This window comes from Phalangium opilio, unplaced genomic scaffold (assembly GCF_054372755.1).
Source record: "Phalangium opilio isolate 3A_F unplaced genomic scaffold, DU_Popi_V2 ptg000077l_1, whole genome shotgun sequence".
NCBI classification, from domain to species: Eukaryota; Metazoa; Arthropoda; class Arachnida; order Opiliones; family Phalangiidae; genus Phalangium; species Phalangium opilio.
The window spans coordinates 10,219,035-10,291,123 of NW_028324185.1; the positions used below are offsets into that span (position 1 = coordinate 10,219,035).

The 72,089-nt window shown below is 42.3% G+C and overlaps 1 protein-coding gene and 9 non-coding genes across 10 annotated transcripts; 1 reads left to right on the forward strand and 9 right to left on the reverse strand.

Moving 5' to 3' along the window:
• Window positions 1-648: 648 nt before the first annotated feature.
• Window positions 649-720, reverse strand: TRNAE-UUC (transfer RNA glutamic acid (anticodon UUC)). Its single transcript has one exon. It is a non-coding gene; the product is annotated as a tRNA-Glu (tRNA).
• A 5,692-nt stretch (window positions 721-6,412) lies between these two features.
• Window positions 6,413-6,484, reverse strand: TRNAE-UUC (transfer RNA glutamic acid (anticodon UUC)). The gene has a single exon. It is a non-coding gene; the product is annotated as a tRNA-Glu (tRNA).
• Window positions 6,485-15,413: 8,929 nt separating this feature from the next.
• TRNAE-UUC (transfer RNA glutamic acid (anticodon UUC)) lies at window positions 15,414-15,485 on the reverse strand. Its single transcript has one exon. It is a non-coding gene; the product is annotated as a tRNA-Glu (tRNA).
• A 3,399-nt stretch (window positions 15,486-18,884) lies between these two features.
• Window positions 18,885-18,956, reverse strand: TRNAE-UUC (transfer RNA glutamic acid (anticodon UUC)). The gene has a single exon. It is a non-coding gene; the product is annotated as a tRNA-Glu (tRNA).
• A 3,247-nt stretch (window positions 18,957-22,203) lies between these two features.
• Window positions 22,204-22,275, reverse strand: TRNAE-UUC (transfer RNA glutamic acid (anticodon UUC)). Its single transcript has one exon. It is a non-coding gene; the product is annotated as a tRNA-Glu (tRNA).
• Window positions 22,276-22,354: 79 nt separating this feature from the next.
• TRNAE-UUC (transfer RNA glutamic acid (anticodon UUC)) lies at window positions 22,355-22,426 on the reverse strand. The gene has a single exon. It is a non-coding gene; the product is annotated as a tRNA-Glu (tRNA).
• A 1,725-nt stretch (window positions 22,427-24,151) lies between these two features.
• On the reverse strand, window positions 24,152-24,223 carry TRNAE-UUC (transfer RNA glutamic acid (anticodon UUC)). Its single transcript has one exon. It is a non-coding gene; the product is annotated as a tRNA-Glu (tRNA).
• Window positions 24,224-24,753: 530 nt separating this feature from the next.
• On the reverse strand, window positions 24,754-24,825 carry TRNAE-UUC (transfer RNA glutamic acid (anticodon UUC)). Its single transcript has one exon. It is a non-coding gene; the product is annotated as a tRNA-Glu (tRNA).
• Window positions 24,826-52,021: 27,196 nt separating this feature from the next.
• On the forward strand, window positions 52,022-52,093 carry TRNAC-ACA (transfer RNA cysteine (anticodon ACA)). Its single transcript has one exon. It is a non-coding gene; the product is annotated as a tRNA-Cys (tRNA).
• A 1,378-nt stretch (window positions 52,094-53,471) lies between these two features.
• LOC149657662 (uncharacterized) lies at window positions 53,472-58,460 on the reverse strand. The gene is made up of 5 exons (XM_089844738.1): window positions 57,144-58,460; window positions 55,014-57,101; window positions 54,108-54,945; window positions 53,918-53,992; window positions 53,472-53,845 (listed from the first exon to the last, which is right to left on the reverse strand). Exons 1-5 carry the CDS (start codon window positions 58,458-58,460, stop codon window positions 53,472-53,474), a joined length of 4,692 nt encoding a protein of 1,563 aa, XP_089700864.1.
• Window positions 58,461-72,089: the final 13,629 nt, after the last annotated feature.

Below are 72,089 nucleotides of genomic sequence, written 5' to 3' on the forward strand. Positions count from 1 at the left end.
TGTGTCTTTAAGTTTATTCTTCAAAAGCGGTACAAAAGAACTTGCTCCGATACCGGGAATCGAACCCGTGCCTTCTGGGTAAAAGCCAGATATCCTAGCCAATAGACCATATCAGACTTGCTTAACCAAGTCTTCATTCTATTCAAAAACCTATATCCTTAAGTCTATTCTTCAAAAGCGGTACAAAAGAACTCGCTCCTATAGCGGGAATCGAACCCGTGCCTTCTGGGTGAAAGCCAGATATCCTAGCCACTAGACCATATCGGACTTGCTTAACAAAGTCTTAATTCTATTCATAAACCTATATCCTTAAGTCTATTCTTGAAATGCGGTACAATAGCACTCGCTCCGAGACCGGGAATCAAACCCATGCCTTCTGGGTAAAAGCCAGGTATCCTAGCCACTAGACCATATCGGATTAACTTAACAAAGTCTTAATTCTATTCATAAACCTATATCTTTAAGTCTATTCTTGAAATGCGGTACAAAAGCACTCGGTCCGATACCGGGAATCGAACCCGGGCCTTCTGGGTGAAAGCCAGATATCCTTCCCAAAAGACAATATCGGACTTGCTTAAGAAAGTCTTAATTCTATTCATAAACCTATATCCTTAAGTCTATTCTCTAAATGCGGTACAAAAGCACTCGCTCCGATACCGGGAATCGAACCCGGGCCTTCTGGGTGAAAGCCAGTCATCCTAGCCACTAGACCATATCGGACGTGCTTAACAAAGTCTTAATTCTATTCATAAACCTATATCCTTGTTTAGTACTTATAAACGTTAATAATTAGGCGAATGTGCGATAATTATAGTTTATTAGACAACAATTAAAATATATACTAAAATAATGCTAGCGCGAGTTTACTAGATAATACCCGTACGTATTAGAGTCCAGTAGTCCGTAAGTAGTCCGTAGTCCGATGTTGTAGAGTCGCGTGCCCGGTATTCGAATGTCTTATCTAATCAATGGGTGATGTTTATATACCTTTCTAAGGGGATGTGTTTACGTTTACATTCATTGGTGGCGCCACCTAGTTCATTTATTCTTAAATTCTAGTAGGACGCGACAATACCCCTTTTTTTTTATTTTGGAAGGATAGTCTATTCGGATAATGGGATGGTTCGTTAATTGTATTTTATGCGGGTTGGTACCGGGCTGGACTTCTTCGTGTGCGCGGAGCTTTTGTTCTGGCGATAGAAGTGTTATCGGCGTCAATTGGTTTGTGGATGGCATCGGATTTGGATGAAGTCCTTGGTGGAGTTCCGGTCTTCTGAAGGTGTGTTGAGGATTGTGATTGTCTGGTGACCGGAGACGAGCTTGGTATTGCTGGGAGTCGATTATCCTCTTGGGCAAAGGCAAATAGTCCTGGTTGCCAGACAGGCAACTCCTTAGTTGGATGGTCGATGGCTCGGGAAACTGATTTTCTTGGGATCCGTGGTTCCGTTCGTGGACGAAGCTGATTCCTATGGCGTCGGACTTCGCCATTTGCTGTATCAATGATGAACATCATATTCCCAAGGATGTTAGTGATCGTTCCAGGAATCCAGTTTTCACCAGACCCGAAATAGCGAACGTAAACCGCGTCATTAACGAAGTATTTAGTGCTATTTAGCGGCGGTTTGCGCGTGGCGTTTCGCGGATGGCACAAGTCTACGTGCGTCACGATGGGTCGGCCCAGCATAAGTTCAGCTGGCGAGTGTCCATTTGATGTTGGCGTGCGTCTGTGGTTTAAGAGTATCAGCGCGATTCTTTTCTCAAGAGGTCCGGACGCGTGAACGTTATGACCGTTATTTATAATTTGCGCGGCTTCCGAAGCATGCGAGATTTTCTTTAGATGGTCTTTTACCGTTCTGACGCCGCGTTCCGCAGTACCGTTGGAGGCTGGATGATTAGGTGCTGACCGTAAGTGCGTAATACCGTTTTCCTTAATAAACGACGCGAACTCCGAACTGGTAAAGCACGTAGCGTTGTCTGTAACGAGCGTAAGCATTACCCCGAAACGCGCGATTAATTCCCGAAGAAAAGTGATAACTGCATGCGAAGTTTGGGACGTAGTTATTGCGATCTCGAACCATTTACTATATGTATCCACCACAATTAGTAAATATCGGCCGTCTATGGGACCTGCGAAGTCAGCGTGTACGCGTTCCCATGGCTTAGTAGGAGTTGGCCATGGATGATACTGGGTCGCTGGCATAGGTGCGTGTTGTTGACAGGCTTTGCATGATTTTGAGAGGGTCTCGATATCAGCATCGATCCGTGGCCACCAGAATCGTGAACGTGCGACTGCTTTCATGGCGACGATGCCTTGATGGGAGCCGTGTAGATCTAGTAGGAAGTCTTGGCGCTGGGCTTCGGGAATAATAATCCTATTTCCCATAAGGATGATTTCTCCAATATTGGAAAGATCGTTACGTCGTTTGTAGAAGACTTCAAGATCTGGAGGTCTGTTTGATTTTGGTCAACCGTCTCTCATGTACTTCCGAAGTGTCTGGAGCGTAGGATCTGCCAATGTAGCTTCAGCCAGTAACTTCGATGTGATAGGTCCTTTATCGGTCGTTTCTTTCAGTGCGAACACATATTCAGCTGGAGCTGGAGTGTTTGTAACGTTCCCAATTGGCAAAGGAGACCGGCTTAAGGCATCCGCGTTTGCATTAGCTGAGCCCTTGCGAAATTTTATTTCGTAGGAATACGCTGCCATGATAAGGGACCAACGTTGAATCCTGGCGGCTGCCATGATGGATACTGGTTTGTGAGCGGCCAGTAGCGTGATCAATGGCTGGTGATCCGTATAGATGGTGAATCTCTTTCCGTATAGGTAATCTTTGAACTTCTTGACTGCATAGATCACCGCTAGGCCTTCTTTGTCCAATTGAGAATAGTTCTTTTCGGCAGGAGTTAGGCTGCGCGAGGCAAATGCAATTGGTTTTTCGATTCCGTCCAAGATATGGGAGATAACGGCACCGACCCCCACCGGTGAAGCGTCGCATGCGAGAGTGATCTCCTTCGACAAGTCGTAGTGAACCAAGATGTTGGATGACTTGATTGACTGTTTCGCTTCGAGGAACGCTGCTTCTTCCTTTTTACCCCAGGACCATTTTGATTCTTTCTTCAGCAAGGCGTAGAGTGGAGCGAGACGTGTGGCGTTGTTTGGCAAGAAGCGGGAATAATAGTTCAGTAAACCGAGGAACGATCGTAAGGTTTCGACGTTATGTGGTGCTGGAGCGTTCATTATGGCCGTCATCTTTTGTTCCTGTGGATGTATCCCTTCTTTGTCGAGTTTGTGTCCAAGAAACTCAACTTCCGTCTGCAGGAATTTACATTTTTCCTCTTCAATTTTAGGCCAAAGTCTCGTAGTTTCTGGAGAACTCTGTCAAGAATTTTTAGGTGATCATGTTGGGTGCGGCCGCCGATTAACGTATCGTCTTGGAAAGGCGTGACCTGAGGAATGTCATTGAGGACAGTCTCCATAATTCGCTGGAAAATAGCAGAAGCTGAGGCTACTCCAAAAGGAAGGCGGTTGAAGCGAAATAAACCAAGTGTGGTGTTGATGACCATGTATTTCCGGGAGTCCTTGTCCAATTCTATCTGGTTATAAGCTTCTTTTAGGTCCAGCTTGGAGAAGAACTTGCACCCCGCCAGCGTGGCAAAGATATCCTCAGCCTTGGGAAGCGGATATGTATCGATGTTTAACACAGGGTTGAGGGTTGACTTAAAATCTGCACAGGTTCTTATTCCGCCGTCCGGTTTCTGCACGGCAACGATCGGTGATGCGTAAGCAGAGTAGTCTACTTTCTCTATAATTCCCTCAGCTTCCATGCGTCTTAGCTCCCTCTCGACTGCATCTTTACGGGCGTAAGGAATAGTCCTGGCCTTACAGAACTTGGGAGTTGCTTCCGGTTTCACATGTAAGTGAGCTTTGATGTTCTTGAGTTTTCCCAGTCCGGGTGTGAAGAGTTCGGCGTGCTTCTCTAGAATCTTCTTTAAGTCGGGTTCGCTTTCCACGGCATTAATCCTTTCCTTACGGTGTGATACCGACGGCAAAATATTCAGTTTTGAGAAAAGCCACTTTCGGCCGCAGAGATTTGGTCCATTGGAGTTGACAACCACCAGTGGTAGTGTATCTTCGTTACCGTCGTAGGTCACGTGGACTTCGGCTTACCCCATGACTTCGACCTCGTTTCCGGTGTATGATTCTAGTTATCGTGAAAATGGTTTTAGGTGTACGGCAGGGACGAGCTTCTGGAACTCCTGCCGTGTCATCATGGTATGTCCAGATCCATTATCCAGCTGGAACAACACGGCTGTTCCATTAACATCAAGGGTTACAACGTCAGGTGGTGGGACTTCTTCGTTGTGGTCCTGTACTGCGTTTACAGCCCTTGGATGTTCCGCGCTATGACGTTTCGATTTGGACTCTCGAATGTGCGCCACACGGCTTGGATTTGGTGTAATATCTCGGATTTGGCAGACATCCACATCGTATTCCGGAAAATGGTGGACATGAATTAACTCGCTCTCGTTCGCTGTCTGTACATAATTAGCTTGATGTGGTTTTCTATGGATTTCCCTCGTCCTGGACTTTTCCGGTGGATCCAAGCATGCTCTTGCCAAGTGGCCTATCCGATCACACTTGGAGCACTTGGCGGTCTTATATGGACAATCGCGGGAGTAATGGTCAGGATTCAAACATCGGATGCACTTACTGAAGTCTGGTACTGTTCTTGAGTTCTGGTGCTTGTTTGCGTAGTTTGACTTAGCTGACGCGGGTTGATTCCCTTTTTGTGATTTTTGGATATCATGTCCATTCTTTGGTCGATGCCTTCCTTTAGATTAGACGAGATTCACCTGAGACATTTTAGTGGTATCTTCCGATCTCATTTCCCCGATGCTACGCTTTGAGTTTTCCATAGCTACCAAAAGAGTGGTGGCGCGTGAGAGGGTAATCGTCTTTTTCTCTTCTTCTTCCGCAATAAGGCGCTGTTGCATTGCATCATTGTTGATGCCGAAAATGATCTGGTCCACGATCATTTCCTCCCTTTTGTCAAAGTTGCAATGTTGCGTCAGGTTTTGAAGTTCCGCGATATAGGTCTCCACTGATTCGCCGGTCTGACGGTGTCGCCGATGGAAACGTAGCCTTGCTATACAGCGCAATGGTTTAGGGTTGAAATGGTTGTGAAGAACGGCAACCAGCTCGGTGAATGTCTTGTCTTGAATCGTTGCTGGGCGTATCCGGTCTCGCAAAAGCTTGTATGTATCTGGGCTTAGGACCGTCTGGAGAATAGCTTTCCTGGTATCCAAATTGACTATTTCGTTTGCGACGAAGTAGGCTGTCAGGCGTTCCGCGTACTGTTCCCACGACTCGTTATTAATTTCGAATGTATTTAATCGTCCGAACGCGGCCATTGTGTCGATTTCCCCGGTTTTCACGTGAATAAACGTTCGCGGACTTTATCGCTACTGTACTTAAAAAAAACTTTCGGTTTCCTATGACGTACTGATCTAAGGGGTTTTCTTTATTTTTTTACGCGGGATCGGTTTCCGGCATTTAGAATTCAAACTAAATTTTTTTTTGTTAACTTACGATCTCGCGATCCGTCGCCATTTTGTTGTGTACTTATAAACGTTAATAATTAGGCGAATGTGCGATAATTATAGTTTATTAGACAACAATTAAAATATATACTAAAATAACGCTAGCGCGAGTTTACTAGATAATACCCGTACGTATTAGAGTCCAGTAGTCCGTAAGTAGTCCGTAGTCCGATGTTGTAGAGTCGCGTGCCCGGTATTCGAATGTCTTATCTAATCAATGGGTGATGTTTATATACCTTTCTAAGGGGGTGTGTTTACGTTTACATTCTTTGGTGGCGCCACCTAGTTCATTTATTCTTAAATTCTAGTAGGACGCGACAATCCTTAAGACTATTCTTGAAATGCGGTACAAAAGCACTGTCTCCGATACTGGGAATGGAACCCGGGTCTTCTGGGTGAAGGCCAGATATCCTAGCCACTAGACTATATCGGACTGGGTGGAACAACCCTAAATATTATTCCTATAAATGTGTCTTTAAGTTTATTCTTCAAAAGCGGTACAAAAGAACTCGCTCCTATAGCGGGAATCGAACCCGTGCCTTCTGGGTGAAAGCCAGATATCCTAGCCACTAGACCATATCGGACTTGCTTAACAAAGTCTTAATTCTATTCATAAACCTATATCCTTAAGTCTATTCTTCAAAAGCGGTACAAAAGCACTCGTTCCTATAGCGGGAATCGAACCCGTGCCTTCTGGGTGAAAGCCAGATATCCTAGCCTTTAGACCATATCGGACTAACTTAACAAAGTCTTAATTCTATTCATAAACCTATATCCTTAAGTCTATTCTTGAAATGCGGTACAAAAGCACTCGCTCCGATACCGGGAATCGAACCCGGGCCTTCTGGGCGAAAGCCAGATATCCTAGCCACTAGACCATATCGGACTTGCTTAACAAAGTCTTAATTCTATTCATAAACCTATATCCTTAAGTCTATTCTTCAAAAGCGGTACAAAAGCACTCGCTCCTATAGCGGGAATCGAACCCGTGCCTTCTGGATGAAAGCCAGATATCCTAGCCACTAGACAATATCGGACATTGTAGCGGACTTTGGGGTCATAAGGCCCCGCAGCGGTTGGCTATGCCGTTGGAGTTCGCGTACAAACTTATTTAAAAATAATTTTAGCCGTGGGGGTAAAATCCAAGATACTTTATTACATCTTAACAGTCCAGAGGGTTAAACAGAAGTGACTCGAGATTCCTTCTCATACGAGGGGTTTTTGACCAAGGGGTTAATCCGCGAGGGCGAGGAGAGGAATCTCGATCTTTTGAAGATATCAATACAAAAGGTGTTTTTTTTGAGTTTATTTTTAGAAGCGAGAAAAACATCTCGTTCTTTACAATTTCGAGTACTGTGACGAAAGGGTTAACAACAGGTATTGAAAAGGTCAGGGGTGTGAGTGCAGGTGTGTCCAGTATTAAGAGATACAAATTTATAGGATGCAATGAACTGTAGAAGTTCGTAAAGTGAAGTCTAACAAAAGTAACTTGTTACAATTCCCCCCGACAAAGGATGAGAATGGGTTCGAATACTTAAGAAAAAACAAAAACAATTATGTTGTGTCACAAAAATACAAAGATAACAGTGAGTTTGCAAAATACTAAATGAAATGTTTACACAAATTATAAGAGTCAAAAAAAATGTTGTTTTTTTTTACACAATATTACTTATTAATTGACTAATTCAATTTACAAAATTTAAATCAAAAGTTTAAACAAATTAAAAAAAAGCATTGAAAGTATACAATTTTAATCAGTAAGTTGTAATATATTTTTTTTCATTTAGAATATTTAATTGCTTTTGTATTAGCTCGCTGAGGGCGGGGATTGGGTCGCAATGGTTGTGAGACTTTAGGTTTTTTCCTTGGTTGGGGAACAGTGACCTTTGGCAAAACTAAAGTAGCGTCTCTTTCAACGTACGGTTTCATATTAGTAACATTAATTATACCCTGATCTTTCAATGTCTTAGGGTCAACCAAAGCGTGATTTAAATCGCTAGTTTTAGCCGAAATTTCGTATGGACCATCCCAGCGCTCGGCGAGTTTCTTCGTAAAATTTTTTATTTTCGAAGATTGGTGATGTGTTCGCGTCATAATTAAATCACCAATTTGATAATGAACATCGCGTCGATTTTTGTCATAATTTTGTTTTTGATGTTCATGCGCTTTTTCTTTAGAAATTTTGACATTTTTATTTATTTCCGTCATTTTATCAGTCAAATGTTGAACATAATCGGAAATATCGTTAAGGGGGTCGGCAGAGGGGTTGCGTTCCAAAAAACGATGAATGGGTAGCTTGAGCTCTCGACCGGTCAACATAAAATGGGGCGAGTATCCCGTGGACGCGCGCGGAGCTGAACGAATAGCTAAAGCTAGTTTGGGGAGGTGTTCATCCCAACGTTTATGTTCTGTCTCAACATATATAGCGACCATCTGTTTTATTGTTTTGTTGGAACCTTCAGTGGGATTCGCCTGTGCATGATATGGGGTTGTGTGTTGTACTTTAGCCCCCCAATCGTTACAAATCGACCGAAAGGATTCGCTAGAGAATTGGGAACCATTATCCGCGATTATGATTCGTGGAACTCCATATCTAGGGAAAATTTCCTCTGTGAGTTTCTTGGTGATAGCGGAAGTGGTGGCTTTACGTAAAGCGAAAATCTCAACGAATTTAGAAAAATTGTCAATTATGACAAGCATGTATTCATTTTGTTTCGAGCTTCGCGGAAAAGGTCCCATTAAATCAAGTGCAATGGTTTCCCATGGTTCTGTTGCACCTAGGGTGCCTAAGAGACCAGCTGGGCTTTGATTGTCAGACTTGTAAGCCTGACATTTCTGGCAAGACTTAACGTAATTTTGAACGTCTTGATTTAATGTGTTCCAATAAGCTACTGATTTTGCGCGCCATAGCGTTTTGTCTATACCTAGGTGTCCTGCAGTGGGATCGTCATGGATCACGCGCAGCAGGTGGGGTATCAATGTGCTAGGAATGATGGGAAGCCAAGCTATTGGTTTCGCGCATTTTTGCTCGTGGCGGCAAGGCCTTGTTTCCTGTAAGCGGTAAACCACGTTTTCTGCAATGACGTAACGGTCTGCCTTATGTTTAATGCGTCTAGCGAGCTTTTTATCTGTTGGCAAGCGACTAGATAGCAAATAGGTTTTAAGCGCTAAGATCTTTGGATCGTCATCTTGGGCTTTAGCTAATTTAGTCCTATCAAACACGTCAGTTAAATTAAAATCTACTATGGCAGAAGTTGGGTCAGCGCTCTTAATGGCGGAAACATTTAGGGAATGACAGGGACGGCTAATGAGGTCCTCAAATAAATCTGGATTATCCGCATCCAGGTGATCACCATTATCAGGGATTGGATAGCGAGAGAGCGCGTCCGCGACCTTATTGTCAACTCCTTTACGGTGTTTTACCTCAAAGGTGAAACCCTGTAACTGGATAGCCCAGCGTGTGAGCTTTGATGACGTATCTTTCATGCGGCGCAGCCATTGCAAAGCGCTACTATCCGTGATCAGTGTGAATTCTATTCCTTCAATGTAGTGACGAAATTTGTTGATCGCCCATACCACAGCGAGAAGTTCGCGTTCAGTGGCGTGATATCTAGATTGAGCAGGCTGTAATTTTCTACTAGCGTACGCGACAACTTGTTCGGTGCCTTTGATGTCTGTCTGAAAAAGTACCGCCCCTAGGCCTACCATGCTCGCGTCAGTTTGAAGGAAGAATGGCATCTGATAATTTGGCATTTTAAGGATAGGAGATGAGATTAATTTTTGTTTTAAAGCGTTAAAACTCTCATCACATGACGAATTCCATTCGAACATTGTATCCTTCTTAGTCAGCCTAACCAGGGGTTCGGATAAGTCGGCGAAATCGGGTATAAACTCTCTATACCAGCCGGCGCAACCTAAGAAGGCTCTAACGTCTGTAGCATTCGATGGTCTAGGGTATTCTGATATTACGCGTACCTTAGCTGGGTCAGCTTGAATACCAGCCGCGGAAACGACATGGCCTAAGAATAAAATTTCAGAACGATAAAACTGGCATTTATCTGGACGGCAGGTTAGACCAGCGTCGCGTAATTTGGTTAGAACGTGATGAAGATGAACGTGGTGTTCTTCGCGAGTTTTGGAGTAAACCAAAATGTCGTCAATATATATCAATACAAATTTTCCTAATTCATTTCCAAAGATTAAGACCATGCATCTTTGAAAAGTAGCTGGAGAATTTCGAAGACCAAAAGGCAAAACATTAAATTCAAATAGCCCGCGGTGGGTGACTACTGCGGTGAGGGGTTTTGCGGCTTCATCAAGTTCTAATTGCCAAAACGCGTCTTTCAAATCAATGATTGAAAAACAAGTTGCACCTTCAAGGAGGTTAATTTCATCCCTAATTATTGGCAGGGGAAAAGCGTCAGGGACCGTTATTTCGTTTAGTTTCCTAAAATCTCCACACACGCGAGGGATTGAGGTAGTTTTCTTACCGACTAATAGCAAAGGGGAAGAATACGGCGAAAAACTTTTTCGAATAATACCCTTTTTGAGCATGGCTTCGAGCTGCGTGTCAACTATAGCTTTGCGAGCAGGGGAGAGGGGATAGGCTCTGGATTTAAACGGTTCCTGGGAATTTAATACTATCTTATGCCTTAGCAAAGTACATCGGCCTGGGTCACCTGTAAAAACCTCGGGAAATTCTTCTATCAAAGCCCTGACTTCTGAATCACATGGGGTGACCGCATGTTTGTTGGCGACAGGGGTGCTGCTGTTTTCGCTAGAAGTGTCAGCTGGAATGATAGGGGAATCAACAGGGGTGCAAGGCCGTAGAGGTTCAATTATAGCTAGCGCAGGTAAAGGGTTAGCATTGGCTAAAGGGTACGCCGTGGGTTCATTCCCAAAATGAAACGTGCCTGAATGAGGTTTAGCGTGGATTAACGTAAATTCGGAAAAATCCCAACCTAGAACGACATCGCTATCAACGGAGTTGGATACGGCGAACACGTACATCCAAGACCGTCCGGCGATGGTAACGTTTAACGCGGCTTCACCAATAACGTGAAACGGGGTTAAATCGGCGTTATTAATTTTTGGTCCTGACCACGGGCGTAAAGTATCTGACTTACCGCGTGCTTTACCCCATAGAGTAGTGGATATAGCGGAAATTTCTGCCCCACTGTCTAACACTGCTAAGCCTTTATATTGACCTAACGTTATTTCTACTTGAGGTCGGTGGGCAGCCACTCGTACCTTTGTTTTGAGATTTTTCTCAGGAATGACTTTCTTGTCATCGGGCCCTTCAGGGTATTCTAGGGGGTGGTTCTGCCAGCTGGGGTTATCAATGACAGAAGAACCTATTGGCGAAAAGGCATGTGACGTTTGCGGTGAAACGGCTTCATTGAGAGCGGCCTGAATCACGCCTGAAATTTGATTTGGGGAAGATTCATCTTCGCTAGCCGCCGTGGCTATACTAGAAACTGTCCCGGGAGGGTTAGACGCGTGGTGTTCGCTTGCCCTATTGCCATTTTGACGCCTAGCGCGGCATTGAAACGACTTGTGTCCCATTCTGTGGCATTTCTTACATTGCACTTGCTTAGGTTCCCTGACTACATTACTGGCGGTATTATTTACATGCGGGGATGAGTTGTGGCTATTTTTAGGAAGCCCTGTACCCTGAATGGAGTCCCTAGAAGTTTGAGGTGGGTTTAAATTTTGGACAGGCCGAGGCCTATTTTGAAAGGTAGGACGTTGGCTTCGCGGGTTTTTACCATCGAAAGCCTGACAACGCCTCCACAGATTCTCTGCCTTTTGAGCGCTTTCTTGAACATCTATTAGCCTTGGGTTGTCTGGTAACCTCATAAAGGGAATTAGATGTGGATTAAGGCTGTCGAGAATTTGAGTAACTACAGCTTGAGGAGTCATGCAAGGGTCATACTGTAGTGCTAAACGTTCCATCTCTAGAATAAAACCTAAGACTGGTTCGTCTTCGCGTTGTTTACGCCTATTCAGCTTGTTTTGCAGCTGCTCTTTAAAATCTACACCGATAAATGCTCGGCAAAAGTGTTCTTTAAACTCCGACCACGTGGGAATACTTCGCGCCATACGGTCAAACCAGTATAAAGTGTCGCCCTCTAACATTCTTTCTACTAAATCCCTTAACTGTGGGTCAGTTAAATTACATATTCTATGGAAACGCTCAGCCTCCGACAGGAAAATCAAAGGGTCTTTTCCCGCGCGAAATTTAGGAATTTGCGGTTGGTCTGGTCTAGCGTATATACTAGGATTTGTAAAATTTGGAGGGGGAATGGACAAATTAGGGAAGCTATAAGAGTTCAACATTTGACCATTTCCACTGGTTGACGGTACATTAACATTAGAATTACTTTGATTACTATTAGCATTTAAAACACTAGGAGAAGTGCCTGATGGCGGCATATTCGTGCTAGACGAATTACTTAAACTACTAGGACTAATAGGATTGGTAACAGTAGGAGTGGTCCCTGGAAAACCCAAGTTAAATTGACCATTGGTCAAAGCAGTTATTAGATTTAACTGTTGTTGGTTTTGTTGGGCTACTAGATTAGCTAGTAGAGCACCCATACGATTTGCAATATCGTCAGCCAAAGAAGATTGGCTAGTAGTCGCGGTAGTGTTTGCGGTACCCGAAGTAAGACTACTGGTTATAGGGGTGGCTGTATTTGAATTGGGATTTCCAGAACCATTTGGATCACCTTTTGAAGACATTGTGTCTACTAAGTTAGAGGAATCCTGATTTTGATAATTTGAACAGTTTGTATTTATATCTAAATCTACGTTATCTGATAACACAGGATTATCCTCGTTTTCGTTTAAAAAGTCCTGTGAGGGGGAATAAATTTCTGTTTCTTCACCAGAAGAAATAATACCTAAGTTACGGGCCTGAGATCGCGTATAGCGTCTTTCCTTATCCATAAATTATACACATTTGATTTAAACAATAATGATAATAAAATATTGTCCCGTACTAGTAGTAGGTTGATAATTTTAGAAAAAAAATCGTTTGTGTCCAACCTTATTGTTTTCGGCGGAGATGCCGCTCCGTAGTCCCGCGGTCCTTCCGGAGATGATGGGCGACGATCCGCGGTGAAAATGTTCTATTAGCACGTTGTCCCGCAGTCCAACGGTAGATTTTCGAAGCGTGATGCGTCTTGTAGCGTGCCGTCCCGCAGTCCGGCAGCTGATTCAGTCCTTACTGAGTTGATGAGTGACGAGGGTTTGAGGGTCACCTCGAGGCACGTTGTCCCGCAGTCCAACGGCAGAAATTCGTGTTGTTTGTCGTTCGTTCGGCAACGTACCGTCCCGCAGTCCGGCAGTGAAGAATGATTGACGGTGAGCGGCCACGTCGGAGTCGATTCGAGAGATCTTTGGCGCAGCTGAAGAGTCCCGCAGTTCTCCTCCCAACGACCAAAACGATGCTAGAGAACTCGAAGAGCGACCAAATGCACGACGGAAAAGGCGCTATGGTACCACCGGCAACAGTCAGGAACGACGGCAACCTCTGGCAAAAGAAGTCATCAAGGATGGCGACTCGGTAGGGAAACCGACATCGAAGCACGGCGCCTCCACCAAAGTTGTAGCGGACTTTGGGGTCATAAGGCCCCGCAGCGGTTGGCTATGCCGTTGGAGTTCGCGTACAAACTTATTTAAAAATAATTTTAGCCGTGGGGGTAAAATCCAAGATACTTTATTACATCTTAACAGTCCAGAGGGTTAAACAGAAGTGACTCGAGATTCCTTCTCATACGTTTATCATACGAGGGGTTTTTGACCAAGGGGTTAATCCGTGAGGGCGAGGAGAGGAATCTCGATCTTTTGAAGATATCAATACAAAAGGTGTTTTTGAGTTTATTTTTAGAAGCAAGAAAAACATCTCGTTCTTTACAATTTCGAGTACTGTGACGAAAGGGTTAACAACAGGTATTGAAAAGGTCAGGGGTGTGAGTGCAGGTGTGTCCAGTATTAAGAGATACAAATTTATAGGATGCGATGAACTGTAGAAGTTCGTAAAGTGAAGTCTAACAAAAGTAACTTGTTACAACATGCTTAACAAAGTCTTAATTCTATTCATTACCCTATATCCTTAAGTCTATTCTTGAAATGCGGTACAATAGCATTCGGTCCGATACCGGGAATCAAACCCGTGCCTTCTGGGTAAAAGCCAGGTATCCCAGACACTAGACCATATCGGACTAACTTAAAAAAGTCTTAATTCTATTCATAAACCTATATCCTTAAGTCTATTCTTGAAATGCGGTACAAAAGCACTCGCTCCGATACCGGGAATCGAACCCGGGCCTTCTGGGTGAAAGCCAGGTATCCTAGCCAAAAGACAATATCGGACTTGCTCAACCAAGTCTTAATTCTATTCATAAACCTATATCCTTAAGTCTATCCTTGAAATGCGGTACAAAAGCACTCGCTCCGATAGCGGGAGTCGAACCCGGGCCTTCTGGGTGAAAGCCAGGTATCCTAGCCACTAGACCATATCGGACGTGCTTGACAAAGTCTTAATTCTATTCATAAACCTACATCCTTAAGACTATTCTTCAAAAGCAGTACAAAAGAACTTGCTCCGATACCGTGAATCGAACCCGTGTCTTCTGGGTGAAAGCCAGATATCCTAGCCAATAGACCATATCAGAGTTGCTTAACCAAGTCTTCATTCTATTCAAAAACCTATATCCTTAAGTCTATTCTTCAAAAGCGGTACGAAAGCACTCGCTCCTAGAGCGGGAATCGAACCCGTGCCTTCTGGGTAAAAGCCAGATATCCTAGCCACTAGACCATATCGGACTGGTTGCAACAACCCTAGATATTATTCCAATAAATGTGTCTTTAAATTTGTTCTTGAAATGCGGTACAAAAGCACTTGCTCCGATACCGGAAATCGAACGCGGGCCTTCTGGGTGAAAGCCAGGTTCCTAGCCAAAAGACAATATCGGACTTGCTTAAGAAAGTCTTAATTCTATTCATAAACCTATATCCTTAAGTCTATTCTTGAAACGCGGTACAAAAGCACTCGCTCCTACAGCGGGAATCGAACCGGGCCTTCTGGGTGAAAGCCAGATATCCTAGCCACTAGACAATATCGGACATGCTTAACAAAGTCTTAATTCTATTCATTAACCTATATCCTTAAGTCTATTCTTGAAATGCGGTACAAAAGCATTCGGTCCGATACCGGGAATCGAACCCGGGCCTTCTGGGTGAAAGCCAGATATCCTAGCCACTAGACCATATAGCACTTGCTTAACAAAGTCTTAATTCTATTCATAAACCTATATCCTTAAATCTATTCTTGAAATGCGGTACAAAAGCACTCGCTCCTTTAGCGGGAATCGAACCCGTGCCTTCTGGGTGAAAGCCAGATATCCTAGCCACTAGACAATATCGGACATGCTTAACAAAGTCTTAATTCTATTCATTAACCTATATCCTTAAGTCTATTCTTGAAATGCGGTACAAAAGCACTCGCTCCGATACCAGGAATAGAACCCGGGCCTTCTGGGTGAAAGCCAGATATCCTAGCCACTAGACAATATCGGACATGCTTAACAAAGTCTTAATTCTATTCATTAACCTATATCCTTAAGTCTATTCTTGAAATGCGGTACAAAAGCACTCGCTCCGATACCGGGAATCGAACCCGGGCCTTCTGGGTGAAAGCCAGGTATCCTAGCCAAAAGACAATATCGGACTTGCTTAAGAAAGTCTTAATTCTATTCATAAACCTATATCCTTAAGTCTATCCTTGAAATGCGGTACAAAAGCACTCGCTCCGATACCGGGAATCGAACCCGGGCCTTCTGGGTGAAAGCCAGGTATCCTAGCCACTAGACCATATCGGACGTGCTTAACCAAGTCTTCATTCTATTCAAAAACCTATATCCTTAAATCTATTCTTCAAAAGCGGTACGAAAGCACTCGCTCCTACAGCGGGAATCGAACCGGGCCTTCTGGGTGAAAGCCAGATATCCTAGCCACTAGACAATATCGGACATGCTTAACAAAGTCTTAATTCTATTCATAAACCTATATCCTTAAGTCTATTCTTGAAATGCGGTACAAAAGCACTCGCTCCGATACCAGGAATAGAACCCGGGCCTTCTGGGTGAAAGCCAGATATCCTAGCCACTAGACAATATCGGACATGCTTAACAAAGTCTTAATTCTATTCATTAACCTATATCCTTAAGTCTATTCTTGAAATGCGGTACAAAAGCATTCGGTCCGATACCGGGAATCGAACCCGGGCCTTCTGGGTGAAAGCCAGATATCCTAGCCACTAGACCATATAGGACTTGCTTAACAAAGTCTTAATTCTATTCATAAACCTATATCCTTAAATCTATTCTTGAAATGCGGTACAAAAGCACTCGCTCCTTTAGCGGGAATCGAACCCGTGCCTTCTGGGTGAAAGCCAGATATCCTAGCCACTAGACAATATCGGACATGCTTAACAAAGTCTTAATTCTATTCATTAACCTATATCCTTAAGTCTATTCTTGAAATGCGGTACAAAAGCATTCGGTCCGATACCGGGAATCGAACCCGGGCCTTCTGGGTGAAAGCCAGATATCCTAGCCACTAGACCATATAGGACTTGCTTAACAAAGTCTTAATTCTATTCATAAACCTATATCCTTAAGTCTATTCTTGAAATGCGGTACAAAAGCACTCGCTCCTTTAGCGGGAATCGAACCCGTGCCTTCTGGGTGAAAGCCAGATATCCTAGCCACTAGACAATATCGGACATGCTTAACAAAGTCTTAATTCTATTCATTAACCTATATCCTTAAGTCTATTCTTGAAATGCGGTACAAAAGCATTCGGTCCGATACCGGGAATGAAACCCGTGCCTTCTGGGTAAAAGCCAGGTATCCCAGACACTAGACCATATCGGACTAACTTAACAAAGTCTTAATTCTATTCATAAACCTATATCCTTAAGTCTATTCTTGAAATGCGGTACAATAGCACTCGGTCCGATACCGGGAATCAAACCCGGGCCTTCTGGGTGAAAGCCAGATATCCTAGCCACTAGACCATATAGGACTTGCTTAAGAAAGTCTTAATTCTATTCATAAACCTATATCCTTAAGTCTATTCTTGAAATGCGGTACAAAAGCACTCGCTCCGATACCAGGAATCGAACCCGGGCCTTCTGGGTGAAAGCCAGATATCCTAGCCACTAGACAATATCGGACATGCTTAACATAGTCTTAATTCTATTCATTAACCTATATCCTTAAGTCTATTCTTGAAATGCGGTACAAAAGCATTCGGTCCGATACCGGGAATCGAACCCGGGCCTTCTGGGTGAAAGCCAGATATCCTAGCCACTAGACCATATAGGACTTGCTTAACAAAGTCTTAATTCTATTCATAAACCTATATCCTTAAATCTATTCTTGAAATGCGGTACAAAAGCACTCGCTCCTTTAGCGGGAATCGAACCCGTGCCTTCTGGGTGAAAGCCAGATATCCTAGCCACTAGACAATATCGGACATGCTTAACAAAGTCTTAATTCTATTCATTAACCTATATCCTTAAGTCTATTCTTGAAATGCGGTACAAAAGCATTCGGTCCGATACCGGGAATCGAACCCGGGCCTTCTGGGTGAAAGCCAGATATCCTAGCCACTAGACCATATAGGACTTGCTTAACAAAGTCCTAATTCTATTCATACACCTATATCCTTAAGTCTATTCTTGAAATGCGGTACAAAAGCACTCGCTCCTTTAGCGGGAATCGAACCCGTGCCTTCTGGGTGAAAGCCAGATATCCCAGACACTAGACCATATCGGACTAACTTAACAAAGTCTTAATTCTATTCATAAACCTATATCCTTAAATCTATTCTTGAAATGCGGTACAAAAGCACTCGCTCCTTTAGCGGGAATCGAACCCGTGCCTTCTGGGTGAAAACCAGATATCCTAGCCACTAGACAATATCGGACATGCTTAACAAAGTCTTAATTCTATTCATTAACCTATATCCTTAAGTCTATTCTTGAAATGCGGTACAAAAGCATTCGGTCCGATACCGGGAATCGAACCCGGGCCTTCTGGGTGAAAGCCAGATATCCTAGCCACTAGACCATATATTACTTGCTTAATAAAGTCTTAATTCTATTCATAAACCTATATCCTTAAGTCTATTCTTGAAATACGGTACAAAAGCACTCGCTCCTTTAGCGGGAATCGAACCCGTGCCTTCTGGGCGAAAGCCAGATATCCTAGCCACTAGACAATATCGGACATGCTTAACAAAGTCTTAATTCTATTCATTAACCTATATCCTTAAGTCTATTCTTGAAATGCGGTACAAAAGCATTCGGTCCGATACCGGGAATGAAACCCGTGCCTTCTGGGTAAAAGCCAGGTATCCCAGACACTAGACCATATCGGACTAACTTAACAAAGTCTTAATTCTATTCATAAACCTATATCCTTAAGTCTATTCTTGAAATGCGGTACAAAAGCATTCCGTCCGATACCGGGAATCGAACCCGGGCCTTCTGGGTGAAAGCCAGGTATCCTAGCCAAAAGACAATATCGGACTTGCTTAACAAAGTCTTAATTCTATTCATAAACCTATATCCTTAAGTCTATTCTTGAAATGCGGTACAATAGCACTCGGTCCGATACCGGGAATCAAACCCGGGCCTTATGGGTGAAAGCCAGATATCCTAGCCACTAGACCATATAGGACTTGCTTAAGAAAGTCTTAATTCTATTCATAAACCTATATCCTTAAGTCTATTCTTGAAATGCGGTACAAAAGTCTCGCTCCGATACCGGGAATCGAACCCAGGCCTTCTGGGTGAAAGCCAGGTATCCTAGCCACTATACCATATCGGACTTGCTCAACACAGTCTTAATTCTATTCATAAACCTATATCCATAAGTCTATTCTTCAAAAGCGGTACAAAAGCACTCGATCCTATAGCGGGAATCGAACCCGCGCCTTCTGGGTGAAAGCCAGATATCCTAGCCACTAGACAATATCGGACATGCTTAACAAAGTCTTAATTCTATTCATAAACCTATAGCCTTAAGTCTATTCTTGAAATGCGGTACAAAAGCACTCGCTCCGATACCGGGAATCGAACCCGGGCCTTCTGGGTGAAAGCCAGGTATCCTAGCCAAAAGACAATATCGGACTTGCTTAAGAAAGTCTTAATTCTATTCATAAACCTATATCCTTAAGTCTATCCTTGAAATGCGGTACAAAAGCACTCGCTCCGATACCGGGAATCGAACCCGGGCCTTCTGGGTGAAAGCCAGGTATCCTAGCCACTAGACCATATCGGACGTGCTTAACCAAGTCTTCATTCTATTCAAAAACCTATATCCTTAAATCTATTCTTCAAAAGCGGTACGAAAGCACTCGCTCCTACAGCGGGAATCGAACCGGGCCTTCTGGGTGAAAGCCAGATATCCTAGCCACTAGACAATATCGGACATGCTTAACAAAGTCTTAATTCTATTCATAAATCTATATCCTTAAGTCTATTCTTGAAATGCGGTACAAAAGCACTCGCTCCGATACCAGGAATAGAACCCGGGCCTTCTGGGTGAAAGCCAGATATCCTAGCCACTAGACAATATCGGACATGCTTAACAAAGTCTTAATTCTATTCATTAACCTATATCCTTAAGTCTATTCTTGAAATGCGGTACAAAAGCATTCGGTCCGATACCGGGAATCGAACCCGGGCCTTCTGGGTGAAAGCCAGATATCCTAGCCACTAGACCATATAGGACTTGCTTAACAAAGTCTTAATTCTATTCATAAACCTATATCCTTAAATCTATTCTTGAAATGCGGTACAAAAGCACTCGCTCCTTTAGCGGGAATCGAACCCGTGCCTTCTGGGTGAAAGCCAGATATCCTAGCCACTAGACAATATCGGACATGCTTAACAAAGTCTTAATTCTATTCATTAACCTATATCCTTAAGTCTATTCTTGAAATGCGGTACAAAAGCATTCGGTCCGATACCGGGAATCGAACCCGGGCCTTCTGGGTGAAAGCCAGATATCCTAGCCACTAGACCATATAGGACTTGCTTAACAAAGTCTTAATTCTATTCATAAACCTATATCCTTAAGTCTATTCTTGAAATGCGGTACAAAAGCACTCGCTCCTTTAGCGGGAATCGAACCCGTGCCTTCTGGGTGAAAGCCAGGTATCCCAGACACTAGACCATATCGGACTAACTTAACAAAGTCTTAATTCTATTCATAAACCTATATCCTTAAGTCTATTCTTGAAATGCGGTACAAAAGCATTCCGTCCGATACCGGGAATCGAACCCGGGCCTTCTGGGTGAAAGCCAGGTATCCTAGCCAAAAGACAATATCGGACTTGCTTAACAAAGTCTTAATTCTATTCATAAACCTATATCCTTAAGTCTATTCTTGAAATGCGGTACAATAGCACTCGGTCCGATACCGGGAATCAAACCCGGGCCTTATGGGTGAAAGCCAGATATCCTAGCCACTAGACCATATAGGACTTGCTTAAGAAAGTCTTAATTCTATTCATAAACCTATATCCTTAAGTCTATTCTTGAAATGCGGTACAAAAGTCTCGCTCCGATACCGGGAATCGAACCCAGGCCTTCTGGGTGAAAGCCAGGTATCCTAGCCACTATACCATATCGGACTTGCTCAACACAGTCTTAATTCTATTCATAAACCTATATCCATAAGTCTATTCTTCAAAAGCGGTACAAAAGCACTCGATCCTATAGCGGGAATCGAACCCGCGCCTTCTGGGTGAAAGCCAGATATCCTAGCCACTAGACAATATCGGACATGCTTAACATAGTCTTAATTCTATTCATTAACCTATATCCTTAAGTCTATTCTTGAAATGCGGTACAAAAGCATTCGGTCCGATACCGGGAATCGAACCCGGGCCTTCTGGGTGAAAGCCAGATATCCTAGCCACTAGACCATATAGGACTTGCTTAACAAAGTCTTAATTCTATTCATAAACCTATATCCTTAAATCTATTCTTGAAATGCGGTACAAAAGCACTCGCTCCTTTAGCGGGAATCGAACCCGTGCCTTCTGGGTGAAAGCCAGATATCCTAGCCACTAGACAATATCGGACATGCTTAACAAAGTCTTAATTCTATTCATTAACCTATATCCTTAAGTCTATTCTTGAAATGCGGTACAAAAGCATTCGGTCCGATACCGGGAATCGAACCCGGGCCTTCTGGGTGAAAGCCAGATATCCTAGCCACTAGACCATATAGGACTTGCTTAACAAAGTCTTAATTCTATTCATAAACCTATATCCTTAAGTCTATTCTTGAAATGCGGTACAAAAGCACTCGCTCCTTTAGCGGGAATCGAACCCGTGCCTTCTGGGTGAAAGCCAGATATCCTAGCCACTAGACAATATCGGACATGCTTAACAAAGTCGTAATTCTATTCATTAACCTATATCCTTAAGTCTATTCTTGAAATGCGGTACAAAAGCATTCGTTCCGATACCGGGAATGAAACCCGTGCCTTCTGGGTAAAAGTCAGGTATCCCAGACACTAGACCATATCGGACTAACTTAACAAAGTCTTAATTCTATTCATAAACCTATATCCTTAAGTCTATTCTTGAAATGCGGTACAAAAGCATTCCGTCCGATACCGGGAATCGAACCCGGGCCTTCTGGGTGAAAGCCAGGTATCCTAGCCAAAAGACAATATCGGACTTGCTTAACAAAGTCTTAATTCTATTCATAAACCTATATCCTTAAGTCTATTCTTGAAATGCGGTACAAAAGTCTCGCTCCGATACCGGGAATCGAACCCAGGTCTTCTGGGTGAAAGCCAGGTATCCTAGCCACTATACCATATCGGACTTGCTTAACACAGTCTTAATTCTATTCATAAACCTATATCCATAAGTCTATTCTTCAAAAGCGGTACAAAAGCACTCGATCCTATAGCGGGAATCGAACCCGCGCCTTCTGAGTGAAATCCAGATATCCTAGCCACTAGACAATATCGGACATGCTTAACAAAGTCTTAATTCTATTCATAAACCTATATCCTTAAGTCTATTCTTGAAATGCGGTACAAAAGCACTCGCTCCGATACCGGGAATCGAACCCGGGCCTTCTGGGTGAAAGCCAGGTATCCTAGCCAAAAGACAATATCGGACTTGCTTAAGAAAGTCTTAATTCTATTCATAAACCTATATCCTTAAGTCTATCCTTGAAATGCGGTACAAAAGCACTCGCTCCGATACCGGGAACCGAACCCGGGCCTTCTGGGTGAAAGCCAGGTATCCTAGCCACTAGACCACATCGGACGTGCTTAACCAAGTCTTCATTCTATTCAAAAACCTATATCCTTAAATCTATTCTTCAAAAGCGGTACGAAAGCACTCGCACCTAGAGCGGGAATCGAACCCGTGCCTTCTGGGTAAAAGCCAGATATCCTAGCCACTAGACCATTTCGGACTTGCTTAACAAAGTCTTAATTCTATTCATAAACCTATATCCTTTAGTCTATTCTTCAAAAGCGGTACAAAAACACTCGCTCCGATACCGGGAATCGAACCCGGGCCTTCTGGGTGAAAGCCAGATATCCTAACCACTAGACCATTTCGGACTTGCTTAACAAAGTCTTAATTCTATTCATAAACCTATATCCTTTAGTCTATTCTTCAAAAGCGGTACAAAAACACTCGCTCCGATACCGGGAATCGAACCCGGGCCTTCTGGGTGAAAGCCAGATATCCTAACCACTAGACCATATCGGACTTGCTTAACCAAGTCTTAATTCTAATAATAAATCTATATCCTTAAGACTGTTCTTGAAATGCGGTACAAAAGCACCTGCTCCGACACCGGGCCTTCTTGGTGAAAGCCAGGTATCCTAGCCACTAGACAATATCGGACTTGCTTAACAAAGTCTTAATTCTATTCATAAACCTATATCCTTAAGTCTATTCTTGAAATGCGGTACAATAGCACTCGCTCCGATACCGGGAAGCGAACAAGGGCCTTCTGGGTGAAAGTCAGATATCCTAGCCACTAGACCATATCGGACTGGTTGCAACAACCCTAGATATTATTCCTATAAATGTGTCTTTAAATTTGTTCTTGAAATGCGGTACAAAAGCACTTGCTCCGATACCGGAAATCGAACCCGGGCCTTCTGGGTGAAAGCCAGGTTCCTAGCCAAAAGACAATATCGGACTTGCTTAAGAAAGTCTTAATTCTATTCATAAACCTATATCCTTAAGTCTATTCTTGAAACGCGGTACAAAAGCACTCGCTCCTACAGCGGGAATCGAACCGGGCCTTCTGGGTGAAAGCCAGATATCCTAGCCACTAGACAATATCGGACATGCTTAACAAAGTCTTAATTCTATTCATAAACCTATTTCCTTAAGTCTATTCTTGAAATGCGGTACAAAAGCACTCGCTCCGATACCAGGAATCGAACCCGGGCCTTCTGGGTGAAAGCCAGATATCCTAGCCACTAGACAATATCGGACATGCTTAACATAGTCTTAATTCTATTCATTAACCTATATCCTTAAGTCTATTCTTGAAATGCGGTACAAAAGCATTCGGTCCGATACCGGGAATCGAACCCGGGCCTTCTGGGTGAAATCCAGATATCCTAGCCACTAGCCCATATAGGACTTGCTTAACAAAGTCTTAATTCTATTCATAAACCTATATCCTTAAGTCTTTTCTTGAAATGCGGTACAAAAGCACTCGCTCCTTTAGCGGGAATCGAACCCGTGCCTTCTAGGTGAAAGCCAGATATCCTAGCCACTAGACAATATCGGACATGCTTAACAAAGTCTTAATTCTATTCATTAACCTATATCCTTAAGTCTATTCTTGAAATGCGGTACAAAAGCATTCGGTCCGATACCGGGAATGAAACCCGTGCCTTCTGGGTAAAAGCCAGGTATCCCAGACACTAGACCATATCGGACTAACTTAACAAAGTCTTAATTCTATTCATAAACCTATATCCTTATGTCTATTCTTGAAATGCGGTACAAAAACATTCCGTCCGATACCGGGAATCGAACCCGGGCCTTCTGGGTGAAAGCCAGGTATCCTAGCCAAAAGACAATATCGGACTTGCTTAACAAAGTCTTAATTCTATTCATAAACCTATATCCTTAAGTCTATTCTTGAAATGCGGTACAATAGCACTCGGTCCGATAGCGGGAATCAAACCCGGGCCTTCTGGGTGAAAGCCAGATATCCTAGCCACTAGACCATATAGGACTTGCTTAACAAAGTCTTAATTCTATTCATAAACCTATATCCTTAAGTCTATTCTTGAAATGCGGTACAAAAGCACTCGCTCCTATAGCGGGAATCGAACCCGTGCCTTCTGGGTGAAAGCCAGATATCCTAGCCACTAGACAATATCGGACATGCTTAACAAAGTCTTAATTCTATTCATAAACCTATATCCTTAAGTCTATTCTTGAAATGCGGTACAATAGCACTCGGTCCGATAGCGGGAATCGAACCCGGGCCTTCTGGGTGAAAGCCAGATATCCTAGCCACTAGACCATATCGGACTTGCTTAACAAAGTCTTAATTCTATTCATAAACCTATAGCCTTAAGTCTATTCTTGAAATGCGGTACAAAAGCACTCGCTCCGATACCGGGAATCGAACCCGGGCCTTCTGGGTGAAAGCCAGGTATCCTAGCCAAAAGACAATATCTGACTTGCTTAAGAAAGTCTTAATTCTATTCATAAACCTATATCCTTAAGTCTATTCTTGAAATGCGGTACAATAGCACTCGCTCCGATACCGGGAAGCGAACCCGGGCCTTCTGGGTGAAAGCCATATATCCTAGCCACTAGACCATATCGGACTGGTTGCAACAACCCTAGATATTATTCCTATAAATGTGTCTTTAAATTTATTCTTTAAAAACGGTACAAAGCACAGTCTCCGATACCGGGAATCGAACCCCGGCCTTCTGGGTGAAAGCCAGATATCCTAGCCACTAGACCATATCGGACCGGTCGGAACAACCCTAAATATTATTCCTATAAATGTGTCTTAAGTTTGTTCTTGAAATGCGGTACAAAAGCACTTTCTCCGATACCGGAAATCGAACCCGGGCCTTCTGGGTGAAAGCCAGATATCCTGGCCACTAGACCATACCGGACTTGCTTAAACAAGTCTTAATTCTATTTATAAACCTATATCCTTAAGTGTATTCTTGAAATGCGGTACAAAAGCACTCGCTCCGATACCGGGAATCAAACCCAGGCCTTCTGGGTGAAAGCCAGGTATTTTTTTTTATTAAAAGCATCGAAAACATTACAATGGAATATGTAAGTGGCTATAACGGTTAAAGTGAATTAAAAGAAGGATTAAGTTACAGCACTAATTACTGGAGTTATTTATACAATACTAAAACAACAGCTGCAACCTTGTTACGGTAGTAACTACGTTAGAAAACTTGTTACGATGCAATAATAATGCAATATATTTGTGTGCAAAGGAACGTACCCTGGCAAGCAAAACTGGAACACTAAAAGGCAGGACGATGCCAAGGCCCGCTTCGACAACCAATTGACAACGATATTTCCATAATACATACTTAACAATACTAATTAACAACAAGGCAGCCTGCCAAATTAAGAGAGGTTTATCGTTCGTAGACGCGTAACAATGAAAAATTACTAAGTTATATCTGGTACAATCAAATTTAAACTCAGGATCAAAAGTATACACACAAAATGCATTGAAAATTGACTCCCAAAGGGATCGGGATTTTGGACAGGTAAGGAACAAATGGTCAACAGTCTCATTCGCGCCGTAGCGTCTGGAACAAGCCCCGCGTGAACCATCCGCGATTTCACCGGTAAGCCTTGGTGGAGGATCTTCAAGTTAGAAGTCGATAGCACCGGACCCAGATGGCTGTTCGTGAGGTCCTTGAATTTTACTCGTAGCCGCGGATCGTGTATAAAAAGATTCCACCTTTGCTCGCCCGAAGATTCGAAGGTTGGGGGCAGGAGTGCGCGGTACAATGAACCAACGGATTCAACCGAGAGCGGACGCGTCGTGCCATCACCCGAGATGAACCGTACCCTAACGCATTGCGGGTCCAGAGGTTGCGCTGGACGCAGGAAGAGGCGTACCCTCTCGGGAGGCAAACTGGTCTTTATCGCGGCATATAAGCGGTGCAACCGAGGCGTCGGAACCTCCGTGTAGGGATCAGTCAGAAAACATTGCTCCGAAATAGCGGCAGGTGGTAAGAAGCCCGGTATGACACCACAGTGGATATCGCGAAGGGTGCGGAACCCAGCGCGAGCCAGTACTACACGCTCGAGGCCAAAAGTAGGAGGCAGTGGTATGCGAGAATTAAAGAAGAGGGGTTCTTCAAGAGGGTTGGTGACCGGTGCGACGTTCAAGGTCTGATTTTGCAAAAACGACCACCAACTGCGCAATATTTCACCATAACGAAGCGGCGTGGCAGCGTGGCACATTTGGCGAAATGGTAAGCGAAAGGCGTGGTACCAAGGAATAAGCCCACCTCCATATTCCTTGAGCAGTAAGATATGAATGGCCCGGTCGTAAGGGGGCAACTCATCCAATAGAAGACCATATGCCTCATGCAGGCGGAAGGCTTGACATTTGAGAGCAACATCCACCAGGCCAAAGCCACCCTCGGACCTGGGACGTGTAAGAGTAACGTAGTCAATAGCGTGGTAAGTTGAGCCCCAAATAAACTCCGCAAATAGTTTCTTCAATTCGGATAGGAAGGACGCAGGGCAAGGAAGAACCCTCGCCAAATGCCAAATTTTTGAAGCGACAAGACAGTTGAGGATAAGTATCTTGCCTATAACGGTCAACTGGCGGCGTTTCCAGGCACGAAGGATCGATATAAACCCGGGGAGTTTATCATCCCAATTCAGGGAATTCGACAAGGTCACATCGTGGGTTAAATGAACTCCAAAAAACTTACGGGGATAAGATGACACCGTCACTCCGGAAATGGTGGTCGCCGCGTTAGTAGCCCAGGAGTCAATCCATTGGCCAGAACTCTTGTCAAGGTTTAGTTTTGCACCGGAAACCAGGCCATACTCCTCATAACGCCGAACGACGTGCGATATGGCGGACGTAGATGCCAATAGCAAAGTGTTATCGTCAACGTGTTGAACAATACTGGGCTAGCAGTATTTTTAATCCGGATGCGGTCAATACTTGGGCACTGATCGAGAGCTAAGCATAGGGGTTCCGTGGAAAAAGCATACAGCAACGGGCTCAGAGGGCAGCCTTGACGAACGGATCGACCCAGTCTGAAGAAGTCGGTGAGAAAGCCATTAACTTTGATAGTGGTACTGCTGCTGGTGAGAAAAATCTCCATCCATTTCAGAAACACGGGGCCAAAACCACACTGTTAGAAACAAAGGTGTTTCATGGGTGTTCGGAAGTACCTCGAGGTGTTTATATACTCTTTTTAGAGTGTTTTTTAACTGAGATGGTGTTTTCTCCGTAAAAAGGAACTAGTTGACTCTTTTAAGGTATTTTTTAACGAAATGGTGATTCACTGGTACGTATAAACACCTTTAGATGTTAATTGGCTCTTATCAATTTTTTAAAAACGGAAATAGTGTTTTTAATGTAAATCTGTTTGAATGGTGCGAACACCTTTGGGCTTGACTTAACACTTTTTAGCTGATATGGTGTTTTTTTTTTAAGTGAAAGGTTTTTGATATGACCTTAGAGGGAAATCACCTATTAATTCTACCTGCATAGTGAAGCATTCCAAAAATATCCCAAAGATTTTAAAAATTGCTTTGGACTACCTTATACCAAATATTTTGAGGAGTTCATACTTATTATGATTTTTCAATCATTGGAAAATAATTCTCGAAGAGTTCAATATGCTGGAATTTCTTGGAATTAGAGTAATTCATAAAAAATACTTTAATTTCCCCTTGACACAGGTTTTTATCTCTCCGAGTGACGATGACGTCACGGAGAGGTATTACACTGGACGTATCTGTGTGTCTGAGATGAAAGAGAACTTTATAGCTACACAACTACTAAAAGAATCGTAATGCCGAAAAATATTTAAAATATTTCCATTTAATATTCTGCAAAAAGAAAATGTTATCGTTTTGTAAGAGATCTTATCATCCTACTCGCTTTATATTAACTTGGATATGCGTGTAGCGTTTCGATTCAGATGCAATCTTCATTACTCGTTCTATATAAACTCTCACTTGTGTCATTCCAAAGAAAGCAGTTGATCTTAAATAATTAAATAAATATAAGTGATATTAATTAATTTAATAGTCAGTATTTTACGTTAATTATAGTTAAGTCGGTTTAAGAAACTTAATTCCTAAAATAATTTTAAACATAGCTATGTTTAACGTTATACTTCTAGGGAACACCTATATCAGAACTTTTCTATATTAAGGGTATAAAAGGTGATTGGTTCACACTAAGAGGTAAGAAAGTGCGCAATTGCCTGAACCTTTGGTGGAAGCTCTGCCATTGGGAGGCTAGACGTTTCTCTTAACCCTAGCCGCGTGTGGCGTATGTGGTGTACACAAAAGACTATTGCATGGTATTGATGTTAGAAGCCATTAAATACCGTTTGGGATTGGGTGAAACAATTGGTGGTTAGACAGTAGATGAAGGTGTAACGGATAGTTAATTATTGACGTTAAATAATTTGGATATAGCAACGAAGTAACATTTTTCGAATTTCTGTATACTGCGAACGCGGTCCGGAAATTGCGAACACGTTTGCTTCCATTTGCCAACTGCGAACACCATACCACACAGACACACAGACACGTCCAGTGCAATACCTCTCCGTGACGTCATCGTCACTCGGAGAGGTAAAAATTCTACTTCATTACGCAATCTCCACACTTGTTTTTCTAATGGTATATACGAAATACACGTTTATCTGTACTTATTGGCTTCTCACAACACCATCTGTGTAAACCACATACACGCCAATCTGAAACATTAGCTTCCACTCCATTATCATCGTTGGAATTAAGATGTACGCGCGAACGGGTTAAGTTACGAGAAACGACTAGCCTCCCAATGGCAGGGCTTCGACCAAAGGTTCACGCAATAGCGCTTATTCCTACCATTTGTCAATCAATTGCCTTATATACCCTAAATTTCCTAAATTTGTGAAAACGGTTTACGCTAGAAGTCAAACGTCCACAATAGCTATATTTAAAATCATTTTAAGAATAACGCTTCTTTAAACCACTTAATTAGAAGTAAGGTAAAATACTGACGATTAAAAAATTAATATCATTTATATTTATTTAATTATTTAAAATAATCTTCTTTCTTCGGAATGACACAAGTTTATACAGAACGAGTAATGAAGATTGCATCTGAATCGAAACACTATACGCATATCAAAGTTAATATAAAGCGAGTAAAATAAAATTATCTCTTACAAAACCATAACATTTTCTTATTGTAGAATATTAAATGAAAATATTTAGTATGTTTCGGCATTACGATTCTTTTTGTATTTTTGTAGCTAAAAAGCTCTGTTTCATTTCAATATTCCAAGAACATCTTTTATATTAATATTTCAAATTCGGTGTTTACTTTTTAATTCAGATTTACTACATTTATATACAGTGTAAACGTGAAATTAAACTTTCCTAGTTACACTGAGTGCTACTTCTAAAGATTTTGGTAAGCGTTGTTCGGTTTGGTTCCATGAATTCGTGTGTCTTTGAGGAGGTCTTGACGGTTCACAGTGAGCCGAAAATTAAATACACTTTTGAATGATATAAATCAGGTCCTTCAATAGAACTATTGAGGATATACAGTAAAGGTTAAACGTAACCATTTCGCACGCGTATCAATTCTTACACGGTTGAATAAGGCTTACAGCAGAAAAAACGTTTACCCTTAATCCACTGGATTTGAGCAGCTATTTTGAAAGACTAATCTATGGTAACTCATGTGTTTTGAAACACAATTATTTCAAAAAACGCCTTTTAAGAAATTAAGAGACCTTTCTGGTATAATTATAAACCTCTTTTAAGGGTGATGTTTTAAACCTAAAAGGAATTAAAAAGCACCAACGTCAATGGAATTTAAAAACACCAAATTTGTCTCAAAAAGACCTTTTTTAAAAGGGTTTATTAACACTTTTTCTGGTATTAATATACACCTCTATTCTAAGTGATTAAAACACCTAACAGGATTTAAAAAGCACCTTCAGAGAAGGTATTATTTCGCACCGTTTTGAAAGGTGCGTATTGACATCCTCTCGAATGGTGCTTTTAAACACCAATAGAGGTGCTACTGGGGATGCATTAGGAAACACCTCTAAAGGTGTCAAACAGTTCCATTTTTTTTAACCGTGCAAACGAGGCAAGTGTGCGAAGCAGAAAAGTCCAGTCCACACAATCAAACGCTTTTGTCAGGTCCATCTTCAATAGTATACCGGGCTGGTTTTTCAGATGTAAGTAAGACATCACATCGCTCACGTACCGAGTCGTCGTGGACACGTCGCGCCCACGAATAGCGCCCGTTTGACAAGGTGAAATGACGGACGGCGCGATCAACGAGAGTCTAGAGGAAAACACCTTTGCAATGAGCTTTCGATCCGTATTTAATAACCTAATCGGCCTCCAATTACGAAGAAGCGACGGGTCCCCCTCCTTCGGCAATAAAACCAACATACCCTGCGTCATGGACCGGGGTAGCCGACCCGTGGTATGGATTTCCATCAAAAGGCGCAAGAATTCGTCCTTAATCAGTGGTAAGACGAACCGCCAAAATCGGACGGTGAGCCCATCCGTGCCAGGGCTACGACCAACGGCCATCGCGCGTAAGGCGGCGCTAAGGTCGGACCACGTAACAGGGCCGTCACACAGATCCCTGTCGTCAGGTGTCAGTCGGTCCTTGACGATGGACGTAAAGTGATCCGTAACGGAATCATCGCTCGGAGCCCGTCAGTAGAGATCACTAAAATGGCGGAAGACTTCGCCTTGCACTCGGAGGCTATCGTCTAGGGTGGTACCGTCATCCAACTGAAGACGCTTCAGGCTCCGCCTGGATTGGCGATGCCGCTCTAAACTAAGAAAGTAGCCGGAAGGTTGTTCCCCCAAATCCTGCCACGCCAAATTTGAACGGACGACCGCTACCTGCAACTCACGTAAGTCATAGTCCCGTAAAGCAGTCTGAACGTCAAACAATTCCTTCTCGAGATGATCCGCGGGAGTTTGTATTAACTGGTCCGAGAGAGACGCGAACCGAGAGGCCAACGTCGCGCGTGTCTGCCGCTGATCTCTGGCACGCGATTTACCATAAAAAATAGCATAGTAACGTAGTCGAGTCTTTAAACTTTCATACCAAAGGAAAATGTCATCTCGACATTCCGGCGTAGACCGACTGCAAGCGATGACGCGCTGTACGGCCGTCGCGAAAATGGCTTCGTCATGTAAGGAGTCATTAAAAGACCAAGTCCCCGGACCGCGAATGACGCCCTCGAAATCCATGTGAGTGATGACCATGGCATGATCGGAAATAGGACAAGGTCGGATAAGGGAATGACGGATATTATGGGAGTCAAAATTACGAACAAAAATGTAGTCAATGCGAGAACGAATAAATTTACCAAATACAAAACCCGAGCGCGTAAATTCACAATTATTAGCATGTTTAAGTCGGTAAGTGTCAATCAAACTTAGGCTATCCTTAAAAACTTGAACGTTAGTAGGCCGAAACCAGAGGACCCCACCCCCGAGGGCGAAAGATCCAGGTGGCGACTACAAATATCACACAGATCCCCCGCAAACACGACTCTACCGTCCGGGAAAGACTTTCTTATATCACCAAAAAACTGAACCCGATCACCCTCGGCGTTGGGGGCGTAAACATTAAAAAAATACGTTCTTACATCAAAAAACTCGGTAGTGACCAATAAAGCCCGACCGGAAATTATTTGAGGAACATTCAAGACCCGTATAGGCAATTTTATAGTAAACAAGATAGCGACCCCCCGAAAGCCACTCACTAGATCATGAAAAAAAAAACAATTGACCAAAAAATAACAATTTAAAGGCAGCGACATGCGACGCATTCCAATGCGTTTCTTGTAAAAAAACAATGTCCATGTCCTTAATGAATTCGACTAATAAAGCCATCTTACCAACGTCTCGTAAACCATGAACATTTAAAGTAGCTATTTTGACAACCATGCACCCTCCGGCGGTTTATTCGGAGTAAACCCACGAGCGTTGGCCTGATTCGGATTCTGTTTCCTCAGGAACTAAGGACGTTTCTGCGACAAGTCAGAGGTGGAACCAAGCGAATGTTTAGTTCCCCGATTGCCTCCCCCACTGGTTCAAAAGGGTTAACTTCCGCATCGGGGTCACCGTCGACGAGCATATTCTCACTTGTACTGAGATTCTGGCCATGATGGCCAGAAATGGCAACGGTGACGTTAGGAATCTCCGCATCAGCAACTCCATCGGACATGGGAGCAGGGGGCAAGACTTCCCCATCGCGGACACGAGAGACTTCGGACTGGAGCACGGCATCGCGTTCAGAACCGATTGCTACCTGACCCAACTTCTCTGGGCAGTCACGGGCAAGATGACCGTGTGTCTCACACTGACGACAAACATTACGCGGACAACTTTTGTAAATGTGACCTTCAGCGAGACACCCGTTACAAACCCGATTTTGCGCCTCATGGCGAACGCGATAAAAGGTTTCGCGCCCGAGAACATCCGCGATTTTCAAGCCGTACGGAAGTGATGAAACCCCCTTGGGCAAAACCACGCGTACGCAACGCTCACCAAGATACAATCCATCAAATCTACGCCAACCAAGGGAGACCAATTTCGCAACCACGGCATCATTGGACACGAATTCAGGCAAACCATGTATTTTAATAATTACCGATCTCGAGACGACTGATTCAGCAGGACACAGGACGTCCATGATTTCCAACCCAGCTTTGACACACTCTTCAGCATCTTCCTCCGACAAAAACGTAATAAAGTAACCTCCAGTAACAGGAACCACAGACGAAATGGCATCAAGACCAAATGATTTTTTAACGGCAGCAACAACAACAGCAGTGGTTTGCACCATACAAACAACGAAGACGCTTCGTCGAAGCGCCTCCATGATGGAGGACTCCCCGAAGGAAACCCTCGAGACCGAGGCTTCGCGGGCGAAAGCCGAAGTCCGTACAGTCAAAAACAGCAAACAAAATACGCCGCAAAAAACCGACTAACAAGGCGGAGAAAGGACCGCCGAAAAAGGAAACCGTAAAACGCAACAAACACGGAGAGCGAAAAGAAACAACCGCACTCCGCGAAAGCAAGCAACGATCCATCAAAAGTCAGATATCCTAGCCACCAGACCATATCGGACTGGTTGGAACAACCCTAAATATTATTCCTATAAATATGTCTTTTAAGTCTATTCTTGAAATGCGGTACAAAAGCACTCGCTCCGATACCGGGAATCGAAATCGGGCCTTCTGGGTGAAAGCCAGATATCCTTGACACTAGACCATATCGGACTTGCTTAACAAAGTCTTAATTCTATTCATAAACCTATATCCTTAAGTTTATTCTTCAAAAACGGTACGAAAGCATTCGCTCCGATACCGGAATCGAACCCGGGCCTTCTGGGTGAAAGCCAGGTATCCTACCCACTAGACCATATCAGACTTGCTTAACCAAGTCTTAATTCTATTCATAAACCTATATCTTTAAGTCTATTCTTGAAATGCGGTACAAAGCACCCGCTCCGATACCGGGAATCCAACCCGGGCCTTCTGGGTGAAAGCCAGATATCCTTGACACTAGACCATATCGGACTTGCTTAACCTATAACCATCTTGACTCGAAAATCAGATTAAATTTTCGATTAATCTTTAAATTAATAATGAAATACCTTAAATTAACATTATAAAGATATTACTAGCCCTTTAAACTTAAACCTATCCCTTTAAAAAACTGAAAAGAAATTCTTTCGTACAAAAGAAAAGGAACTAGCCCCTCAATGTTGACACAGAACGTTCTAGAACTATCCTATACCCCTATATCCATAGTGCAAAACGAAATACCTAGCAACGAAAACTTTTTCCAAGAACCCAGAGAAATGTCACGCTGATTTAGACCCCAAGCAACAAGACCTTGAGTCACTATCCTGGTACCTGGCCCGAGAAACTTCTAGAACATTTTTTTAACCCTTAAACTGACCAATCCCCATTTGGTCCCAGATTTAAAAGTTTTGCCTATTCGTTGATATCATGAGTCCGCCCGGCTACGTAATGAATATGGTCCACTATTCGCCAAACCGAAGTCAATCAACAAACGTCATTGTCCCAGAGATCCTTGCGAGAAACTAGAAGTTATATATACGAAGTCCCTCCTGTCCCACCCTCAGTCGATTCCTGAACTGCTTAATGAAACCCTGTCGGCTCATCCTTAAGAAACCCTTAGAAATCCGGAGTATTATTTTATATCGGAGATATTTTTTATTCATTTTGATACCTTTATTTTTCATCAATTTGAATCCCCAAGTTTTCGGAATTGAATCGGAGATATTTTTTATTCATTTTGATACCTTTATTTTTCGTCAATTTGAATCCTTGATTTTTTGGAGAAACTCGGAAACATTTTTTTTAAACCCCTAAGTTGAAGAAGAGAAGGAGCGCGAGTGCGCGAGATAATAAAAGAAAAAAGAAAATAATTAACCCTTATATCGCGAGAAAAGAAAAAAGATCCTGAATTAAAACCCTTAAATCGAGAAGAAGAAAAAAGATCCTGAACCCTTGAGAAGAATATGCAAGAGGAGCAACTTGTCGTAAGAAATTAAAAAAACTTGAAACTATTTTGATAAACTGACTTGAAACTATGGTTAAAGAACTTAGATTATGGTTAACGGATTGATTCATTTTTTTTAAATCCTAACTTTATATTTTTGAACATTATTGTTTTAGTGCATAACTGCACGATTTTAACCCAAACACCCCTAAAATTTAAATTTGAAACTTAAAGGAGACATTCCATAGAGTATATTAGTTTTGATTTTTGTTTAATTTTTTTATTTTGACCCTTAAAAAGTGTGTGGAAATTTATGAACAAGATTGAATATTATGTTGAATATTAAAATTTGGATTAGAATCTATTTTGACTCTCAATTGACACATACCATCAAAACGCGGTCACTTTTGATTCAGAAATTTTATAAGCCCCTCGTTCCCGTTAAAAGGCCTTAACTCTCCACAACTGACTGCATTCTAACATCTTGTCTAGCGTTAGCGAGGTTGAATCATAAGTGAAAAGAGGTAGGTGTTTGTCTTGCATCTTCCTAAACCCTCTAGTAAGACGTCGAACACCCAACCCCACCCCCATAAACAACAATTGAAGAAAAGAGCATAAAGAAAAGGCTTATAAATTGGCGCAGTCGGCAGGATCCGATCCTTCGGAATCTTATCAATATGATGGATTTTGACATGTCTTGAAGAGAGTCAAAGTTGGTTCAATTATTAAAAACCCCTGTATTATTTTGAGAAAATATTGAGAAAAATCGAGCAATCAAAATGACGGACATTACCCTTAACTCGTCAGATCCATTATTATATATCTCCATTATCGTAATTTCGTTGTTGGTAAGGATCTTATTTGATAAGATCTTACATTTTTTGAGAAGCCTTATTATGAATATCGGTATGTTATTTCGACGTTCAAGCAATGATAAATTTATCCATACCCATGATTTATATCAATTAATTCAACAAAATGTTGAATCCCAAAAAGTATTAACTGAAACTATTTTTGCTTTACGAGATAGTATGAGAGAATCTTTAGAAACCCATAGAGAAGAAAATCCTGAAAAAGTAGAAGAAACCAAGGAAGAGGAAGATAGATTAACCCTATGTTTACATCAACCCCTTATGTCCGAAATGAAACAGGAAAGAAAGTATCCCTCCCTTCCACTATGCGTGAAGAAAATCGTACGGAAGACCCCTATACGACACGAGTAAAAGACTTTTTCAATACCCCTACCAACGTTACGTTGAGACCAGAGAGAGATGAACTTTTTCCAAGAAACGAACCTATAGAGGAACCTATACTAAATCAGTCTGCATTTTTTCAAGAAAAGTTGAAAAGTCCTATATTTCCTGTATATGAGAAAGAACAAGAGACGTCAAATATTCCTGATATTACTCAAATCCCTCGCGGAGAAAACTTACAAAATTCGACCCCTAAAAATCGAACTTTACCTATTCCTCAATTCACGATAAGATTTAATGCAGAATCAAACCCTATAGAATTCCTATATAGCGCGTACGAGTATGGGATGATAACAGGCGTGACACGTCAAGAATTATTGACCCACATACCCTTAGCATTCGAAGGGCAAGCTAAGAAATGGTATTGGAAGAATATAAATCATTTTCATACTTGGAATGACTTTGAAAATAAGTTTAAAGAAAAGTATTTGGGAGATGCTTATTCCAAAATAATCAAGAGAAAAATTCAAACAAGAAGGCAAAGACCCAATGAGAGCCCTGAAGATTATGTTCAGGATATGATAAATATTTATGATGAATTACCCTCTATCCCCTCTGAGCAAGATCGATTAGACCATATAATTTTTGGATTAATGCACGAATATGAAGCCCTATTGAACTTGAAAACATGTACCACAGTTGATGAACTTTAGAGGTAGTAAAGCAACTTCAACCAGTGATGGGAGTTTTACACCCTCGAAAACAAGGAACAAACGAACCCCGAAACCCCTTAATCAACAAATTTTGCAATTATTGCAAGGAATACGGACATTTTGTTTATAACTGCCCAAATAAAAGAAGTAGACCGCAAGAAGTAACCTTACCCCTTGAATCGTATCTTCCATCAGCTAGGCCTAAATGCTTTGTATGTAATTCTACGGATCATATGGCTAGGGATTGTCCCCTAAAACCAAATTATCAATCAAGAGAAAGAATAAATGAAGAACAAAATACCACTCCTAAAAGAACGGTTGAGATAACTGTCCCACAACATGAAAACGTAATTCACGTGATACATAATTTTGACCCTGCAACTGGAAGTATACCCTTACAATTACCCAATGGCAATTATGCTGCAATCTTAGACACGGGAGCATGTACATCATTTATGGTCAAGAATGTCGCTGAAAAAGCTTACCCAGAAATGAACTTTGATCAATTGAAAACGACGAGAGAATTCGTTTCAGCTTCCCCTAACAGTCCTCTTAAAGCTGAAGGCCCAATTAAACTTCCTGTACAATTAGATGATGAAATGGGACCCCCTATGGAAATTGAATTTTACATAATTGATAAAGCGAAATTTTCAATTATATTGGGATTGGATTGGATGAGAGATGTAAGAGCAAAACTGAACTACGAGGATGATAGTATCACTTGCACAATAAATGGACAATACTGGGTGTTTCCATTTATTCAAAACCCTAGCGTAACCCCTATTACTACGATCGTGACAAATGAAATAAGTATGCCAGAAAATATAGAAGCAGAGAGAAAACAAGATTTGCAAAACCGTTTTATCGAAGTGAAGAGCATGAATGAAAATTCCCTTACGGAGGATGAAACAGACGAAGACAAAGAAGAATTGAAACATAAATCCACTACCTTTTACCCCTACGACTGGTTTTCTAATAGAAACAAGTTGATGAAGTCTTCAAGTACTCAAACCCCTATTACGGAATCGCAACGTGTAACCACGATTAAAGAAGAGGAGAAGAGACTACGATGTTGTCGACGTAACAGAAGACGTACTTCATTCATGGACCCTCAAATGCCTGCAAACTACTCGAACCCTCCCTCATCCTTAGATAATAATCAAACGCCAGTGTTTGCCAACATTAGACATACCCCTATCCTTCGAAGACAACGACCGTATGAGACAAAAACCAACGATAATGGCAATCGTTTCTTCATTTTAAAACCTTACTACACAAACCATAGAAACCATTTAAATTACCCTCGCAATATTTATGTCGCCAAAAAATCATCATCTGGATATCCTCGAAACAATGACCCTTATCATAAAGACAGAAGTTCTGCTACACCCCAGAAATATGAAGAAATGGAATTGAGAATCGACGCTGGAATACTTACTATACCTACTATTAATTGTGAAACTTGTCATATCGATGGACATCGAGAAAATGAATGCCTTAAAAATATCCCCTTAACCACTAATGAGAAGTCGGAAGATACCCAGGACATTGAAATAACTTTTAATATTACCAGTCCCAATTATTAAAACCCTCATAGACGATGGGTGAAACCTGAATTTTATTCCATAAAGGAAAACACATCCAGTAGATATAAGAGATGAATTTCTTAACCCTTTTACCCTTATATTTTTAAACATTTAACCCTTACATATAAAAAAAAAACATTTTTAACGTGATCATAAGATGAATATGTTAAGTTCGGGGACGAACTTTTCAGAAGAGGTGGGGATATGTAACCATCTTAACTCAGAAATCAAATTAAATTTTCGATTAATCTTTAAATTAATAATGAAATACCTTAAATTAACATTATAAAGATATTACTAGCCCTTTAAACTTAAACCTTTCCCTTTAAAAAACTGAAAAGAAATTCTTTCGTACAAAAGAAAAGGAACTAGCTCCTCAATGTTGACACAGAACGTTCTAGAACTATCCTATACCCCTATATCCATAGTGCAAAACGAAATACCTAGCAACGAAAACTTTTTCCAAGAACCCAGAGAAATGTCACGCTGATTTAGACCCCAAGCAACAAGACCTTGAGTCACTATCCTGGTACCTGGCCCGAGAAACTTCTAGAACATTTTTTTAACCCTTAAACTGACCAATCCCCATTTGGTCCCAGATTTAAAAGTTTTGCCTATTCGTTGATATCATGAGTCCGCCCGGCTACGTAATGAATATGGTCCACTATTCGCCAAACCGAAGTCAATCAACAAACGTCATTGTCCCAGAGATCCTTGCGAGAAACTAGAAGTTATATATACGAAGTCCCTCCTGTCCCACCCTCAGTCGATTCCTGAACTGCTTAATGAAACCCTGTCGGCTCATCCTTAAGAAACCCTTAGAAATCCGGAGTATTATTTTATATCGGAGATATTTTTTATTCATTTTGATACCTTTATTTTTCATCAATTTGAATCCCCAAGTTTTCGGAATTGAATCGGAGATATTTTTTATTCATTTTGATACCTTTATTTTTCGTCAATTTGAATCCTTGATTTTTTGGAGAAACTCGGAAACATTTTTTTTAAACCCCTAAGTTGAAGAAGAGAAGGAGCGCGAGTGCGCGAGATAATAAAAGAAAAAAGAAAATAATTAACCCTTATATCGCGAGAAAAGAAAAAAGATCCTGAATTAAAACCCTTAAATCGAGAAGAAGAAAAAAGATCCTGAACCCTTGAGAAGAATATGCAAGAGGAGCAACTTGTCGTAAGAAATTAAAAAAACTTGAAACTATTTTGATAAACTGACTTGAAACTATGGTTAAAGAACTTAGATTATGGTTAACGGATTGATTCATTTTTTTTAAATCCTAACTTTATATTTTTGAACATTATTGTTTTAGTGCATAACTGCACGATTTTAACCCAAACACCCCTAAAATTTAAATTTGAAACTTAAAGGAGACATTCCATAGAGTATATTAGTTTTGATTTTTGTTTAATTTTTTTATTTTGACCCTTAAAAAGTGTGTGGAAATTTATGAACAAGATTGAATATTATGTTGAATATTAAAATTTGGATTAGAATCTATTTTGACTCTCAATTGACACATACCATCAAAACGCGGTCACTTTTGATTCAGAAATTTTATAAGCCCCTCGTTCCCGTTAAAAGGCCTTAACTCTCCACAACTGACTGCATTCTAACATCTTGTCTAGCGTTAGCGAGGTTGAATCATAAGTGAAAAGAGGTAGGTGTTTGTCTTGCATCTTCCTAACCCCTCTAGTAAGACGTAGAACACCCCACCATACCCCCGTAAAATCTTAAAGAGCATAAAGAAAAGGCTTATATGTATTAGAGGACGTTGGCTTGTCACTCGTTCCTGGTTGCACACACCCTTCATCATCATCTATTACTTCTGCTTCATTATCAGACAATTCTCGTCCAAGATTAGAGAGAATCTAAGAAAAAAACAATCTACATTCAGCCACCACTGAAGATATTAAGCTAACTAGACTGGTTTTAATAAAGAAAGTTTAAGCCAGGAATGGGGGGTTTTAACTCTTATTAAAGTTTTCTTTCCCATAAATTTTAATTTTTTATTTAAATTTAAACCTGAAACGCAAGTAAATCTTCCTCCACAGTCTTTTCATTTGAACATTCATCAACATTTGTTGCGTCTTGTTCTGGTTCCACGTTTGATGTTGTGCTGAAATTAAAACTAGTGTTATTCCACATTCTTATCTATTTCATTTAATATATTTACTTTCTCTTAGTGACTGTATCTTTTGAAAAGAGCATTTGTTTAAAAAATGGCCATTTCACTAGTGAAATATAACCTTCTTCTAGATACTCTTGGCCAGATTTCTTCACTGATATAGCATGAAAGTTTATCCGAAATTGGTCTTTTAAATACTTCCAACTAGACTTTGCGTCTTTTTCTATCAAAGACAGTTCGGTTAGAAAATTAGCTGGACATTCAATATAATGAATCATTTATTTACTGTTTTTGCCGGTTTGGGAGCTAACTTCATTCCACGCAGCTTCAACTCTATCCCTTTCTTTGTGGGAGAAAAGAAATCTGTTCCATATAACAGGGTTATTTCTCACTCATTCAATTAATTTTTCTTTTCTCTTAGTTTCTAGGTTCTTTTCTTCCCGTTTTTGTTGTTTAGCCATTTCTCTCATCGATTTCATATTTAAAACTTTGGCAATAGTAAACACTGCTATTTGACTTTTCGTATTCGATACTGATACTCGTTTGAAATAAGGCTTAGCGAATTTCGCGCCTATTCAGAAATCTACCGCTCTTATTGGTTGTTGCTATCACGTGATAGGTGCGAGAAAAAAAAAAGCTTGCGAGAAAATCAAACAAGTTTGATCCGAGCTTAAAACGAAAATTAGCGTCATCTATCGGCGGAAAGCGAAGTAATCTTCTCGCTACTTTGTGAACGCCCGCGCGAGAAATCATTTCAAAAATCAGCTTCAGCCATCAATTTCAGCTTCGACTTTTGCATTTTCTCGCGTCTTTGTGAACGCGCCTTTAGACTTTACAACAACGATCCCGGGTTGGCTCGCACCACCGACCTTCCAGTTAACAGCCGAGCCCACTAACCATAATGCCACAGAAGCTTAGAAATAAAATGATCGTCACGAATTTTGCAAAAACTTTGACTTTTTACTTTACTTCTAAGACTTCACAAAAACGCTCCCGGGTGTGCTAGAACCACCGACCTTTCCTTAAGCCGCCGAACGCGCTAACCATAACGCCACGGAAGCTTTGAAATAAAATGGTCCTCACGAATTGTGGAAAAGTTTGACTTTTTACTTTAATTCTAAGACTTCACAACAACGCTCCAGGGTGGAGTCGAACCACCGACCTTTTAGTTAGCATCCGCATGCGAGCCGTACGCGCTAACCATAATGCCACGAAACCTTAGAAAAATAATGATCGTCAGGTATGGTGGAAAAACTCCGAATTTTTACTTCTAAGAATTCACAACAACGCTCCCGGGTGTGCTCGAACCACCGACCTTTCAGTAAGCCGCTGAACGCGCTAACCACAATGCCACGGAAGCTTAGAAATAAAATGGTCCTCACGAATTGTGGAAAATTTTGACTTTTTACTTTAATTCTAAGACTTCACAACAACGCTCCTGGGTGGGCGCAAAACCACCGAGCTTTCAGTTAGCAGGCGAAAGCTCTAAACATAATGCCACGGAAGCTTAGAAATAAAAAGATCGTCACGAAATGTGGAAAAACTTTGACGTTTTACTTCACTTCTAAGACTTCACAACAACGCTCCCGGGTGTGCTCGAACCACCGACCTTTCAGTAAGCCGCCGAACGCGCTAACCATAACGCCACGGAAGCTTAGAAATAAAATGATCATCACGAATTGTGGAAAAACTTTGACTTTTTACTTTACTTCTAAGACTTCAAAACAACGCTCCCGGGTATGCTCGAACAAACGACCTTTCATTCGGCAGTCGAACACGCTAACCATAATGCCACAGAAGCCTAGAAATAATACATCGTCACGAATTTTGCAAAAACTTTGTCTTTTTAGTTTACTTCCAAGACTTCACAACAACGCTCACGGGTGTGCTCGAACCACCGCCCTTTTAGTAAGCCGCTGAACAAGCTAACCACAAGGCCTCGGAAGCTTAGAAATCAAATGTTCGTCACGAATTCAGGAAAAACTTTGACTTTTTACTTTAATTCTAAGACTTCACAACAACGCTCCTGGGTGGTCTCAAAACCACCGACCTTTCAGTTAGCAGCCGAAAGCTCTAAACATAATGCCATGAAAGCTTAGAAATCAAATGGTCGTCACGAATTGTGGAAAAACTTTGACGTTTTACTTTACTTCTGTAAAAAATTTGTGGGGTTGCACTGTAGGATTTCTTCAATAATTAGGCTTAAAACGCTCTTAACTGTTCTTAAATTTTTTTACTCGAGACTCAAAATGTCTTATCGTCTTTACATTCAAAATCCAACTGACTTAAACATTTTCGCGCGCTCCTCCTCGCGCTCTTTTTATTTCTAACTCCACGCGCCAAAGTCTCTAGCATAATCTTTATTGTACATTTTCCAAATTCATTCTTTAAGGTAAAATTTTGTCATTACATATTCTACTATTCTACAGATCTCCCCCACCCCCCCAACCAAAAAACACGTCCTCGTGTTTCTTATTTATTTTCATGTAGTCTTCAGTGATGAGTTACTTCCCAGCACTGATTAGGTGTGAATTTATTAAGCGAGCCCGAAATTGTCTCTTGGGTACCTTCCATCGTTACGGCGTTAGAATAGCATTTTTTTAGTCGATTGTGGTGGACGATGAAAGTCTTATCATCGGAGTCACGTGTAATGTTATAGTTTACAGGTCCAATTACTTCCTTGATCGTGAAAGGCCTAGTCCACGGTTTTAGAAATTTCTCACTTGAGCCAGGTGGGCAGTACGGATTGTAAAGCCACACTTTTTCATTCACTTGGAAAGGTGTAAATCTAACACGTACATCATACTGTTTCTTTTGGTATCCTTGTTTCTTCTGTATGTTGGTGGAAGCAGTGCGCTTAATTGCAGCCATTTCATTCACAATGGTTCTTAAGTATTTATGGGCCGGTTGGGGTGATTTGTCTTCATTTTCAAGGAACATGTCATGCGGGAGTCTTACGTCCCTGCCGGTGGCGAGTTTGTACGGAGGAAATCCTGTTGAACTATGAACACTCGCCCTCATTGACATAAGCATAAATAATAGCCACTCGTCCCAATCGTTTTGTTCCTTCGCAATATACATAGTTAATTTCTCTTCCAAAGTTCGGTTCGCTCTTTCCGTTAGACCGTCGGTCTGCGGATGGTAGGGCGAAGTTCTGTTTCGTTTAATTCCCAGTGTTGTGCAGAATGTCTGAAACATTTCAGAGTCGAAATTGCGCCCCTGATCAGTGATCATTATCAACGGTACACCCCAGCAGGCGACGAAAGTGAGAAGGGTAGCAATTATGGTTTCGGTTTTTTGGTCTGGTAAAGCATAGGCTTCCGGCCATTTCGTAAAATAATCGACGATAGTGAGGACGCACTTATTGCCCTGTTTAGTCGCAATGAGAGGTCCAATAACATCTACTCCGACCTTCTTGAATGCTCGTCCCACTTCAATATTAATCATGGGCGCAACTTCGTAGTGATGTGGAGGTTTTGTCTGAGCGCACGGGACGCATTCCTTGCACGAATTGGTCACATCCTTAGCCATTAATGGCCACCAGTATCGCTGTTGAATTGCTTTTTTTTTTGTTTTCTCTACACCACGGTGCCCCGAATCAGGTGCGTTGTGAAATTCATGAAGAAGTTCAGGGGTTAAACTTGTTGGGACGACTATTTGCGTCAAAAGTTAGTTTTGTTTTTTCCTGTATATTAACCCTTTCTCAAAGGTTAAGTCTTTCAGGTTCCTCCATAGGCAACGAAAACGACGGTTTTCATCCCCGCTTAGCTCGTGGGGTTTTGGTTTTTCCTGGGTTGTAAGTACATGGGTAATTCTTTTTATGTCAGGGTATATTGATTGTATTTATCTAAACTCTTCTGTGGATAACTTAGGCTCACAATTATATGCGGCACTAACAAGTTCGGGAACAGTTGTGGTATTTAAGTTAATTCCTTGCATGCGTGATAAAGCGTCTATATTGGTATGTTTTTTCCGCTTCTGTATTGGATCTCATAATCGTATTCTTCTAATTTTAAAATCCACCGAGCAAATTTTCCCCGCGGTTCTTTCATGTTGCGAAGCCATGGATTATGATCACTGATTATGATAAAATGGTGTCCGAAAAGATAGGGGCGGAATTTTTCCACAGCGTACATTACAGCAAGCATTTCTCTCTCTACCGTTGAATAACTTCTTTCACTCTTATTGAGAGATCGACTTTCAAACGCAATTACTCTTTCTTTATTTTGTTGAATTTGAGACAGAATTCCACCGATTCCGTAAGATGAAGCGTCAGATTCAACACGAAATACTTCTTTGAAGTTTCGGTATGCTAGAATCCGTGGTGTGGTTAAACTTTGCTTTAAGGTGTCAAGCGCTTCTTGACACTATACGGTCCACTGAAGCTCAGTTTTTGGTTTTATTAGAGCGTGAAGCGGTGCTGCTATGAAAGCGAAATTCCTGACAACTTTGCGTTAATATGACGCTAATCCCAGAAAAGACTGAACATCCTTGACGGAACTCGGGGTTGGCCAATTTAATACCCTGGAAATATTCTTCGGGTTGGGTTTAATTCCCATTCCAGACACGACATGACCCAAATATTCTACTTCCTCTCTACAGAAAAAAACATTTGCTTGGATTTAATTTCATTCCGTTCGCTTCAAACCGAGAGAGAACTTTCTCCAAACGTTCCATGTGCTCGGTGAAAGTAGAAGAAAACACTATGACATCGTCCAAGTAAATAAGACACATTTCCCAATGAAGACCACGTAAAACACATTCCATAAGGCGTTGAAAAGTGCTGGGCGCGTTGGATAATCCAAAAGGCATTTTGGTAAATTCGAATAGTCCTTGATTAGTTATGAACAAGGGGGATAGCTCTGTGGGAGAGCATTCGACTGCAGATCGAGAGGTCCTTGGTTCAAACCCGTGTTCCCCCTGTAACAGCGCGAATCATTCCGTTTATTTTAGTTAAATCGACATTACGGATAGGAACAAGGAGGGATTGTTAATGTTGAAGGGGGTGACGCGTCGCCGCGTCGGGCACCGATACCAAAGGTATATTGTGCACCCCGAGCTGGCTAGACTGCGAAGAGTCCTGTCGCCTCGATGAATCGGAGAATCCGATTGGCCGAGACAGTAGAGAACTGGTTAGGTTCCATAGTATGCATGTCAAAATGCTCGAACCTCATGGCCGCGAGGTAATCGCAGCTACAGAGGATATGGGAGGAGGTTTCTTCTACCTCCCGGCAGAACCTACAGAGTGGGTCATCGACGATGCCTAACAAGTGCAGGTGTCTATTCAGCCGGCAGTGTCCAGTAAGGAGACTGGTAACCAGCCTAATTTTACTTTTGGTAAGGGCAAGCAGTTCCTTTGCCCTAGTAATGGAGGGACCCAGGATAAATTCCTTGGCTTGTCTCTGTCCATCCATGTCAAGCCAGAGCTGCAGTTGAAGTGCAGACATCTGGTAGTGAATCTTCTGGCGAATTATGCCATGGGGGATGGGAACCGCAGGCTCAGGTCCGAAGAACTTCGCCTCAGCCCCCCTTTTGGCATACATATCAGCCCTCTCATTGCCCAGGTATCCGCAGTGTCCTGGCACCCACAGCAATTGAACCTTGTTGCGGGCAGCCAGAGAACCCAGCAAATCCAGACAACTGAGGACTAGTCTTGAGTCAATAAGGCACTGATCCAGTACCTTGAGGGCGGCCTGACTATCCGAATATATCTGAATCGTCCGTCCGCGATAGTTTTTCTTGATGCAGAAATCCGCGCATAAGCAAATGGCCATGGTTTCCGCTTGGAAAACACTGGCAAAGTTGCCGAGGCTCTCGTGAAAACCAAACTTCTTGGTCAAGCAGTAGACCCCGGCACCAGCTCCAGAGTCCGTCTTTGAGCCGTCCGTGAACCAGACGGACTCCCCCCCAGTTCCAAGGACTGGGGTGGTCTCCCGATCAGTGCGACTCGGAAAGTGCACGCTGAAGGGCTTGTCAAAATGATATGATACAACAGTCTTATCTGAGACCATCACAAGTGATGGCTCGAGTCTGCTGTACTCACTGAAGAGCTTAGTGTGACTGAAGTCCCAGTGCTTGGGCTTCCACCAGCCGTGGTTGTTGAGCCTACAGGCTCCCATAATAGCTTCCTGCTCAATAAAGAGGTGGAGAGGGAGCATATTTAGAAGGATCTCCAGAGAGGCTGTGGGGGTAGTCCTCATGGACCCCGTGATGCCGATGCACGCCAGCCTTTGAAGCTTGCGTAGTTCATCTTGGGCTGTTTTAAGGCGAACCCTGGACCACCAGACAAGAGCTCCATAGGAGACTACCGGCCTGATGATCCTAGTATAAATCCAGTTCACGACACTAGAGCTTAAGCCCCAGGATGTGCTGACTGAACTTCTTAAACGCCAGAATAAAATTTTGGCCTTCTTGATGCTAAGATCAAGATGGGATTTCCAAGTAAGCCTGGCATCAAAGGTCACGCCAAGGTATTTGAACTCGGTGGACTTCGTCAGAACCTGTCCAAAGAAGGAAATATCATTGAAGAGTTCATTGGTCCTCTTCCGGGTAAACGGTATGAGGACAGTCTTGTTGGGATTGACGGTGAGGTTAACTTCCCTACACCATTCCTCAACAACATGCAAGGCAGTTTTCATCAGTGCAGCAATAGTTGCAGGGAACCTCCCTGTAACAATCACAGCGATGTCATCCGCATAGCCAAAGCAGTGACACCCCCCTCGCCGAGTCGACCCAGCAGCTCATCCACCACCAGGCACCAAAGAAGAGGAGAAAGAACCCCTCCCTGTGGACAGCCACGGTCGGTGGAGATCTCCAGGGATTCCCCGAGAAGAGACGCCGTCACCCTGCGATTCGTGAGCATGGAGTGTATCCAACGACACAGGGTGTCGTCAATACCAAACCGCTCCGCAGCGCGAAGAATAACTTCACTAGAGACCCTATCAAAGGCCCCCTCGATGTCGAGGAAGATGGCTAAAGACATCTCCCTGAACTCGATGGCCCTGTCAAGGCAGTTCATAATGCCATGGAGCGCCGTCTCCGTGGATTTGCCTTTCTGATAGGCAAACTGAGCAGTGGACAGGGGAGTATGGGAGAGAACTACATCTCGCAAATACCTGTCCACCAGTTTTTCTAAAATCTTTAGGAAGAAAGAGATAATGCAGATGGGCCTAAATGCCTTGGCCTCAAGATAGCTCGTCTTCCCAGGTTTGGGAATAAAGATAACCTTCGAGCGCTTCCAGATATCCGGAATGTGCGCCAGAGCAATGCAGGCCCTAAATATCCTGCACAAATAGGGGCCGATGGCGTCTATACCTTCCTGAAGGAGGGCAGGAAAGACGCCATCTGGGCCAGGGGACTTATAGGGCTGAAACGAATTAACAGCCCATTTAAGTCTGGGGTAAGTAACTATCTTATTGGCAATGCCCCAGTCCGCCCTGTGTGCTCTCCGAAAGTGCACGGGGAGAGCTTCGGTGCATGTGGGGACAAAAACCTTGGAGTCCGGAAAGTGTACCTTAAGCATATGCTTTAGGGTATCAGTCCCGGACTTGGTAAACTCACCTTCTGCCACCTTAATGGTACTGAGCTGGTGAGTGTTGTCATGAGCCAGGATCCTCATGATCTTGGCAGAGGCGGGGGCATCGGAGATACTACCGCAGAAGTCCCTCCAGGAGTTCCTCTTGGCCTCCCGGATGGCTTTATTATACTTGTTGAGGGTCTGTCTATAGATAGTCCAGTCCCCGGTCCTCTTGGCCCTGTTAAAGAGCTTACGAGTGAGCTTGCGAAGCTTGCCAAGTTCCGTATTCCACCAAGGAACGAGCCTTGGCCGGCTGGCAGGCTTCGCTGGACAGTTATGGTGGTAGGAATTGATAATGGCTTGTTGCATGAGATCAACAGCCAAATCAAATTCCAGCACCGAGGTAAGCTTAGGAGCATTACCTCTGAGTAGGAGGCAGAGTTCCTCCCTGTAGCCGGACCAATCGGTCCGACGGGGGTTGCGCAGTTCCGTCTTAACCGAGGTTGACTTGACCGCGACCGAGAAGCAGATGTGCCTATGGTCTGAGAGAGATGGTTCATCAGACACATGCCAGTTAGATACCGACAGACTGATATTGTCTGTGGTAAGGGTGACATCAATGACCTCCTTTCTGTTTGAGGTAACGAAGGTCGGTTCATTGTGCCTATTGAGAATATGCAGGTTCGTACCGACCAGATATTCAAGCAGGTCATCACCACGTTTGTTGCAGTCGCTGCTGCCCCACGTGACATGATGAGCATTGGCATCACAGCCTAGAATGAGCCTGTCCCCCTGCCGCTCACAGTGGTCGACAAGAGCGGCAACCTCCTGTGGTGGGGGGGGGGAGTCCGTGGCATCATGGGCAAAATAAGCAGACGCTATGATAAGGCCAGTTGCCTCTCCAAAAGAGGAGGGCAATACCCTAATCACAGAAGTATCCCTAGTGAGGTAGTTCGGAAGCGGAAGGGTGTCAAGACCCTTCCTTGTCAGAACACACGCCCTGGGGTTGGGTGAGGTAAAATCATAAGAAATGTTACCTGCATTTTTTAAACCAAGGATTTTACCATTATGGATCCAAGGTTCCTGAATGAGGGCCACGTCCAGGCCCTCAGAGGCAAACCTCCGGCACAGAACTGCCGAGGCTGCTTTACAGTGATGCAGTTTGATCTGGATCGCCTTAATGCTCATGCCACTGAAAGAGAGACGGCCCTAGCTACCGCTTGGCAGCAGCTTGGAGTCCCGATCCAGGACCGGTATCTCCTTTGCCACCGCCAGCAGCAACCCCGGCCTCTGTCCCCATCCCAGTGTCAGGAGCGGAAGACTTCTCGGTATCAGAGTCCTTCATGAAGTCAGACTCTGTCCCGAGGTCTATGTCCGAGCCATCTGGAAAGGATGGCTCCAAGTTAATTTCAGCAATATTTGCTGCCAGCTCCCCACTCACGCTGGCTACAGTGTCTCCTTCTTCATCAGAAGCCTCAGAGACCTTCTGGAGAGGGTCATGCGGTGCGTTCAGGACTTTAAAAGTCCCGACATCAACACCAGTGAGACCCTCAAAACCGGCCTCCTTGATGGCCTCCATGGAGGAGCCATCAATAAGGAATATCCAGCGTCTGGTGCTCTTCTCGTCGAACGACTTCAGGCACCGCCAACAGTCGGTCAAAAACCTTCCGTTGTAGGCCTTAAGTCGCCGTAGAAGAGCCGCCGGATCTGTGGTGCGACGGTCCTTGGTACGGAAGGACACCTTGAACGGCTTCGGGAGTTCACAGGCTTTCATCACTGAAAGCCGTGTTCCCCCTATGGCACGCTCATTGTGGTGCAACACCTTCACGAGCCATTCACCGGTCGCAGAATCTCCACATGAATAAATCATGGCCCCAGCCATGATGTGGAAATTTAGGGGACGCGGCAACGAGCTTCCCGAGGAGAGCTCAGCGTCCAGTGCGTCTAGTATAGCGGCCTGGATGGGAACGACGTCCACATCCGTGACCGCATTAGTAGGATAGTCATCTTTAACGATGGCCATCTTGACAATGCTGGCGACGTCGCAGTAAGACTTAGTCTTCTTTGGCGCCGCCGCTTGTGAGCTAGGCGAGGGATCAGAGTCCTCCGTCCTAGCTCTCTTCCCAGAAAAGGTGGTAGCTTCTCTTGCACCAGGCGTAGAGTCCGTACCCAAGACGTTATTCCCAGCACCCGAAGGTACAGGAGTTCCATCTCGGCCCGTATCTCTTACACCCAGTGCAGAGTTCTGGCCACCTTGGAGGGCTTGTTTTCTTCGGCGGTTGGCCTTTCGCCTCCTATTAGCCTCACTCAACTTGGTAGAACCCAGTTGAGGAGTAGGAAGCGATTTTTGGCTTTCCGCCGATTGAGGGTGGGTGCTGCCGGAGGCAGCAGCTCGCCCAAAAGCAGGTTGGGAGTTACCTCCTTCCCTGTGAGAAGGCTGGGTACCGGTAGAGCCGGCTCCATGCCCAGGTTTGTTTTTGGTTTTGGTATTTGTAGTAGATTCCATAAAGGTCCCACGAGTAATGAGGCAAATAAGGGGTCACCACCCGGTAGTCCTCATCCCGGGTGGAAGGCTAGTTACAACGGGGTTTCGCCTGGTACCCCGAGGGGATCGTTCGAGATACCGTAGATTAACTTCCCCGGTACCACACAGCCCTCAGCACGATACCTGCACACCTTGGCTTGGGAAGGGCGCGTATCAACTCAGCCCACAAAACGCAGTGGTTAGCCAGCTCTCACCACCGAGGAGGTGTGATACAACGCACTGTTGAGGACCCAAGCTGGCGCCCGCATAAGCGAAAAGAACGGAGAACAACAAAGCAAGGGGGGAAGTAAGCGCGCCATCCAGCTTGCGTCCCCAACTTCGAGAGCCAACAAGGAGGGATAGCCCGCATTCGACTGCAGATCGAGAGGTCCTTGGTTCAAACCCTAGTTCCCCCTGTAACAGCACGGATCATTTCGTTTATTTTGGTTAAATCGACATTACGGTTCTGAACAAGGGGGAATAGCTCAGTGGTAGAGCATTCGCCTGCAGATCGAGAGGTCCTTGGTTCAAACCCGAGTTAAGGCTGTAGCAGCACGGATCCTTCCGTTTATTTTAGTTAAATCGACATTACGGCTATGAACAAGGGGGAATAGCTCAGTGGTAGAGCATTCGACTGCAGATAGAGAGGTCCTTGGTTCAAACCCGAGTTCTCCTTGTAATAGCACGGATCATTCCTAGGGTTCTAAATCGGTAAATTACCATCGTAATTTACACGGTAATTTACCAGGGTAACTGTAATTTACGATTTTCCCGGGTAAATTACGAAAACGGTAATTACCCTGGTAATTACCGTGGTAATTTACCGTCGTAAATTACTACGATGGTAATTTACCACCGAATTCTCATGTCTTTCTCTTGGAAAATGGTCTAAAAGCTCACTATTTTGCTTTAGCCGCGCATGCACACTTATTTCTTTTCATGAGACATGAGTAAGTCATAGAAATCGAACAGTAAGCGTGGAACAAATATGATTAAGGAAATGAAATTTTATTTTCTGGTCTATTCTTGTTATCGAGTTCCTTTGCGTCAGCTGGAAACCCTGTAGTTGTTAGAATTTTGTAGAGATGGGCCGATACCAATATCTGTATCGGTACCGATATGGGTTTAAATTGGTATCGGCCCATCTCTAGAATTTTGTTCTAAAAACGTGAAATAGCAATAATTCACAAAATGGGTAAGAAGAAGAAAGTGGATGTAGCTGTTCAAAAGTATTATGTGAACTGCAAACATCAAAACTCGGTATTTAAATAATGTACGACACTATGCTTTGAAAGGTATAGCTATGTTCAAGTGGTATTTTTCAATATTTAGCTTAGAAAGGATCAATATAATTTATTTTTGAATTTTCGTAAATTACCATGAACGGTAATTTACGCGGTAAATTACCGCGTAATTTACCATTTTCCAAAATTACCGTAATTTTCGAACCCTAATCATTCCGTTTATTTTAGTTAAATCGACATTACGGCTATGAACAAGGGGGAATAGCTCAGTGGTAGAGCATTCGACTGCAGATCGAGAGGTCCTTGGTTCAAACCCGAGTTCTCCTTGTAATAGCACGGATCACTGCGTTTATTTTAGTTAAATCGACATTACGGCTATGAACAAGGGGGAATAGCTCAGTGGTAGAGCATTCGTCTGCAGATCGAGAGGTCCTTGGTTCAAACCCGAGTTACGCCTGTAATAGCACGGATCACTGCGTTTATTTTGGTTAAATCGACATTACGGCTAAGAACAAGAGAGGATAGCTCAGTGGTAGAGCATTCGACTGCAGATCGAGAGGTCCTTGGTTCAAACCCGAGTTAAGCCTGTAATAGCACGGATCACTGCGTTTATTTTAGTTAAATCGACATTACGGCTATAAACAAGGGAGAATAGCTCAGTGGTAGAGCATTCGACTACAGATCGAGCGGTCCTTGGTTCAAACCCGAGTTCCCCTTGTAATAGCACGGATCATTGCGTTCATTTTAGTTATATCGACATTACGGCTATGAAAAAGGGAGAATAGCTCAGTGGTAGAGCATTCGAATGCAGATCGAGAGGTCCTTGGTTCCAACCCGAGTTCACCTTGTAATAGCACGGATCACTGCGTTTATTTTAGTTAAATCGACATTACGGCTATGAACAAGGGGGAATAGCTCAGTGGTAGAGCATTCGACTGCAGATCGAGAGGTCCTTGGTTCAAACCCGAGTTAAGCCTGTAATAGCACGGACCACTGCGTTTATTTTAGTTAAATCGACATTACGGCTATGAAGAAGTGGGAATAGCTCAGTGGTAGAGCATTCGAGTGCAGATCGAGAGGTCCTTGGTTCAAACCCGAGTTCCCCTTGTAATTGTCGAATGTTTAGGTTGATTTCGACTCGGTTTACTCAAAATTATTTAGTTTTGTTTAATTTGTTTTATTAATCAATATTCTAGTTTCGCAAGTTTACATTTACTCATTTGTTTCTTTTATTTTAAGTTTAAATTGCTCATTTTGCGTAGAGCCTCTAATTTTAGTTTAATTTTAGGTCCTAACCTGACCTCTCGAGATCTCTTTTGGTTGTGAATGTTTTTTATACAAAAAAAGGGTTGAGAGAGAGTCTCTCTTATTTTCTCGGGTCCGAGAGGGATAGCGAAAGGGGGGGTCAAAAAATAGGTAGAGAGGTCCTCGTATTTTTTGCTTTTGGGTTTTTCAAGTTCGACTCCCTTTCGCTAGGAAGTTTACCAATTTTTATTCATACAAAAAACTCTTGCTAAAGATTTGACACTCCCCCGCAAATGCGTAGTAATTTACAGAGCATTTAAGATTAATTAGTTATAGATACAATGTTAAAAAGATAATACAAGTTAAGTAGTTACAGAATTGTTTAAATATATCAAGGTTCTGGTAACTCTAAAAGGTATAGAAGTTGAACAGGGCGTCTTATGACATTCCCGTTAGTTAATTTTAACATGCACGAACGTACACGACCATCCCGTCCGGGCTGGGTTTGCGTCACTACACCTATGATCCACATTTGTCTAGGTAGTTTGTCATCGTGTACCATGACGACATCTCCTACTTTAAAAATGGAGTCCATTTTTACTATGTTATCCACGTGATGAGCTGATCTTAGTTGCATTAAATATTCGGTTCGCCATCGTTTCCATAACATGTTCATAATTTTTTGGCGATAACTCCAGCGAACCATTTGTTCCTTTCTTGTGAGGTTGAAGTTCTCCGATTCCTTTACCCTTCGGTTAGGTAAAGCTTTTAACCGTCGCCCGATTAAGAAATGTGCAGGGGTCAATGGACTGGGCTCATTTGGTTCATTGTAAATGAAAGTGATTGGTCTTCAGTTGACCACGGCTTCTGTTTGTGTTAAAACAGTTTCCATTTCGGTGAAGTTTAATGCTGCGGTTCCTAGAACCTTTTTTAGCGACTTCTTGACTACTCCAACTAGTCTTTCATACATTCCGCCCCACCAACTAGCGCGATCCGCTATGTATCGCCACGTGATTCCGTCATTTCCATAGAAATGTCTAATTTCACGGTCATTTAAATTTTGCCAAATTTCTTTATAATCGGCTTCAGCGCGTTTGAAACTTTTAGCGTTGTCACTAAATATTAATTTTGGTATTCCTCGTCGAGACATAAAACGAGTCATCGCTAACAAGATGTTCGCTGTGCTCATTGATTCAACAAGCTCTAGGTGAACGGCTCGAGTAACTGCGCATGTTATTAACAATATGTACACCTTTTTCATTATCTTCCTCTTTTCAGTTTTTATTAGTAACGGACCTGCGAAATCAAGGCCGATTGTCTCGAACGGGGGTGTTTCTATTATTCTTGATTTAGGCAGTGGTGCGGTTTGCACTTTTCCGGCGCGCGCGTTAAATTTATTGCAAACAAAGCATTTTTTTCAAGAGAGTTTTTGTCAACTGTCGACCCGATATTATCCAGTAATTTTCTCTTAAATCGGTTATCGTACTGGTTACGCCTGAATGTAGCATCCTCATATGACTCCTTCTTATCAGAAGAGTGGACAAACGCTGCGTTTTGCTCAAAATAATCGGATGTTTTTGATTGTAATTTAAACTAGATTCCCCTAGTCTACCGCCTACCCTTAAAATATCCTCCTCATCTACTATTGGATCTAATGATTTTAATTTTGAACTATTTGAGATTGTATCTCCTTGTTTTAGCTTTTGAATTTCTAGGTAGAAATCTTCAATTTGAATGTCCTTCACCCATTTTTTCTCTGCATTGTCTAGCTCCTCGGAAGTTAAGGTACCCTTCTCAGTGGGGATTTTGCAACAACCCTTTACAAATCTAAGGAGGTATGCGGTAACTCCGATCACTTTAGTTAATGAACTGTGGTTTTTTAGATCTATTATATTTTGTATACCCAAAATGGTTAAAGGCTCAACCACCATTACAAATTTCTTCCTTTCTCTATCAATTTGGGAATCGCATCCTGCGATGCTAGGATTACCTTTTGGCCATTCTGAAGAAGGTTTTCTTAACCAGGAGGGACCTTCCCACCATAATTTATTATTTATTAATTCTAAGGCTTTTAAACCCCTGGTAGGTATGTCTGCTGGGTTTGAATTTCCGGGGCAATGTTTCCATTGAATTTTGTTTGTGATACTTTGTATATCATTCACCCTATTCGAAACGAGTGGTTTCCATTCAGTTGCGTTGGATTTAATCCAACCTAAAGCTACTGCTGAATCAGTCCAATAGGTTACCTCTATGTCAGGGTTTTGAAATACGCCTTTTACGTAATTAACTAATCGTGCGCCAATTAAACAACCAGTTAATTCCAACTTTGTGATAGTTAATTTATTTTTAAGGGGGCTACTCTAGTTTTCCCCGTTATTAGGCTTGTTTGTACCTTTCCTTCTGTAGTTTCTGTTCTAAGGTAGATAACAGCCGCAAAAGCCTTCATACTTGCATCCATAAAACAATGTAATTCTTGTTTTTCTATTTTTCCCTCTAATTCGTTTAAATAGAATCTAGGTATTTCTAATTTAGATAATTCTGTCATTTCGAGACACCACCTTTCAAACTCCTTTCCCATCTTTTCAGGTAGCTCATCGTTCCAATCTAATTTTTGGTTTTGATTTTCCGCTAATACCCAATTTTCTTGAAATAACATTTTAGCCCTGATGGTGTAGGGGCCTAACACTCCCAATGGGTCAAAAATCTGAGCTAAGGCTGACAAAAGACACCTCTTTGTTTTCTTAACTTTGCTTAGGTATTCTAATACATTGGAAAGGTCATAAGTGAAAGTATCTTTATTAGTGTTCCAATTTATCCCTAGTACTTTCTCTTGTTCTTGCATGATATTTTTTTCAACAAGTTGTTTAAGTCCCGATTCTTCGTCATTAATTCCCAAATATCCTTTTAATTCCTTAGAATTGGTTTTCCATTTTCTTAAAACCATCCCAGCATCTTTTAATATATTTTTACTAGCTTCAGCTACTTCTATGGCCTGTTTAATACAATTGACTGACGTCACAAGGTCGTCGTAGTATAGGTCTCTATTTAGTATTTCAAAAACCATGGGGTTACTTTGTTGGTAGGATTTCAGGTGTGTTTTTATAGTTGCAGCTAGTAAATATGGGCTGGAAGAGACCCCAAATGGGACACGTGTCATTCTTAATACCCGAAACTGATGGGGCACTAACTTCCCATCTACTATTTTTACCCATAAGAACCTCACACTATCTCTTTCACCCTCTTCCAATTTCACCTGCAAAAAGGCCTTTTCTATATCGGCCACTAGCGCTATTTTTCCTATTCTAAACCTTAGGAGGAGGAGTAGCAGGTCAGGATTAAGGTTCGGTCCGGTTTCCAAACAATTATTTAGGGACGGTTTACCCTGCTCGTGAGCTGAGCCATCGAGTACAACCCTAAGTTTAGTCGTGGCTCTTTGCTCATTCACCACGCCTTGATGTGGCAAATAGTTTATACCTTTTTTTTCAATAGGGTTGTTCTCAAATTCTACCTCTTCTACTATGCCTAATCTAAGCTGTTCTTCTATAACTGTTTTGTATTTTTCGAAGAAAACGGGATCGTTCTGGAATTTTTTTAATAAAGGCTTAAATCTTTTCATTGCTAGGGCGAAGTTATTTGGTAAAATGCTCTTATCTGTTTTCCATGGAAATTTCACTATATATCTACCCCCTTCGAAAGTGGTTTCTTTTTCAAATCTTTCCGTCATTTCCAAGTTGTTTTGAAGTTTTGGGTTTTCTTGGCTGCCAATACCTAGAGTTTCTAATTCCCATAAGGATTTAAGGGTTTTTGTTACCTCCTTTTCTTCAACGCTTATTTTCATACAAGTAATGGAATAGCTTGCAGTTTCACCCCCTTGTATAGGTGATTGCCCTTGTACTACCCATCCTATTTTAGTTTCTATGGCCATGAGGTTTTTCCCTAATCTTTCCAGTTTACCTGGTACCAAGTCCCAGTAGTTATCCGCCCCAATCAATAGCTCGATACTAGAAGGGTCATTCGTACAATGGAAATCATCCGCTAGCTCAATTCCCTTTGATTTTGCAAGTTGTCCTATCTCTGTTTCGCTCACTGACGTAACACTACGACATACATAAGGCACTTCTAGAGCTTCTATTTGGTGGGTTTTTTGGGGCTCTCTAAGATTTTGTAAGACTAATACTACTCTTCGGCATTCTAGTGTTTTGGATTCTTCGTTTAAGAACGTATTGAATTTTATTTTTTCCGTTCCTATTATGGGCAAATCTAACTTTCGGGAAATTTCTTCTTTTATGAAAGTTCCCTGACTTCCTTGGTCTAACAAACACCTGGCTGTTGTCTTTTGTGATTTGTTCGAAGGGTTTAACACCGCTGTTTTTGCGGTCTGTAGAAGAACTGTAGTCCCCGTATTGTTTAAGTTTACTGATGACGATTGTACTGCTTGTACTATAGGAATAGGATTGCTATTTCTTTGTTCATTGTTATTCTGATTTTGGTTGGACCCTTGGCCCTATTTATTTCCGTTTACTTCATTTTGATCGCATACGGTGAAATTATGTCTACCATTACAGCGTTTACAGCCCTGATAATTTGAGGGACACCTATTGGTACTGTGGCCTCCCTTTAAACAATTGAAACACCTATTTTCGTTTCGAATGATATTTTTCTTTTCTACTAATTTAAATGCTACGCAATTAGAGGAAGGGTGTGTTTGGTTCTTACAGAATATACAAAAGATAGCCTTCCCAAATTCTTGTCTTCCTATTCCTGTGGATAATACAGTAGCTGAACCCTTATAGCCTTTGTTATAATCTCTATTATAATTATTGAACTTTATTTTTTCAGAAACATGATTTACTGGTCCTTTATAGACTGTTTTTTCTTTGTTATTTATTTCCATTCCTAACACCTCGGTAGTTTCTCGCATATCAATATCATTCCTTAAGAATTTAAGTAAATGGTCGGCATCCCATGCTGAGTTGGGGACCCTAGTTTTAGTGTAATCATGCCTAATTTCTTTTGGAACTATTCTTAGCAGAGTTGGGCAGAGGAACATTCCGTTTGTTTTAGGATCTGCGCCTAGATTTTTTAGGCTTCTAACATGTGATTCGCATTGATCTACTAATTTCCTTAACCCCTTTAAATCTGATGTTTTAGTGATTGCTTCCATGTCTAACAATTTCATCATTAAACTAAACTGCATTAAATCTGTTCTCGCGTATTTACTAATTAAGCTTGTACACGCATCGTCATATGCCTGATCCGAATAATTTGACTTATCTACAGCGTTCGCCGCCTCTCCCTCCAATAAGGATATCAAATAAGTTAGCTTTTCTACCTTTGATAAGTCCGTCTGATCGTCAACAGCTGCCTTAAATTGTGACCAAAATGAGTTCCATTGAGTTATATCGCCGTCGAACTTTTGCATCACTAAAGTTGGTAATTTGGTGGTCACTTTAGCTGTATGTCCGTTCCCTTGGATTAAATTTGTTGTCGAGTTTATTAAAGCTGGTGATGCTATTCCCATTAGTTGTTGCGTCGCTCGTTGTGCTTTAGTTTTAGCCATGATGATTTTATCCTGGTATTCTTCTCGTAGTTCCATATCTTTCTCCAGCTCCGCTAAGTCATCCATGTATTTTGTAACTTCTGTTTCTGCTTTGTTTAACTCTTCTTCTTTCTGCATTAATAATGCTAGGCTGTCTTCTAGATCATCTTGTCTTAGGTTTTTACTTTTCAGTAAAGTGTCTATGCTTGTAGTTACTTTAGTGACCGCACTGCGTATTGTTTTTCGCGTTACTTTAGCTTTTTGTAGTTTCAAGTCTCTATCCGCGTTAGCGTTAGCCATTTTCGTTTGTTTGGCTCAAGTCTTTTACCGCTTACTTTATACTAATTTAATTTATTTTCGATTTTAGTTTTACTTACTCACGAAACTATTATCCTTTCCCTGGTTCATAATCCCGATGTTGTCGGCACCATTTTGTCGAATGTTTAGGTTGATTTCGACTCGGTTTACTCAAAATTATTTAGTTTTGTTTAATTTGTTTTATTAATCAATATTCTAGTTTCGCGAGTTTACATTTACTCATTTGTTTCTTTTATATTAAGTTTAAATTGCTCATTTTGCGTAGAGCCTATAATTTTAGTTTAATTTTAGGTCCTAACCTGACCTCTCGAGATCTCTTGTGGTTGTGAATGTTTTTTATACAAAAAAAAGGGTTGAGAGAGAGTCTCTCTTATTTTCTCGGGTCCGAGAGGGATAGCGAAAGGGGGGGGGGGTCAAAAAATAGGTAGAGAGGTCCTCGTATTTTTTGCTTTTGGGTTTTTCAAGTTCGACTCCCTTTCGCTAGGAAGTTTACCAATTTTTATTCATACAAAAAACTCTTGCTAAAGATTTGACAGTAATAGCACGGATCACTGCGTTTATTATAGTTAAATCGACATTACGGCTATGAACAAGGGGGAATAGCTCAGTGGTAGAGCCTTCGAATGCAGATCGAGAGGTCCTTGGTTCAAACCCGAGTTCCTTCTGTAATAGCACGGATCACTGCGTTTATTTTAGTTAAATCGACATTACGGCTATGGACAAGGGAGAATAGCTCAGTTGTAGAGCATTCGACTGCAGATCGAGAGGTCCTTGGTTCAAACCCAAGTTCCCCTTGTAATAGCACGGATCACTGCGTTTATTTTAGTTAAATCGACATTACGGCTATGAACAAGGGGGAATAGCTCAGTGGTAGAGCCTTCGAATGCAGATTGAGAGGTCCTTGGTTCAAACCCGAGTTCCTTCTGTAATAGCACGGATCACTGCGTTTATTTTAGTTAAATCAACATTACGGCTATGGACAAGGGAGAATAGCTCAGTGGTAGAGCATTCGACTTCAGATCGAGAGAACCTTGGTTCAAACCCGAGTTCCCCCTGTAATAGCACGGATCATTGCGTTTATTTTAGTTAAATCGACATTATGGCTATGAACAAGGGGGAATAGATCAGTGGTAGAGCATTCGACTGCAGATCGAGAGGTCCTTGTTTCAAACCCGAGTTAAGCCTGTAATAGCACGGATCATTGCGTTTATTTTAGTTAAATCGACATTACGGCTATGAACAAGGGGGAATAGCTTAGTGGTGGAGCATTCGACTGCAGATCGAGAGGTCCTTGGTTCAAACCCGAGTTCCCCCTGTAATAGCACGGATCATTTCGTTTATTTTAGTTAAATCGACATTATGGCTATGAACAAGGGGGAATAGATCAGTGGTAGAGCATTCGACTGCAGATCGAGAGGTCCTTGTTTCAAACCCGAGTTAAGCCTGTAATAGCACGGATCATTGCGTTCATTTTAGTTAATTCGACATTACGACTATGAACAAGAGGGGATAGTTCAGTGGTAGAGCAACCCCATTATAACACTCACAGGAAGGATAGTAAATGGTGTCCCTTTCTTAGATATACCCGTACGCGAACTCGGTCGCGTGAAATGTGTATTAGATACGGGTGCCGCGAAGTGCGTTATTGACCAAGGACTTATCCACGCTACTAGACTAACCGATTTGGTGCAACCGTGGGATGGCAACCCGCTTATTGCCTTCAATAAAGCCGGGGTCATACCAAGCGGACATTTACAGCTTGGACTCGAGCTGCGAGCTCATGAGCCTTATAGCGATGTAGACTTTCTCATCGTACCGAACGCGCTTTACCCAATGCTCCTTGGGTCTGACTGGTGCGCAAAACACAATGCCATTATTAACTATCTCCCTAACGGACACATAGAAGTTACTATCCTTCGCCCACTCGACGAACCTACAGCACCCCTACAGTCTATCGAGCCTGCAGCCGAGTTCAGGACCGACAACAATAACCCAAACACAAACACTACCGAGCCGGATTCAGTCCCTACGAACAACCAGGACATTATGGATCCCCCATTCCTCGAGCACCCCATCGTCGACATTACAGAGCCGGGGCAATCCTCTCTCCCTCTATGTCTTGTCAGTTGCCATAGCCTAACAATCCCAGCCCAAAGTGGAATGTGGATACGTGTCAAATCCCAGACTCAAGTATTACCAAGTGGCACTATCCTAACCGAAAGAACGATGTGGTCGAAGCCGGGCGAGGTTTTCTTTAGTCCGGCCGCCCTAACTCCCGTCGACCATGGAGAAGCATCGATACTCCTTGTGAATCCCGATGCGGAGAACCTGTTGGTAAAACGTGGCCAAGTATTGAGTCAATACACAGAGGTCGAATATACCGAACCAACCACCACTAGCACAGTAGAACCGTCCTGCATCCTGACTCTCGGGAAGTTTGGCGGCGGAGTTGTGGATGACTTTCGGGAAATCATACAATCCATCAAGATGGGCGAGCACCTTACACCCGATCAACGCCAAGCACTCACCGACCTACTTTTTGCCTTCAAGGACTGTTTCTCGGTCACCACTGAGAGCCTGGGGAAAACGGATGTAGTAGAACATACCATCGACACAGGAAATCACCCACCTATCCATGCCCAGCCGTACCGTGTGTCCCAAAACAAGCGACAGATACTTAGGAAACAAGTGGAGGAAATGCTGGAAAATGATATCATCGAAATGTCACAAAGTCCCTGGTCTGCTCCAGTTGTCTTAGTTAAACGCCGAGATGGTACCTGGCACTTCTGCGTAGATTACCGTCGACTAAATGCTACTACCAAAACAGACGTCTACCCCTTACCCCGCATCGATGACGTACTTGACCGACTTGGGGGATCAAGATATTTCACCTCACTGGACTTGAAAAACGGATACTGGCAAGTGGGTGTTGCACCAGAAGACCGAGAGAAGACTGCTTTCGTCACTCCTGACGGACTCTATCAATTTCGGCGGATGCCCTTCGGACTAACCAACGCCCCAGCCACATTCCAGCGCCTCGTGGACCGGGTGCTGGGCTCCCTAAAATGGACGATGGCGTTGGTGTACCTCGATGACATAGTGACACACGCTCCGACTTTCGAAGAACACCAAAGCAGACTAACACACGTTCTACAGGCCATCAGAGAAGCTGGGCTCACACTGAACCCTACCAAGTGCAATTTCGCGGCCCGTGAAATTCGTTATCTAGGTCACATGGTATCCGCCGAAGGAATCGGCCCAGATCCTGAAAACGTAAGAGCTGTACAGGACTTCCAAACCCCAGCGACTCTCCGTGAGGTACGCAGCTTCCTCGGGTTGACGGGATATTACCGCAGGTATATTCAAAATTACGCGTCCATAGCCAGCTCGCTCACGAAACTCCTCAGAAAAGACGAAAAATGGGTCTGGACCCCAGACCAAGAAGCCGCTTTCCGAACCTTACATCTCAGGCTCCTAACCAGCCCAATACTTGGACACTTCGACGATGACGATGTGATAGAGGTCCATACCGATGCGAGCGGTGTAGAGCTTGGCGCGGTACTTGTACAAAAGAAGGACGGAAAAGAGAGAGTGATCTGTTATGCCAGCCATCGCTTAGATCGTTCGGAAGAAAAGGCCCACTCTAGCGAGCTAGAGTGCATGGCTGTCGTTTTTGCGTTACGCGAATTTCGACCTTACATATACGGCCGTTCTTTTACCGTAATCTCCGACAACAATGCTCTACAATGGCTCCAGACAAAGAAGAATCCCAGCCATAAACTTACTCGGTGGGCCCTAACTCTCCAGGAATACGGTAGTTTCATGACCACGCTACATAGGAGGGGCAAGAGTCATCAAAACGCTGACGCCCTTTCAAGGGCACCCGTGTCACCACGCGAGGGTTGTATGGGCTTTGACGACCTCCCTCTATGCTCTACCCAGCCAATGAGCGCCAAGGAAGTCTTTCTTGCCCAAAAAACACTCCCCCAGTTTCGTCACATTATCGATTCGCTCGAAAGAGAAGATGACATTCCGTTGGCCCAACTCCAAAAAACGTGCCACCAAGTGAATGATTACGTGTTAAAAGATGGCTCACTATACCGTCGAAACCCTTTCAAAGCCCGTGGACGTCGACTGTTACTCGCAATTCCACCATCGCTACGTCGAGACGTGCTTTTCGCGGCCCACGACTCTCCAACTTCCGGCCATTTCGGTATTGAGAAAACGCAAGACAAGATACTGGAGAGGTATTGGTGGCCAGGACTAAGAAAAATAGTAAAACGCTACGTTTCATCGTGCATGAAATGTCAGTTACGCAAAATACCACCGCGCAAACCCGCCGGGCTCATGCAGCCGATCCCACCTCCTGACGCCCCCTTTGCAACGGTGGGTGTGGACCACCTCGGTCCTTTCCCAACTTCTCGAAAAGGTAACAAACACCTATTGGTTGCTATAGACCATCTGACCAAATGGGTCGAGACTAAAGCTGTTCCCACCACCGAGTCACGACACGTCGTGGACTTCATTTTGGAAAACCTGGTACTGCGCCACGGAACCCCAATCGCCTCATTAGCGATCACGGAACCGCTTTCCTATCCCATCAAACCGAACAAGCTCTCAACGAACTGAAAGTTCGACACGGTGTGACAGCTAGCTACCATCCCCAAGCTAATGGTCTCGTGGAGCGTGCGAACCGAACTTTGGCGGACGTAATCTCTGCATACGTGAGTCCCGACCATCGCGATTGGGACGAAACTGTTCCCTATGCAACGTTTGCCATCAACACCTCGATGCAAGAGACCACCCAAGCGACTCCGTTTGAATTGGTCCACGGGCGGCTACCAGTCCTTCCGGAAGAGACCCTTCTGCCTTTCCCGCCTAACTCAGGCTCCTCCACGCCATCGGACATGAAAGACCGCCTAGAAAAGATTCGTTCCCTTACACGTACTGCGATAATTCGCGAACAGGCTCGCCAGAAACGAGTCTACGATAGTCACCGCGTTCTCGGTCCTTTGTACCGTCCCGGGGACCTTGTCTTAGTCCGGAACTTTACCCGACAGGTCGGAAAGTCCGAAAAACTCTTGGCCAAATACAAAGGCCCGTACCAGGTAGTGCGACTTGTTGGCTTCACCACGCTACAAGTAGAAGACCCGCCAGCATTCCGGACGCGGCGGACACACCGCATCTTTCCCGTTCACCTGTACAACGTGAAACCTTTCGCGGGCCGTCATTACGATGACCTTGAAGACCTTGCTGTTGCCTCGGAAGACCCTGCCAATATTAGTGACGACGACGAACCTGCCAAGACTAGCGATGACGCATGAGGACATGCTTTTTCCTAGGGGGCCGGAATTGCAAGCATCTTCCAAGCCGCATCCCCTCCCCACACACACTCACCTTTACACTACCTTATGCTACCTTTCTAACCCTAAGAAGACCACCGGGCCTCCGTTATTTTTCCATAATAACTCCCTTGGACAAACACGTTTTATCCAGAAAAACAACCCTTTTCCTCTCTCTCCTTTTTTGTGGACCCTCGACGAGCAGTTCGCCCTCGACTAGGAACCCCTCCAGTCCATTCTCGCGCCTGCTAAGTTCGCCGTATATTTTTTACTCTTATTTTGTTTATCAATTATGTATACAACATTAAAGTCAGTTATTAATCGAAACTCTCCCTGTCTCGTACATACTTCCAACCGTTACGCGTTGCAATATTTCTGAACATGAACTATTCAAATGACTTTTTGAATTTTAAATTAAGTTTTCCGAGGCTTGTCGTGACTAAAACGTTTTAGGAAAAGCTATAGAAATTAGAAAACCGGGGATAATATTTGTCATAATACGATTGGTCTTTGCGCGACGATCGAAAGCGTCCGATTTCAGCCGCTATCCGCTGCGTTTTGGTCGAGTCATAAGTGAATTAAGGAGTGGCAAGCGAGTGAACGTATAATTTAATATGTCTTTGTTTTTTTTCACCAAAATTCCACACGCTAGAAGAGAGGTAAAAAGGCACTAACTATATTGTTAAGAAAATAATTGCGTTAAGTTAAAAAGTAAGTTTGATTGAAAAATGTGTCAACCGTAATGGTTTTTTAAACGGTACCAAAAACGGATTTATGTACTAAGAACGTGGGATCATAGCTTTAGCTTCTGGTACCATATTCGCATACTTTATTGAGAAACTTCGTCTGCTTATATTTTGACTCCACCCACAAATTCTTTATATAGCTACTTCTAAAGATCGAAAATGTCATTCTTATCTCTATTTTCGTGGTTAAATATTTTTTTCCGAAATTGCGCCAGTGGTAAAAAAGCAAAGTGGACAACAATGCTATATAACTCCCGATTTAGTGGAATTAAGTTTTATAGTTAAGAATATAAATAATTGATGTTTCTTTTTTAAGCATCTAGTTTTTCTTTGTATATTTAACCACGAAAATATAGATATACAGAATTTGTGGGTGGAGTCAAAATATAAGCAGACGACGTTTCTCAATAAAGTATGCGAGGATGGGTAGTGAATTTGCTACCTTCAACGTTCTTCTCAAATAAATCCGTTTTTGATGGTACCTAATACAAGGTTACCTAGAGTAGAATTCTTAAGCTATGTCCGCACTATGGCCAAATATTCGCTCAGCTCGCTACGCTCGTCAAGTACGCTGAGAAAATCGCCTGTACACACTCAGAAAAGTTCGCGCCTAGTCATCGAGCTGAACTTTTCACGTATAAGAAAGCCCCTTTAATTTCTGCACTCTTCACTAACGACTCTTTCACCAAATGTTTGCGGCTTTCCAACAAATTTGTACTATTGATTAAAAAATTCTATTCACTCAATTTTCGCTTCCCCAACTAAAAATTCTCTCAGTTGTCGTCACCTAATTGTCTTTCGCCCATTTAAAATTCTCCCAGTTGTCGTCACCCAATTGTCTTTCGCTCAGTTGTCGTAACCCATTGACGTCACCGTAACTATATATCACGCCCCTTTTAGCTAGTTTGACTTTACTATATATTTGATTTTTCGTCAGACCAGAATCAAAAATTCCGCTTGAGCGCGCTGCGGTCAGGGCCGGAAATGAGCGCAGGACACTGGACATTGAACAATAAAATTTTAAAATGCCTTATAGTTTTTTTAAAAACTAAGGGAGGCACTTGTTCGAAATGCAAGTATTCAAATATCACGACTTTAAATTCCATTACGAAATTGAACGGACCACTTGGAAGAGAGTGAAGAGACCCTCGAAAGACGCGCTTGCCTTGGACTTGAGTAGCGTCAGCGTTCCTCTCTACTTTCTACTGACGCTGTTGTCAGCCACAGTAGCCGTTGTCACCACCCGCTTAAACGATGAAAATGAAATGGGCTACGACACGAATAATATAATAATAAGTCGAAATCCATGAATAATATACGAAACTTTTCATCCTTTGATTTGTTGATTTTCATTAATGGTCATTAGTTTAGATATAAACATAATAATTGATATTGATCGATTTACGGCGTCGAAAGTATCGTCTGATCCCGGGTAACTTTAGAAATGAAAGGCGACTAACTATTACTTTTAACTGGCTCGCAGGGAAAGAGTTAGTGCGTGGTTAGCGAGGAAAGTGGTTATCGCGGTGTTAAAGGCGAGCGGCATTGTCTAGAAATGACCGATTCCCTCCTTTCAAAGGATAGTACAAAATTTTGATTCATTTCGGTTCAATTTTTATTGCCGATTGATTTGGGAGACTTTGAAGCATGACGCTTGCTATTCTCGCGTTGACTTTACGCGTGAATTCAGTTACAATATGCTCATTACGTTACTTATGATAGTATTCAAGCCGAGGGGTGTGCAATCTTTAACAACCCTGCCCTTGACAGTGCTAAAATCATTACCCGTAATCCGTATACGGTGCACGGGAAATCTGACAGTTATTAAAATGCCCCTCGATTCAAACGCAAATTAATCGACACTTAACAAATAAATAGAATTGATGGCATCACCCACTTTTTAATATATACCTAAGGTTTTCTTTAAGGTCACATTCTGAAAATCTTATAAAAGAAGTTGAGAAAACCAAACATTACCTCTCCGAGTCAAGTGAAATATTACCTCCCCTTTTATTTTCCCCTTTAATTGCTATTTAATAATATTCTATCGCCGTTAACATTACAACTATCAATTATTCAACGCGTTATTAAATAAGGTCTATTATATTTCCAATATAATATTTATACGTTTTCGTACATTTCGAGGTTAAAATTTATAAATATTTAATTAACAAAGCGGTTATCAATTTGCAAGTATGGACATTTCTTCGGCAAATACGGATTTTCTAAATGACTCTTTGAATTTTAAATGAACCGTTTTCGATATTCTATTTGTCGTGACTCAATTGTTTTAGGAAAATCTATATTTTAATTTAGACTAACATTTCTAAATGTGTCGTAAAAGACTCGGTCGACTCGCGATCAATTTACTCGGTGACTTTTTACTGGAAGACTTTAACTAGAAAACGAAAGATATTTGAGTCAACCGCTCGAATAATATTTGTCACCATACGTTTTCCCTTCGCGCAACTTGAACGCGTCTGATTTCGGCAAAAATCAGGTTTCAAATTTGGAAACAAACGAACCCACGTTTCGGTCCAGTCGTAAGTAATAATATAAAATTATAATAATTATATAAAAGTATAATTCCACTCACTCGGAGAGGCAAAAGCCAAACGTATTATTTCTTTTTGTCACTAACAATATTGTTAAGCATGGTTTTCAGCGGACAAATTTCACGGACTATTAAAGAAAGTTCCGCGTAATTTTAGGATAGTTCCTCAAAAAACGGCGGCAAAGCGTTTTCACTGAAGCTTGTTAAGGTTCTTATATGAAAGAGCACGAGCTGGCGGAGACCAAGGCTTACCAGTCATCTTGAAAATGCACCAATAGCAACCTTGCGATTTTCTTAGACTTAGACTTTGTCTTTGTAAAAATGTTCATTTTTATCGTATAAATAGCGATTAAGTCAAACTTCTTTAACTGTAAAAAATTTTAAGAAATTCAACTCGACAATACAAACGCCTCCAATTAAAAAATGGCGTCGGAAAAACATCTCGCGAGATGACCAAAACCAAGCCTATGACGTCACGCATTCGTCGATTCCTATTGGCCACCGCTTTCCTTTCCGTAAAAATTTGCAGAAAAATTGAAAAAAAAATTCCGCGCTTGCCGCCCAGAAAACGCGAAACATTGCGGCAAGTTACCCCTGAGAAAACGGCGCGGACCGCGGTTTTTCCCGCGTTTTGGGCCAGTGAAAACCAGGCTTTACCAGAATAATTGCATTAAGTTATATAGTAACATTAATCGAAAATTGAAATGGTTTTTAAACGGTACATAATAAGAGGTTACCTAGAGTAGAATACACTCTTAGAAAGGGTAAAAATTCACATAGGAAAGTAGTTTTTAATTCCCGATCTCGCTTCCCTTCTAACATTGAGTATAATAACAATATTGATCAGATTTTCTTGGATGAAGGCGTCGCTATCGACTTGAGATTTCTACTAATTGTTTTTTCAGCATTTTGCTTTAATGAAGCGGAAAGTGATTAACAGAAAGCCCAGTTTATATACTTGAATTCAAAATTGTACAGTTTCTTACAATTTGATTTTGCAGAGTCCAAGCACGACGCCGCGTTTTGGTTTTTTTTTTGCTTAAACGTATCGAGTAAAGCCTGAAAACTATCTTAAAATAGCGCATCCCAAAATGGCAATGACCGGAGATGACCGATATTTCATATACAGGTGGCCGATTTGCATTTTCAAATTGAAATTTTAGTTTATGTTGATTCTAATATTATTATTTATTATTGTAGGTACGCCAATGGAACTCCCGTAAATGTCATGACACTCGAGGTGAGTTTATCAAACGTCGGTGGCCTTGTTGAAGCGAGAATTAAAATATCCTTTCTCGGTGATAATTATACACTTTCATTTCTTGACAGCACTATTGGAATAACAAAAAAGATAGAGAACTGATCATGTTCGTGGCGGAATATTTAGAACGAATCTTCAACATGAAGTAAATGTCATGATTGTAATTCGATTCAACTATTAATTGACAGGGGATAGCTCGCTGACTCGTTAGAGCAAAAGGGTGTGCGAAAAACTCGGAACATAATCGAATAAATTAGTCATTTTAATTATAAAGATATTTCTGTAACATTCTCTTTGACTCGATTAATCGTTTACGGTGATGAGTAATCGATTTTTGTTTCAATTATATTCGAACCAGAGTCAGAAAACGATTACTATTCGCACACTTCCACGCTAAATATTGATTCAATTTCGAATTTCTCAGAATTGAGTATCAACCAGCTTAAGGACTATCAAATTCTGATAAAATCTTATTGAACACATTTATTTTTCCCCATGACCTTTAAGGGTGAATTTAAGAGAACATCGAGTTACTTTAACTAAATTTTTGGATCACTTCTACCTTAATAAACCTTCTCATTTTTTTCACGTAAGTGATTTTAAAATTTAATCAACTTCCGAAGTTCAACTTATAATCAAATAACCCTTACATTTGATTAAGAGAGCGCACGTAATCATGTATAACATTATGGGCTCATTTTTCGAAGGAAAACTGGACTATTTCACCCCGTCTCCGCCCTGTGGCATTCTCAAAGCAATTATCGTGTCACAACCCCAAGTGGCAGTCACGTCCACTTCCTGGTCCTTCTTAAACATGGACACCGACGTAAGTAATCGACAAGCTACGCTCAAGTCATTGAGCTATATTCTTCTTTCAATTAGGTGGAGATTTTAACGGTGTCAACCTTGGTCCTGCTGTCGCTTTTGCTCGTCGTTCACTCCATCGTAACCAACAAATACAAATTGTTGCCCACCAGGAAGGCTGTCAAGAAACTGGCCCGAGAATCCCTGGAAAATGTTTGGGAGAACGCGTCGCTCTTGTGCTCCGAAGGTAAGCGATCAAGCGCTCCCTAATTTTTGAAAATAATTCATCCAAGTGCGAGATTGTGTTCCCCTTCATTACTAAAGATGGCCGGCGCTTTAATCAGACATTCGAGATAACGACATAACTTCCTTCCGTAGCGATTCCCTCCGTTTTGCCCCACATTACTTGTCGTCTGCTCGCCGCGTCGTGGATGATTTGCGCAGCCTTCATTCTCTTTTTCTTGGGTTGTTTCATGCGGACGGAATTCACGACGGAAAGCTACAATCGCATCGACTCACTCTCGGACTTGATCAAATCTGGAATTCCACCTGAAATCACTGATGTCTCGTACCTGAAAAATTTGGTAAATATCTAGCTAGCTCTCGTCAAGTCAAGCTTTCCATTCTTCTGACGTCACTATCGCGTATCTATAGTCAAAACAAGATCCAGTTGTGAAGCAATGGTTTGACGCACTCGATCGAAAGAAAATGTATATGACCTCGGATTCAAATTCGATAGAAAGCTACATTCCTGTTATTTCTGGAAAGAAAGCCATGATAATTCAGGACACTCTTCTGCCGTTAATGATGAGCTCTACGGAATTAACGAAATTCTTGATGGACAATGGAGGCCTTCACTTTTCGCGAGACGGTGTTCCTCAGGAATACTTACACTTCGTTTTCAACACCTCTTGGATGAGAGAAAGTCCGCAATTCCAAAAAAACGTCCAACTGAGGTCAGTATGAATTTTATCTAAGTTATGTATAACAGTCTTGACAATCAAATGTTCTATCGCAGCGTGTCACCCTTTTTCGAAATGCAAATATTCAAATATCACGACTTTAAAGTCCATTACGAAATTGAACGGATCACTTGGAAGAGACCCTCGAAAGACGCGGTTGCCTTGGACTTGAGTAGCGTCAGCGTTCCTTTCTACTTTCTACTGATGCTGTTGTCAGCGACAGTAGCCGTTGTCACCACCCGAATAATCATCAACTTATTTGCTTAAACGATGAAAATGAAGTGGGCTACGGCACGAAGACGAAATCCTCGAAAAATACTTTTCGAAACTTTTCAAACTTTGAAATCTAGTAAACGATGAAAATCACCGCGAGATAAGTCACTTCAAATGTACTCTTTAACTTATAAGGTGTAATCACGCACTAACGACACGAATGTAACTAAACCCAATTTGAATCGCTTGGACACAATCAAAATATTTACACATCCCCATCAGAAGGACTGTAAGAGGGGTTACCAGAAAGGGTGGTGAATCAATAACTTATATTAAAATATCTATGGGTTTAGATATTTCCAGGCAAAGGGAAGGTCTAGGGCGAAATTGAATTAAATCATTTTGGAGCGCAACTCAGAATGCAAAGTAATTGTTGTCGTTATAAATCATTCATTTGTATTTGATTGTTTTTAAATATTAAGTTAAACACTTCTTGAGCGAGCGACACGATTTTCTGGTTAGATCTAATGTGATCTCGCTGTTTTTGCGTTTAAACCGTCATCAAGCTGGGCGATTGAAATATATAAAGTTTTACATTGTGGTCGGGAAGATAAATAACACCGAAAGACTCAAAAATCCAAAAAACCAGTGACAAATATAGTAACTTATTATTGGAAAAATGACTTTTAGTAACCGAATTTGAAAAAAGTGATTAGCCCTGAAATAAGGTCTATTAAATTCCTAATATTTACACGTTTTCGTACATTTCCAGGTTAAGTCTTAATCAATGTTTAATTAACAAAGTGGTTTTTATTTTGCAAGTATGGATATTCCTAAACATGAATTTCTCAAATGACTTTTTGAATTTTAATTGAACTTTTCCGATATTTGTCGTGACTCAAAAGCTACGTAGTAAGAAAACCGGGGGTAAGATTTGTCACTATACGATTGGTCTTTGCGCGACTCGAAAGCGTCCCATTTCAGCCGCTATCAGGGTTCGAATTTTGAAATCCGCGAAGCTTGGTTTTGGTTGAGTCATAAGTGAATTAAGGAGTGAAAAGCGAGTGAACGTATAATTTAATATGTCTTTGTTTTTTCGCCAAAATTCCACTCACTAGAATAGAGGTAACTAGAATAGAATTCACGTATTTTAATTTCTGCACTCTTCGCCCTTTTATGGTTTTTCAACAAATTTGTACTATTGATTAAAAAAAACTCTATTCACCCAATTGTCGCTCGCCCAATTAAAATTTGACCCAGTTGTCGTCACCCTATTGTCTTTCGCCCAGTGTTCGTAACCCATTGACGTTACCGTAACTATATACCACGCCCCTCTTAGCTAGATGGACTTTATTATATATTTGTTTTTTCGTAAGACAAGAATCGAAAATTCCGCTTGAGCGAGCTGCGGTCGCGGCGTAACCAAAATTCATCGCCCGCGCCACCGCCTCCTATATGTAATCCAAGCCAGTGCACGGTGAAAGTTTTAGGGGGGACTTTATGTTGTATAGGAATGCCATTTTATCCCAATAGGTGGCGGGATTTATCCGAGATTCGAAATAATGGTTGTGTTCGCACAATACATTTTCTTCGACTAGTTGGACAACCTTGACTAAAGTGATGTAAGTATTTGATTATATTTCTCATATCATGATTAACTAATAAAAACTGTCATTGTAGACAAAGACCGGAAAGTGTAAAGGCCTGTCCAGACTGACACATTTTGCGA

What these genes read in the sequence shown, in the direction of transcription:
- LOC149657662 (XM_089844738.1), bottom strand. Translation starts at nt 58,460, where the DNA reads ATGGCTAACGCTAACGCGGATAGAGACTTGAAACTACAAAAAGCTAAA. An exon ending in CCGTATGCGATCAAAATGAA is followed by an intron (nt 57,102 to 57,143) that starts GTAAACGGAAAT and finishes AACCAAAATCAG; the next exon opens with AATAACAATGAACAAAGAAA. An exon ending in CAGAAACTACAGAAGGAAAG is followed by an intron (nt 54,946 to 55,013) that starts GTACAAACAAGC and finishes ACTATCACAAAG; the next exon opens with TTGGAATTAACTGGTTGTTT.